This window comes from Podarcis tiliguerta, assembly GCF_965153285.1.
Source record: "Podarcis tiliguerta genome assembly, chromosome: 10".
NCBI classification, from domain to species: Eukaryota; Metazoa; Chordata; class Lepidosauria; order Squamata; family Lacertidae; genus Podarcis; species Podarcis tiliguerta.
In genome coordinates, this window is record NC_139543.1 from 27,008,027 (window position 1) to 27,080,115 (window position 72,089).

General features: G+C 42.6%; 1 protein-coding gene across 7 annotated transcripts; it reads right to left on the reverse strand.

Annotated features, from left to right (window-relative positions):
• Window positions 1-14,155: 14,155 nt before the first annotated feature.
• Window positions 14,156-49,893, reverse strand: SLC38A4 (solute carrier family 38 member 4). 7 transcript variants are annotated; one of them, XR_014502104.1, is made up of 16 exons: window positions 36,381-36,527; window positions 30,118-30,360; window positions 29,470-29,560; window positions 29,263-29,378; window positions 27,315-27,388; window positions 26,173-26,265; window positions 24,499-24,580; window positions 24,321-24,403; window positions 24,159-24,217; window positions 22,342-22,620; window positions 21,706-21,785; window positions 21,100-21,200; window positions 20,051-20,646; window positions 17,197-19,697; window positions 16,113-16,210; window positions 14,156-16,006 (listed from the first exon to the last, which is right to left on the reverse strand). XR_014502104.1 is itself a non-coding variant. In XM_083399801.1 (16 exons), the coding sequence occupies exons 2-16, from the start codon at window positions 30,234-30,236 to the stop codon at window positions 15,905-15,907; spliced, it is 1,647 nt and encodes a 548-aa protein (XP_083255927.1). In that variant the 5' UTR covers window positions 30,237-30,360; window positions 49,180-49,893; the 3' UTR covers window positions 14,156-15,904. The 7 variants fall into 7 exon arrangements, 6 of the variants coding, with proteins under 6 accessions (XP_083255927.1, XP_083255926.1, XP_083255924.1 ...); XM_083399801.1 differs by lacking the exon at window positions 36,381-36,527 and adding an exon at window positions 49,180-49,893 and having other exon boundaries at window positions 17,197-17,341; window positions 20,522-20,646; XM_083399800.1 differs by lacking the exon at window positions 36,381-36,527 and adding an exon at window positions 40,418-40,495 and having other exon boundaries at window positions 17,197-17,341; window positions 20,522-20,646.
• Between the last annotated feature and the right edge of the window lie 22,196 nt (window positions 49,894-72,089).

Here is a 72,089-nt window from a genome sequence, read left to right on the forward strand (position 1 = left end):
CCCTTCCCTCCACGGTTACCCCAAGTCAAAGGCAGCATCACTTATGGAACCTGCTTCCCTGGAGCCCAGGCAGGGCATGGCAGGGTGTGTGTGTGGCATCTGCAGGGCATGGAGGTTTGGGGGGTGGGATCTTGTACCCCATTCCAGGAAGGGAGCATCCCAACACTAACCACTGTGTGATGACCCTTCCCCAAGTCAAACAGGAACTTGATAAAAACAACACAAAGTCTTGTGGCACTTAGAAAAGCCTAGCATACGCTGGATTGCTGTAAACAGTGAGGTCAGAGGGAAAATGAAACGCAGAATGTAAGGTGGTCATAATGACACACTTCACAGCTGTAACTGTAACAAGTTGTCAGTTTTGTGTTTCTAACACAGTAGAGGAGGCACCTCCCCTTTCAGAATGTACTGCAGTCGTCCTGGATTCTTGTCTCTGAAACCTGCCCTTATCTCTGAACCACATTAGTGGTAAAATAAGATTGGGGTGCGTGTGACAATTCTGAAACAGAAATACTGCCACCACTGGTGGAGGAAGAGGGGGGTGGGGGGAGCGCAGCGCAGCGCCCCGGGCACCACGATCCCGGTGGGGTGCCATTGTGGCTGCCCCCCTGCGCTGGGCGCCATGCCCCCAGGATGCATGCCATGCCCCCGGTATGTGTACCACACCCCCGGGAATCGTGCCAGCCATGCCCCCACCTGCTCTCCGCCCCCGGTGCCAGAGCATGAAGCTCCGCCACTGGCTGCCACATGCCAAGTACCATTTCATCTTATCTTTCAAATACTAAAAATCACTGGTTATCACTTATCCTGCCCTTCCAGGTGACAAATGCTACAGCATGTCAACTATCAAATATAGTCAAAATATGAAATTTTCTTGCACATTAGTGCTCAGACACGGTCCACTATTAAATCCTGTTGTTGTTGTCATCCATCTGTCTCAAGAGACAATGGAGTGCGCCTCTGGGGGTGAAGTTAAACTGCAGTGATAGCAGCACTGAAGTGACCTTCCTGGAGCGCAAGGCTGGGCAGTGTGTATGACACTGCAAAAAGCATGTCAAATACTATTCTTCCTTATCAAATGTTTAAGAGGAGAATGAATATTTTACATCAAAAGGCACAGAGGAAAATTCCACAGAGGATTTTGACACAACTTCAAATATCTACTAATAAATAAAATAAAATAATGCACCACAGAAAGACAATAAAATTGAGGGGCCACAGCTATAAGATCCAGCCTTGCCTTAATGAATGAGCAATCACATTTGACCCAAGATATCTATTCTTAGGGCTGGTGCTGTTGTGTTTCTATTGTAATGATCTGTATATGATCTTTCATAGGTATATATTGTATATGTATACAGTAGTACCTTGGAAGTCAAACGAAATCTGTTCCAGAAGTCAGTTCAACTTCCAAAACATTCAAAAACCGAAGTGTGGCTTCTGATTGGCTGCAGGAAGCCCCTGCAACCAATCAGAAGCCACAGAACCCCGTCGGATGTTCAACTAACAAAAGAACGTTTGAAAACCTGAACAGTCACTTCTGGGTTTCGATTGTTCGGGAGCCGATTTGTTTGGGAGCCAAGGCAGTCGAGATCCGAGGTACGACTGTATAACTCTATAGTTATTCAGACTGGCAAAGAGGGAGGAGGTTAGTCCAGTATAAGCCAAAGTTTATGGCTTGACCATGGTGTTTGGTTACATTTTGTCATTTTGAAGTCTCTTTCCATTTTAAAGCAAAACATTTGACACAATCCCATGGAAACTTTAAACACCCAGTTGAAGTTGTACAAGGGAACTTGCAAAGCTCCCATTCGTTTCAACTGAGCTTGCATAACAGAACTTCTCACTAGATTGTGTCCAGCCCTTTTAAATACAAGTAATATTTCTATTTCCTTTTCTCTCTCTGCTTTTTTGGCTGAAGCAGCTAGATTGCTTTAAAAATAACAGCTTAAAAACTATGGGCAAAGTAATTTGGGTCCAAATCTCTTCATATTTATCAGAATGAGCACTCCAGATAGGCCAGGATACTACATATACTGCATACTGCACAATTGCTGGCACCCACTTGGCCTAGGAAAACAAGGTCTTAATAGTTAGCTTAACTGGAATGAGACTTGCTGGAGCCAAGCGTTTCCTAAGAGTCAATGGCAAATGGATAAAGCCTAAATATAGAGTGCTAAAGAATCCCAAAGTTAAACAAACATGAAATATCATTGTTGAAGATGAGTGGATGAGACGTTGAGGTAGATGAATTCCTCTTCCTCCAACTTCCTTAGTATCAAGAGATTGAATATCTTAGGCAAAATATTGGTTTGGAGGGTTATATTCATTTTTGTTTTCTTTAATAAAAATTATATCTTGCACATCCCTCCAAAGAAGCCTAGGGCAGCATCTAATTAGGTAATAAATCTACAAGTGATGCAGTGTACCTTGTGGGGAATTAGATAAAGTGAATATGAGGATATGTGATGTACAGTACATTCTCTCAGGATATTCAACTGTCGTGTCCAGCTTGCAAAATGGACTTCTGCTTGTCCAAATAGGACTTCCTTGTCCTCTCATCCCTCTTTCAAGTCTCCCCACATCTGCTCTGGAGGCTTGGAGGCAGGCACATCAGCTCCTAGGGGCCAAGGCAGTTTTGCCCCCCCAAAAGTATTTTTTCAGGGGGCTGAGTTCCCTCAATATTCAGGGGGCATTTGGCTCCACTCCCTGCCTCCTTGTGGTGTCGTGTGACATTGCATCTATGATGTCATGACATTGCGTGGTGTTGCATGCATGACATCATGGTGTCACATGGTGTCACGCATGGGCCCCCTCAATCCTCTTAAGAAGATAGCACCTCTGCTTGGGCGACACATCAGAACAGATGTGGGAGATGGGGGCTGCAAGGGGGAGGACAGGAAGGGGAAATCCAGTCGTGCCCATTGGCATGACTCTGGACAACAACAACAACATTATTTGTACCCCACCCATCTGGTGGGGTAAGGTGGCTTACAGCATATATGAAAGCATAATGAAACATCAAACATCACACCCTATAAGCACAATCTTTGATATTTTGTGAGCCAGTGGCATATCAATATTCTTATTCGATATTCTTTCCTCCATCTTTGATAATAAGCATTGTGGATGTAAGATTTATATGAATGAATACCATTGGTGGGGAGATTGTTTTCCCATGACCCAAAACTTGCCACTGGTTACTCCACTCACCAGTTCATGTCTCTGCTTTAGATTTGTAGTGACTTCCTTAATACAAACAGGAAAGCAGCCACTAACAAAGGAAAAGGTATCGCCGATGCTACTTTCTTGCTATTTCAGCAGTGCTTCTTTGACATAATATGCCGAGCAAGGGAGGTTTGTGCATAAAACCTTCTTTGGGGGTTTATTTGAAGAATTGCATGCCCTGCTGAAAAGTACATACACTTTTCAGCAAAGAGCATATGGCACAGTGGTGACCAAGCTGGTTCTCTCCAAATGTTGAACTACAACTTCTAGCATCCCTTACCATTGCTCATGCTGGCTGGGGCTGCTGGGAGCTGGAGTCAATCAACATCTGGAGAGCAGTATGTTGGCTCCCCTTGATACATGATTTTTAAAGCTTCATGCAGCGCTTAAGACAAGTTTGTTCTGGATCCTGGTAGGAAGCAGATAGAGTCTCTAAAACCACTGTATCCTCTTCCTCTCTTACCCACTTTCCATTATATGAAATATTCCATTGTATGGATTAGTTTCCCATTAGTTCAGGGTGGGGTCCACAAAAAGATAGTGCTGAAGAGAAAATCCTCTTTGGAAAATTCATATAGAGGACATGAAGTCTGATAGGGGAGTTTCACAAGCTGTCTGCCATGTCACCACCATAATGGAACTTACCTGGGACCATCTGGAAAAGCCTTCCCTGATGATTCTTAACACATGGGCAGGCAGATACGAGAAATACTCATTCAAGGATTTAGGTCCCAAGTTGTGTAAGGCTTTATAAGTCATCACTGGGGCTGGCTGGGACTGACAGGAGTTTAAGTTCAAAACATAGGGAGGGTACCAAGTCAGCAAAGGCTGATCTGGGAGATAGTAAGGCAGGAGGAAATTAAGGTAGCAGTGGGTGTAAGGAAAGAACATTTCATTACTTTGGAAAAGCTTGGCACCAGGAATGGGGTATCTTCTAAAGCGTTCCAACTTTATGTTTTCATGCCTCCATCTGCCTCTTGCTTGATGTGATTTTAAACATTCATGAGATGAATCATCAAATGAAATAGCCACTGGTTGGACCAAAAGGAAAGGATGCCTTCATATATCTGGAGTCTAAACGTTAATTCAAAAGATGTTTAAACAAAGCTCTGTTGTTTTAAACTGGGCTGGCATAGAGCAAGCCGGCAGATTTCTATAGGCCACAGTAAAGAAGTCCAGGAAGCTCTGGGGAAAATGATATTAAATCTTCTCAACTCCCCCCACCCCCGCATCACCACATGCCCACGAAATCTGAATAGCATTTCTCTATCTCTCTCCTTTTCTCTCCCCCCCCCCCCCCGCCTTTTGACGGCATGTGTCTTTTGTGGTAATGACGGGCAGAACTAGTGTCTTGTGATAGCGCCATTTCAAAAAAGTCTTCAGTAACAACACCCCTTTAGGAAACAACGCAGTCACATGCTGAGAGGTGAAGTCTCAAGGTTATGAAACTGGATAAGAGTGAGACATTATAGTACTTTCACATGCCATGAAACAAGCGCCAGATCAGTGGATTTGCAAGATGACAGAGTCTGCCCATGCTGTTTGGATTTATGCCAGGGTTACCATCAAAAGAGGCCCAGCGACAGGCGTAAGTAGGTGGGATATCTTGGTATGCGAATGCATCTCTAGATTTATAAACTAGGCAGGGCTAGACTGATAACTCTCTTTGATGTTGAGTAAAATGAACATTTATCTTTTATGAAAACCTTCAGCCTCAGCCTAATGAAACGGAAACATTCTTTCGCTGGCTCTTCTAAGGGAAGCATTCCCTCTAATAGCAAACTGTGGAGTTCAAGTGCCTTTCCGGTTGGAAAGGAGGCCACTAAAAACATGGCAGTAATCTCGACACACTTGAGGGACTCCTTAGTATGTAAGTTTGTTAAATATATCAATCCAAAACAGCTTGACAGGGCCCTGTAAGCTTCCTGGCTAGCAGGATGTAGGTGATAGTTCAGCTATGCGGATGCGTGGAGGGATGGCTGGATAGAAGGGGAAACAAGAGTCTAAGGTAGGGTTAACCAACATGGCGCCTTCCAAATATTGTGGACTACAAATCCCATCATCTCTAAACATGCTGGTTGGAGCTGATGGAAGCTGAAGCCCAGCAACATCCGGAGAATAATGCATTGTCTATTCCTGGTCTAAAGAAACCATGAGTTTTCTATTTGTGTGTTCAGGAATTTGGCAGAGCATGTGAATGCTGAAAGTGTGGTACACATAAGGAGCACCCCAATGTATTTGTACTGTTTGGTCCGTGGCCTTCCATGTGTTGCACAGGGAAAGTGTGCAGGGGGCTTCTACTTGCACTTGCTTGAATGTGAGTCACTGTGCGGTATTGGGGGTCCTGATGAAGTGGGGGTTTCTGACTGCATCAGCAAGTGAATGCCAGTAGAAGCCCCCTGTAGTAGGCTTTATGCCGTATGGCTGAAGTTGAGACACTGAATGTTAGGATATTAGCTGAAGGGAAGGGAAGGGAAGGAAAATGGAGGGCAGCAAGGGGGAGGGAAGATGCCTGTTCAACCCCCTGACAGCTTGTAATATCATACCTTCTGACATCAAGTGACAGCAAAAACTGCAAGGTTTTTAGCGGGGCGATTAGAATAAAATCTATTATTTGATTATTGATGTAAACCTCCAAAATGTATTTTGTATAGTTAAGTTTTTACCTCAGTACATTTTATTTTATTTTATTTTATTGCTATGGCTAGTGGCTGATGCAAATAAAGATTCTTCTTCTTCATAGCACCCAACATTCTGCAGATGAAAACAGGGACATTTCTCACTTCCCCCAACTCCCCCTCCTTGAACCCCCATTTTTGTGTGTCCCCCCCCACCCTGCATTTCCTGTCAGAGGAAGGGCAAGGGCTACCACCACCATTCCAATGGGACATAGCGTAAATGCCCTCCACTGTCCTGAGAAAACCTTTAATCCCGATTTTATTTTATTCCTTGGTAGATGTACAAAAAGAAAAGAGATCACAGGGAGCATCCCTTGCGACTGTCACTTCCACTGCTGTCAAGTGCTGGCTCCCTGAGCTCAGCAGCGACAGCACTGGTGGGGGAAATAGGGACATTCCAGGAGAAATCAGAAGCTTGGATGGCTTTCATAATTCTGGGACCGTCCTTGGAAAACTGGGACACTTAAAGAGTACAGTGGTGCCTCGCAAGACGAAAAGAATCTGTTCCGTGAGTCTCTTCGTCTAGCGGTTTTTTTGTCTTGCGAAGCAAGCCCATTAGCGGATTAGCGGATTAGCGCTATTAGCGGTTTAGCGGCTATTAGCGGCTATTAAAGGCTTAAGGGATTAGCGGATTAGCTGCTAAAAGGCTATTAGCAGTTTAGTGCCTTAGAAAAAGGGGGTGGGGAGCGGAAAAAACCCCCCAGGAATCGCAAGACATTTTCGTCTTGCGAAGCACCTCCAAAACGGAAAACCCTTTTGTCTAGCGGGTTTTCCGTCTTCGAGGCATTCGTCTTGCGGGGCACCACTGTATGTAATACATATTCTGCGGGTGGGAGGGATCACATTATAAAGCACAGCTTCAGAAGGATAGGAGAAAGAACACCTTTTCTGCTGTCTAGAACTGCACCCCCTCCCACCATACAGCTATAAAACACTCAGGGTTAGGTCTGTCGTCCTTCTAGCAATATATAGCACAAGATGAGGTGGCTGGGGTTGAGGAGAGAGAAGGTGTATCTTTATCTGAGTCTCACTCCTATCCCCCATCCAGAGGACCAGACAGCACTACAAGACTCTTGTTCCAGGCTGAACGGAGCCATGAACACACAGGAGCGTTCTTCCTAGGCCTAGAGAGACATGACAACATTGTGGCTTCATACACACCATCCATTTCAAGCATGCTGTTTCCTACAAAGATTCCTGGGAGCTGTAGTTCACCCCTCACAGAGCTACAATTCACAACACTCTTAACAAACAACAGTTCCCAGGATTTTTGGTGTGTGTGTGTGTGTGTGTGTGTGTGTGTGAAGTCATGCACTTCAAAATGTATGGTGTGCATTCAGCCTGTGTTGCAGCCTCTCCATTTCAATTTTATATTTCTTTTTTAAAGTGCAGCTCCCTCAGAATAGATCTCTTATTTTTACATAGGAATAGTCTGCCTTTCCTCTTCATGAATTTATCAGCAATGTGCAGCAGTTCGGGACTTGGAAGTTTTAACTGCGCTCAGATGGACTATGAAATCTTTATAGCCAAGTAATTTGACAGTGTTTGGGTTGGGTCCAGCCTTGTCAGTGGATGTTCACACACAGTTCCCTAAAAAAATAATATGGAGGCCTCTTTGGGCAGCCAAGTTGCTTCACTCTGGCCAAAGTCTCCAGCCTCTCGCTGCCCAAAATGAATTCTGCTCCTCATCAAAAGAGACATTTGTAAGTTAATTGAGCACTAGCGCCAAAGAAGTTTGTGAGTTTGCAAAACCTGGATTTCCTTTAGCAACTCTTGTTAAACATGTTATAATTGGTGCACGCAGTATTTAGTGGGCGTGATAGAAACTGGAAATCTACCTGTATTTTCAACAGCATTGTGACAAAATGGTTGATTGCCTAAACTGGGATTTTGAGGACTTTGACTTTTGATAAGAGACACTCTTGTTAATTTCCTGGCAGTGTTGTGCCCCAACTAATATGTGTCAGTATCTAATTAGACTCCTGCGGTGGGAAGGGATTCATTGATCAAAAGACAGTATGTGTGAAATGTGCATTTTACAGGCAGATCTGCTTTCAAAGAGTCTGGGAAAATGTACCGCAATGACCCAGTTACCTGAAGAAACCCTAAAGTTGAGATTATTATCTCATAGACACTGGCAAGAACATAACCTGCTATTATGAGTTCATCCACTCAAAGATGCAAAACCCAGAATCCAGTGCAGGGAGGAAAGATATTTGTTTAGGCCTGAACACCTAACTATTCTCACAGTTATGTAGAACATGTGAAAAATGTGTTGGCAATTTCTGAGATCCTTTTAGAAAGTAGGAAGGCTTTCTTACACAAATCTCTTCCAATATGAGTTGTGTTACAGTTCTTCTCTTGTTTCTAATCCAGCTTGTTGTTTACCCTGCTTCTCAACTTCTTGTCTGAAAACCCCATTTTCATTTCAACAGTGGCTGACCTTCTGGGCAATAATGTTCCTGAACATCTTGAGAAAAGTTCAGCAAGGGAATTCTCACAAATGGTGCAAGCTTTGTCAGTGAAGTAAAAGGTCAGTTTGTCTGGAAAATGCCTCACATGGGGTCTTGGAGTAGGACAAACTATATTCTCTTTTTAAGAAGCTAGACAACTATATGGACACAATGGGATGAAAGGACAGGGAAGCTAGGGAGATCTTGTGGGGTGGAACTGAATTCACATATTGCTTTCACCTTATTAGGAAAACTAAAGTAGGTTTCTTTTCTAATTAGAATAACACGGGAGGGGAATTTCTCTGTCTTTAACCTAAGATACTCTATTAGTCTCAAATCTTGTAGTAATTAGATGATTCAAAAGTCAATGCCAGAGAAGCACTTGTTAAATCAAACAAAACACTGTCTTGAATAATTTAGACTGCCCAGCTTTTCAGTGCTGTTTTTCCACTGTTATTGAGATACTAAATCTTCTCCCTCACAGTGAATAAGGATATAGGCATCATTCTGATTGTACGGCTTTTATCAAGCTTTCTTGTCCCATCACAGTATCCAGCGAGCCCAGAGGACAAGAAACCATTCCAGAAATCAGATTTTCCGATTAATGGAAAGTCTGATTAAATAGTTTCACATTGACACATGCAAATACACTATGGATCTGAAAAGTAAGACATATTGACAATTGAGAATTTGCCTGCTTTCAGTGGAATTTGATTTTATTATTCTTCATGATAGTTTTAAACATTTATTTGCTGCTTCCCATCTCATACTGGAAGGGTGGGGAGTTACTAGCATCCGCAAAACTTCCATTGTCCTTGCCAGGAAGCTGATCTGCCATGTGACTGAATTTGAGGGTCTGTTCCTGATGTTGAGTCTGAAGGACAGAATAAAGAAGCTGTTGGTACCACCCACTCTGCTTCTCAATAGGGTTGGGGTACTTTTAACATCTATGCTGAGACCAACTCTACGTTACCAGCTCTGGAATTCATTGCCCCCTGACATGGAGCTGTATCACATATACAAAAGGTCCAACCTGTGGTAGGACGTGCTCTTGATCTGATCTTCTCATCAGGGTGTGAAATCTGTTGGTAGAGAGGTTATAGTAAGCTTGTTGTCATGGTCTGACAGTGGCAGGAACCACAACAGTGATGGGGGCACATTAAGATAGTCCACCCTCAGCGTCTCACAGAATCTAATGATCTTGATCGCCTATGCCTTCAATTTTTGGGTGTTCCATTAAAGGAATCTGGCGGTCGTGTATTCTGTCCGATGCCTGCTTGGCGGGAGGCCATGGCACGACCCTCGGTGACATCAGGGGAGAGCCTATAGTTGGATTAGCATCAACAGGCTCCACCTACTGGTGAATAAACCCCCTCTGTTGTGGACATCCAATGCCTAAGCCAATACCTTTTCACTGCTGTAACCATAAAGATGTGGCCTTTTCTTGCCCATAAACCTTATATCATGTGTCCTTGTGTATTCATTCCACATCGCGGGGGTCGGGTCCTCGAACCACAACTCGCGACGGGACGACGTAGAATGAAGCCGAGGAGGGGCTGGCGCCGCAGCATATAGGCTGCAGTACACGCCCCCTCGGCAGCACCTGGTTGGGTGCCCGCCGATGGGCATGGGCGCCAGCCAGGTAAGTGGGAGAGGCAGGGGGCTAACGCCCCCTGCTAGGGGCGGTGCTCGGGCTCCCGCCCACAACCACTCCCCTCTCTTCCAGGGAGGAGAGTCTTTATAGGAAAACTGGTGCTATTAACAGTAATCCTTCTAGTTGGTTAATTGGTTCGGCAACTTCCATGCACATGACGTGTGCTGCTAATTATTTCTGCAAAGAGTTAAATGATAACTAATCAGAGGCAGCTACAGTTGCAAATGGCAACAAAATATCTGTGAAAGGAAGAGGAGGAGGTTTGCTCAAGTGTGTTGCAGGTAGAAATACTGTTTGTAATGAAGTGAGAGCAGTAGTTTACTTGCTCAAATTAACAAATAAGAAAGTTTTGAGAATTTAAATTCTGGATTAAAATTGATTACTTAACTGAGAAGGGGCTTGTAACAAAAACACTGGGGCCTAATTTGAATAGTAGAGTGCCTGGTATCTGGTGGGCAATCTCATCCTTTATTTCCACACTGTGGCTGTAGACCAAATCACCTGCCAGGAGAGTTATGAGATTCAGGTGAGGGTCAGATGCCCTGTCAATCCCAGCAGGTATATAAGAGGCCTTCGCCCTGGCCAGGCAACTTGGTGAGTGGGATTGCAGCTTGAAGGCTGCTGTTAGCCATGGTCAGAAACTGGTTGATGTCTAGTGATGGAAACTAGCAGATGTTGGTGACTGGTAACCAGTGGACTTCACATTCAGAAGCTGGTGGATGCTGGAAGGTTGAAGCAAGCTGATGTTTGTGGGTGTGAGTTGGTTGCAGTTTTCCTTCGGTAGCTGGTTGAAAGATGCTGGTGGATATTTGTGAATTCAAGACAGAGCATGAATGTGTATGAATGGAGAGTGAATGATGAATGAATATGCCCTTTGGTGCTCTTCATGGATGTCAGCTGATATATATTTGTGTGAGTGAATTGGAGGCATTGAATGTGGTCAATGTGAAATGCTGTGTGAATGGGATGTGCGAAAAGTGAACATTTATGAATAGTTGAAACCTGTGGGGGAAGCCATGACCATTAAAGTGGTATATTAATGCTTTAAATGTATGGTGTGGAACTTTGGATGTAGTCAAAGATAGTTGTAAGCGTCTTCCTGACCTCTAGTCTGAATTTGTGAGGAGCTTGTAAAATAAAAGTAAAATAAAAAGGAGTGTTTATTCATGCACTGACTAATTAGCTAAAATACTTTTTTAATTAATAGTTTTTATAAGGGTGGCTAATATGCTTAATAAAATAATTGCAAAGTTTGGAGCAGCATATATCAGTTCTTAAGTAGAATGGAAGACAAATGTTTTTAGACATTTCCTCAGAAATTATCAATGACTTCCAGAGGAGGGCAGCATTGCTACAGCTGAATTTATAATCTATAGCTTTCAGCAGGTTACTACAGGAAACAGAAGGGGGACTGCTGAATATAGTAGCATTTTCATACATGGAAGACATTTCATAATACCCTGTTAGCTATGTGCAGATGAACATGTGAAATGGCTGCACACATTTAAATTTAGCTGACCTCAGTTCTGAATTTCAAGAATATCTACACCATATTATTCGCATATTGAAATATAAGGTAAAGGGAGGTAAAGGGACCCCTGACCATTAGGTCCAGTCGTGACCGACTCTGGGGTTGCGGCGCTCATCTTGCTTTATTGGCTGAGGGAGCTGGCATACAGCTTCTGGGTCATGTGGCCAGCATGACTAAGCCACTTCTGGCGAACCAGAGCAGCACACACAAACGCTGTTTACCTTCCTGCCGGAGTGGTACCTATTTATCCACTTGTACTTTGACGTGCTTTCAAACTGCTAGGTTGGCAGGAGCAGGGACCGAGCAACGGGAGCTCACCACGTTGCGGGGATTCGAACCGCCGACCTTCTGATCTGCAAGTCCTAGGCTCTGTGATTTAACCCACAACACCACCTTATATTTCCCTTATTGAAATATACACAGGTGTAATTTTGTCCCTTGTGATATTGACCTGGATGCCCTTCACAATAAGGAGAAATAATACATTACATTCCAAGTGTACATTTTGGGATATACTCCCTGGAGAAATTTGTCTCTGTGTGTGCATGCTGCTGCCTAATTTCTGTTGTGTTTTCTTGCCTATTTTATCAGTTTGTGGAGAGGCCATTGTCCATATAGTTAATATAACGAAGGTTTCGTTTATTAATGGCACACATCCACACCATGTTTTTAAATTGCTCTTATACCACCTTAACCCACACTTGGTCCTAAAATCAATCCCATCCACACATTGTCCCCCACAAAAGTATTTCTAGGTGTTCAAATTCAGGGTTAAATATGTCTCTGGGGTGGGGGGAACAGTGTGCCTGCCAAAATAAAACTCCTTTCTGTCTGCCTTTTCCCGTCAGTGCTTGTCTGATGCGATCAGCCAAGAGAATGAGTGGACAGGATGGTTTTAAAAGGCCAATATCTGTGTACATTTCAAAACTTACTTCTACAGTGTGTTTCACAAGTTTCCACAATATTTCATCACCATGTAGTTATTGACTAACTGAACTGGTTTGTAGCAAGCTGTGTAGGACCCTGGTGTGTATATTGTTTGTGCAGGTACATATTGGACTAGAATCCATTTCTGTGAATTGCCAATCAAGAATTATTCCATGGCTCACAGTAAGAAGTTGTAAGATGGTGAGGCTGATTTTTGACTGCAAGTAATGAACTACGGTTGTGAAAAAGGAGTTGAAATCTATGGGAATGAAGGAACGGGGCATGGAAAAAGCTGCACACTTCGATTCAAAAGCTAGTCATATGATCCAGTGGAAACTATACTGTGAACAGTTCCCGTGACTCAGGGCTTTTTCGGTCGTGGCCCCGATCTAGTGGAAGGCTCTGTCACAAGAGACTAGGGCCCTGCGGAACTTGAGATCTTTCCACAGGGCCTGCAAGACGGAGCTGTTCTGCCAGGTCTTTGGCCGAGGCACAGTCTGACCCCCTCTCTCCTTCTGTAATCCTCATGGAACTCTAGCCCAATGGTTGCCATTAATTTGATTCTGAATTGATTTTAGAATGTCTTTTAATTGACTCTGTGATTTTATGTCCACTGTGCTATTTTTACTTGTTGTTAGCTGCTCCGAGCCATCAGCCACAGGCACCACAGCCAATGGAGAAGGTTGATGGCAGTTGTAGTCCCAACATCTGTCTTGAACTTAGGAAAACTAAAAAGTAGAGCCCATAATGTAGAAAACCAGCAAGCAGAGTGACGGCACTCCCCATCACTTGTGATTCGCAGGAAGTAGTATTTAAGGGCACTTATTGTGTGTTTCTCCCTCCATTGAATGGTGTAGGTTTTTTCCCCTTTGCTCTTTTGAGGATGGGAAGGGGTTGGGAGAACGAGTGGCCTTTGGATCCTGCAGATCCAAGGACTCTTTCATCTACCCCACTATGTTCCATTTCCAGCTCTACTACCCACAGAGCACCATTAATGGAAAAGCAATTCTGATAGAGCTTCCCACTGCTGCATCAGGAAGGTTTTGACCCGCCAACCTCCCATCCTGCTCATGGAGAGGAAAGTCCACAGCCATCTGTTGGTTTCTCAGCCATATCGATGACAGTATTCAACTGAGTTTTACCCATTGAACAGAGACCCATTGAAATTAAATGAACCTAACTTCATTCATTCAGTGGGCCTACTCTGAGTAAAACTTCATTGTCTACCACCCAAATACAGTCATACCTCGGGTTACAGACGCTTTAGGTTGCGTGTTTTCGGGTTGTGCACCGCGCCGAACCCAGAAGTACTGGAACATGTTACTTCCGGGTTTTAGCACCTGCACATGTGCAGAAACACTAAATTGCCCTTTGCGCATGTGCAGAAGTGCCAAATCGCAACCCGCACGTGCGCAGACATGGCGCTGCGGGTTGCGAACGTGCCTCCTGCATGGATGTTCGCAACCCGAGCGTCCACTGTACACCTAATAATGTGCTTTTGCACTGGCAAAGCAGTTCAAGCTGGGGCGTTTGTTTCTCTTTAGTGCAATGCCACAATTTGCAACACTAGATACCTGGGAAACGAATCCCATTCCCAGCAAGTAGTGTTGAATCCTAAATTGCAAGCGTGGTTGGTCTGTTCTAAAAATAAAATGTTGAACAACAGATTGACAAAAGCAGGTCATAACCCTGAATTCTTGAAGTTTATTGTAATAATCCATTTTGGTAACATTTGACTGCCTTATTCTACTTGGGTAATCTTTTGGACTTCCATAGATAAATTCCAAACACAGAGATGTAAAGTGAGCCCCTCCGGAAAAAAAACCTCCCTCCCCTGCTTTCAAAATGGTATAAAGGTTGTGACTGTGAAAACAACTACACAAATAAGATATATAAAAATCAAAACATTGTATCGTACAGCAACATTCAATAGCGAATAAGATTATATACATAAATATTTATATAGTACATATATAGCAATGATCACTGTTTCCTGCACTGACCATTTATCAAACAAAAATGCATTTAACAATACTGGTAAGTGTGCTTTTCACGTTCCTTGCGATCTCCTTACACCCATCTGAGTTATAGTGGAAGACTTAAGAACTTCAGTGGAGCTCTGGTAGATCAGACCAAAAACCCATCTAGTCTAGGATTCTGTTTATACAGAGGCCAACTAGATGCCTCCGGGAAGCCACAAACAGGACCTGAGTGTGGTAGTCCTCTCCTGTTCATGTCTCCCAGACAAAATGCAAACAGAGATCCAGCTTGTCTTAGAAGGTCTTCAAAACAGAATTATAATTGCAGGATCAGGTTTCCGGCTGGCATAGGCATAATATTTTGCTCACAACAGGGATCCTACCAGAACCAGCCTCCCTCTAACAAGTAAGTGAGCTACAGTGACAAAGATAAGATGCGCTTGCTATGAGATTGTTGTCATCTTGTTAAGGGTTCCACTCATCCTCCAATGGCCACCAGGAATACCTGTCAAGAGCATAGAGACTTCATATAATGCTCACAATGGCGGCACCACTGCCAATTGGAGAAGCTTTGAAGGTCCCCTAGGGCAAGACACAATCTTATTGGTGTGGCTAGTTGTTGTTGATTGTAATTGACAGTAACTGCCACTTGCTGAGAGAGCTGGGACAGTTACGCCCCACCAAAAGCAATGGCAGCCAGTTTTTGTAACAGGAAAAGGAGATTGCTGAAAGTTATGATGGCCAAGAACTGACCACACTTGTGCACCTTCAACACTTCTGTGATCACCTGTCCATATAATTTATTGCTTGATAAGTCAAATACTTACAAAGGGTTGGTGCTCACAACTTGACCGTACTTGTTAACTTTATGAACAACCATTCAACACAATTGCTGCTTTTATTTTCTCTTCCCTTCTGTGTCTATGTACATGCATACACACTATACATACATATATACACACACTCAGTTTTGAGATGTTGATGGTCTTAGCTTTTGAACGAATATCCCAAATATTCCAGCCTCTATCTTGAAATAGGGTGCAACATATTCCGTAATAAACCATACCCACAGACAATTTTACAAGGCACTAGGGTAACTTCTGAGCTACTACATTGTCTCCGTATTCTAGAAACTGTGGTTATCAAAACAACAATAGCAGTAACAGTCTGTTTCAAGGACTATATACACATTTTTTTATTCTATCCTGGTCCAGAAGAGTTTGGCACAGGCTTTAATGCATAAATAACAATCCCTTATTAAAGGGCACTTGAATATTCCATAGGATCCTCCTAGTGGCATTACTAGTAAAAGTCTTTGGAATTTTGCAGTTATTGACTAGAAGCAATGTCCCCTTCTATGTGTCAAAAGTCTTTTCCCCTCTTGTTTTGGATGATAGCATTCAACCATTTCCAACACGAAAGAAAAAACAAATATTTTCTATTTTCCTTCCAGATTAATGCTGCTTGGAACCTGGAGAGTTGTAAATCCAGTCCAGGACAATTAGTGTCATGCTTCCAATCATAAAGATCACACCAACAATCAGGAAAACCAGAGCCTGTAATTGAGAAGGAAAAAGAAAAGAAAATGTCATATTAGTGGGGGAAAGGGTTTATGATTTGGCAACACTGAACTGCGGCTCTGATTGCTTCCAGTCTACTTACCCCGATCTTCTGAGGGGACCTGAAAGGTTCTTTCTTGACAATCCGGAGATAAAAAGCAGCAGGAAGAATAAAGATCAGCATTGTGGCAGCAGAGGCACCTGAAACAGAAGACACAAATGGTTAATGTTTAGACAGCAGCCTTAGAGGACCACCTCTCTCCATATGAACTGACCCAGACCCTGTGATCATCAACTGAGGTCCTTCTTCACGGGCCACCTCTATGAGAGGCCCAGTGGATGGCAATACAAGAACGAGTCTTTTCTGTGGTAGCTTCCTGGAATGCTCTCTTCAGGGAAGCTCACCTGGCACCTTCATTACATATCTTTAGATGCTGGCCAGAAAGGCAGAGGCCAACAACAACTGCTTTAAATGTATAGTGCAGATGGGGCCTGAGTTTACTGGGACCTACTGACAGGTAAGTGTGTACAAAACTGCAGCGTTAAACTATATATAATAGTTCGATCCTAGGCCTGTCTATTAAGACGTAGGCATAAGTTCAATATGGTAGGTAAGGTAAATGACCCCTGGATGGTTAGTCCAGTCAAAGGCAACTATGACGTTGCAGCGCTCATCTCACCTTTACCTTTAAGTTCAATATGACTCACCTCCAGGTAAGTGTGTATCGGAAGGCAAGCTTTAGTTATAAAAGGCATGCCTGAAGTGAAAGGTCTTGTTTAAAAGGGCTGGTTTCCTGAAATCTGTCATATCAGACCTGGTAACTGATTTCAGAGCGTGGTGTTCACCCTCCAAAAAGGAGCGTTTTATTGGTTGCCAACAGCCTGATTTTGGTGTGTGTGTTAGTTATGGGATTGTAAAGAAGGCCACGTGGCACACATAGCTCTGTCTATCAACTGAGGGGGATGGCCTAAGCACTGAGAAGGAACAGCCTGGAGGTTGTCAGCATTGCCCCCACCCCCCAAACCCAGGGTCTGCGTGGCCTGAGGCAGCTGCCCCACTCTGCCCAATGGTATGGTCATCTTTGCTCCTACTGCACTGAATTCTACAGTACAGGTGTTTTGACAAACATGATTTGTTTCCCCTGGAGGCATAGTAAGATAAGTAAGGATTTTGTTCCAAAGCATACCTATGAATCCAAAGATGTCTCTAATGCTAGGGACAAAAATAACTAAGACGTTGTTGAAGGCGAGGATTGCTGCAGCAATCAAAAAGTGTCTTATCCAACTGAAAGGCCTTCCGGGAAACAAGAGTGCAGTAACCGAAGTACGAATCTGTTAAAAGGAAAAGGAAAAGAAAATGTTAACCAGCATATTTTATCATCTTAAATTTAGAACTGATGCTGGGTAATTTTGCAGCAAAAAAGAAAAAGAAAAAGACATCCTGTCTTTCTCTTCATCTTTATTAGCATTCCCTTTTAGTGCTGAAAACGTTTCTATTCCACCAGGCTTACACAGGCAGTTAAGAGTACATCTCCCACAATGGTCTATCGATGTTTATTTTTAAGTTCTTTTTGCTTTTAACTGGTTTTAACTTTTCACAATTGTATTGTTTGGTTTTGTCTTTTTATATTGTGGTAAACCACTGTGATATTTATAATGCTACAGCAGTATATAGATCTTTTTCATAAATAAAACAAACCAACAATGCTAATATAGTTTTATGACTAATGTGTGTACTTTGCAGCAGAATTCAAAATATTGATAAAAAGTATGTAAATGGGAGATAAATACTTTGAAGAAAAGATGTTTCTGCTACTAGAAGAAAATAGCACACGTTTACTTTCTTATTTATTTATTTTTTTAGTAAAAAAGAAATGCAACATGCAAAAGTCCTTTGAACCTCTCAGCTCAGTAACGGTTAAGTACATGGGGGATTTTTTTCCTCATTCTCAAAATTATTGTAGGTTATAAAAAAAGCAGACACTTTTGCTTTCAGTGAAAAATAAAGTGCAATGTAAGTACTCGTACACTCGACCATTCAATCTATAAATGACAGAGATATGTCAGTTTTGTTTGGCCCTGACCTTGCAAACTACCCAAACCTGAACAGCTTTCCTACAGCTTTTGTACTTGCAGAGATAATAACTAGGTAAAAGGTCAAGGCAGCCCCACGTGGCAACTGCGGATAGGGTTACACTCCAAGTCCTTTGCATAGCTGAAGAAGCAAAAATTTCTAAGTGCAACAGGACAGCAAAAACGGCTAGCAGATCAGGGTCGATTCAGAGCCATGCTGGATTACCCAATTACCAGGAAAGCATCCAGAAATGTTTTTGTTTTTTTTAAAAAAAGAATTTGACAATTGATATTTCAAAAGTAGTCATCATCGGAAAAATCAGAAGTTTGTTTGACTTCCTTGTCCTCTGCTACACATACTTCCCCCTATTTTTCTATCTCTTTATATTACTTATGCCACCTAAAAAAGGCCCTAGGAGAACAACAATGTGTCAGGACAAACTCGATTCACTTTCCCTGTCGTGTAGGGAAGGAGACATGCTTTGCTGAGGAACTTCTCCAGAATTTTGCAACCAGAAAACATAACAATAAGCTGCTATTTCAATTTCAGCATACATGTAAGTTTTGTGACATTTTGGAAGAACAGAACCGTATTTTATGGTTTAGGCTTGTTTTTTTATTTTGAATGACATGGGGGAAGGCACCACAATCTTTTCTGTGTCTGGGGCCTCTAGAGGTCTTAATCTGACCCTGTCCGTAAACATTCTCTCTAGTACCGATGTTTGGAAGTAAGCAAACTCTTATACAGCCAAAAATGCACCAGCCAAGCACAGGAGGAAGGTAGTATTCTGCTCAGGGGAACTTCAAGGTTTGAAGGAGTTAGAAACTTTTAGGGGGGATTCTAAAAAAAAAAGGGGGGGGGGAGAATCCCACATACACCCAAAGCAGAATAGCCGAGTGAGAATCAAATGTGCTCTGTTGTTACAGAAAATATGAATATCTAGTGGAGAAGGGAAAACCAAAGAAGAGAATGGGATGGTGTTCTGGAAGAGGGATGAATGGGTGTATGAAAGACTAAATCCCACACCACATCTTGTTACACCTCCCACTTCTCCACACTATCTGGAGCTTTTTTTGGAGTGATTCTGGCACTTCAGAATGACCTTCACAATGTAAGGCTTACAGAGGCATTATGCCATTTGGATCCATGGGGAAATATATGATTACTCTCTGAATTTGGGGGGGGGGGAGGCTAGGGGGAGATTACATAGCTTATCTGGGCCCTATGAGCATGAGACAAAACGAAGCCTTCAGCCTTGCAGTGCAATATTCCTTTAAGGACATTGTGTAACTGTAACTTGAGAAACTCAGGGCTGCTGATAGCTGTTGTAGTGTGCAAGCTGAGAGGCTCTAACACACGTTGTTGGGGATCTGTCAACAATTCAAGCTGACTTGAATGTGCCTCTGCTTTCATACTTAGTCACCTCCCTGGAGAAAGCACATGTGCGCTTATTACTTTGGGAACAGCAACAGCAACAAATACATAGCCCAAAGTCACCAACAGCTACAGCAAAAGTGGCACTGAGGCTTTTCCTTGCACCTCTGCCATTTCCCCTTAAATGCTTAAAAAGAGATAGGAACTGCTACTACCAGGCAGTTGAGGACGCCTCAAATTCTCTTATAGGTAAACGCAAAGGGACCCCTGACCATTAGGTCCAGTCGTGACCGACTCTGGGGTTGCGGCGCTCATCTCGCTTTATTGGCTGAGGGAGCCAGTGTTCAGCTTCTGGGTCATGTGGCCAGCATGACTAAGCCGCTTCTGGCGAACCAGAGCAGTGCACGGAAACACCGTTTACCTTCCTGCCAGAGCGGTACCTATTTATCTAGTTGCACTTTGACATGCTTTCAAACTGCTAGGTTGGCAGGAGCAGGGACTGAGCAACAGGAGCTCACCCCGTCATGGGGATTCGAACTACCAACCTTCTAATTGGCAAGTCCTAGGCTCTGTGGTTTAACCCACAGCGCCACCTGCTTATAAACTCTCACAAAAAGAGGTTCATGTGGGTAAGTGTAAAGTGGCTAAATCCACGTAAAAAGGAAAAAAAACACCGGGTGCATTTCTTCTTAATGTAATTGGGGTGGTTTTTTTGTGTATCTCTCTCCCAGTTTGTGAATAATTATTAACATTTGATTTTAGTGGCTTTGACAGATGGGTATTACTTTCATAACATGTTATGTTTATGGGGCAAAAGGGATAAATCACAAGTCCAGACTAGAAAAAGGGTTGCCATATGTCTGGAATTTCCCAGAAAATAGTGTCAACAACTTTGAGTTCCATTTCCCCCCTGAAAAACTCAACCAGGGTCGTGACTGGTCTGATCAAAAGATCCCCCATAACATGGAAAAGCAGCTACATGGCAACAGTTCAATATCTAGTCTGTAAAAGGTCCTCTGGTATGGGCTGCTCAAAGATCATTTAATAACAGTCTCTTGACTTACAGGGAAGAGGACTATGGGCACAGTCAGGGTCACAGCCACAAGTACAGCGAGGCGAACCATCAAAAGCAGGGTGTCAAAAGTGTACACTTTGGTGTAGGTATGAAGAAGCTCATCTTCCACTTCGCCTGCAAAAAGGAAATGAAGAAAGTCAGCTTTCTCAGGCAATCTCATGTCCACTCAGTGCCATAGACATATATGGACACACGGACGCACATGACTGCAATTTGAGAAGTTATAATTAACAGACCAGACAATTATTTAGCTTTGGAAGGCCCAGATCAGAAATAACACTTAACCATGTTAAACACTAGGAGTTGTTTTTGTTGCCTAACTTGCTCTAAAGATGCAGGGCAAGCCACGGGCCTATGTGTCGTACTGGAGGGGCAGGCTGACCCCGCTCCCTGGTGGCCCATGCCCACTCGTGATTCGCTGATTAGGCAAAAGTGGGTGGAGTCAGAGGCTTCCTTTGCTACTTGAGAAACAGTCCCTGGGATTTCCAATGTTGGATCTCAGCGCGTGCGCAGGAACTCCGGCCCGCAATTGCGCCCATCTCAACTGCTGAGAGAGTTTTGACTCACCATAGAAAGTTAGGTAGCCAAACAGAGCAGCAAGGAGGTACATGGCGAGCATCCCAGTGATGGAGACATTGGCAACGCTTTGCATACGTTTTCGTGATCGACTGAATGGGAAAATGAAATAAATTAAATTTAAAATGCATGTAATGAATGAAGAAGCCATTACTTTCTTGAAAAGACTAACCAGCTCAAGTATTTGTGTATACCGCAATTCCCTTTATAGCAATTCCTCTTATTGAAGGAGCGGGGAACTGTGGGACTCCATCTCCCATCAGCTCCAGCCAGCATGGCCAAAGGTCAGGATGATGGGAGTTGTAGTCCACACACCAACCACCACCAACAAATGTCTTAGTGACATGACTGGGGGAAACTGAGCCCCTGGCAGAATTAATTTGGCCCTGGGGCCAGGGATTCTTCATCCCTGAACTAAAGGTTATAAAAATATAAAGATAATAGCAAAAGCAATAAATATATGAGGATAATTAATAGAGGAAAATAATTCATTAGTAGGAAATCAATATATTTTTAACTAAAATTAGAAAAGGAGGGGGGAAGGTTTCATTAATGAGCCTGTTTTAAGTAGAGTATATTGATGAGAAGCCATCTTACTTTTTCAGTTCACTGTATATGGGTAGTACTTCAGGGTGGCACACAAACGCGAAGGCCAGGATCGGTATTGTATAGGCAGTCTAAAACAAAAAACAAGGATCCCAGTTGCTGGTTAGTTTTTTCCACATCTCACTGGACCAGTTTACTGAGCAAAGTGGCTGGCTTTATACTGCAGCTGTTCCAGGTAAAGGTCTAGACAAGATGGAAGCCCTGAGTAGGGGGACCGAATGAAGGAACGCTATGCAATGGCTTATCAAAAGGATATCTTGTGTATAAATTTGGGGAATCATAAACACAGCAAAGAGATGGCATAGCCACTGGCCACCACCATCCCCTGTGTACTGCTGACTTGAGGGTAGCCAATGTTGCACCCTCTAGATGTTGCTGGACATCCCATCTGCCTTAACCAGCAGGTCCCAATCAGTATTTATTAAAAGGAGACAAATAATCTCAATCTAGATAGACACCCAGGGGGTCTTTGGTCTTCAAGAGGAGCCCAGTAAATGCTTCAGACTGGCATAATGACTGGGGCAATCTGCAACTCCCAGAATGACTCTGTGCAATAAAATTCTGTCAGTCAAGGGGCAACGGCAAGCAGGCAGTTCTATGTGAAGCAAAATCGTAAGAGAGCCTTACCCGTGAGTTAAACACAAAATATTTGGGGGTACACTTCTCATCGTCCTCTCCATGGGCTTCATATTCTACTCCACTCTGGTGCATCTTGTCTTTGGCTTCTTCAAAACTGGAATACTGCTTGTAGGTGCTGTCCAACATAAAGTTTACTTCGGAATTGGCAGAATCGTTGGGTAGCATCACGACATGCAATGGAGCTGTGGTGCTGTTGTAGGACCAATTGCCAGCACCACTGCCCAAGACGGGGAGAGGGCACGGTATTTGGGATTTCTTGTAGATGACCTAAAGTAAGATTACAAATATACATATATATCAAGAGACTGAATATGGCAAATAATAAGTTGAAACGTTGAATGCCTTTACAATACATTGCTATTGTTTTCTAACAAAGTTATATCTAATTCGGCGGTGTTTCTGTTTTCCTGCTTGTGCTGTCTGTGATTGATTCCCTGCAGTCACTAAAGTGGGGATCAATTCATGGCACAACAGAACTGTCTGGAGGGATTGGGAAAAGAAACCACAGAGCTCGGGTTCCAGAGAAGCATTCCAAAGGTCTGCTCTGCACACTAAAAAGCATAGAGCATTCTGAAGGGCCACTCTAGTCCTCACACTCTGTGCCATGTGCACCAAAATCCCCAGGGGATATTTTTTGGTTCTCCAGCAGCAGCAACAAAAAATTATGGGGACCTTTAAGGATTTCATTTGGGGGCAGGGCTTGCAGGTCGGCAGCCTTGATTCTGTAGCAAAGCTTATTCATCTTGTTCATGGGCATTTTGCATATATTACAGTGCCCCGGTGTCCTTTTGGTTAGCAGATGGCTACAATACTTATCCTGCTTACTCCACAGAAACTCAACTGAGATTGAGATGAAAACATTCTGAAGCACACAGCTGTCAAATTTTCACAAGAAAGGGGTTTTTTTTGGTTGCTGTTTCCTAAAGAGGTGTGCATCATAATGATGTGTGTGTGTATGATGATGAAAGCAGACAGGTAAATGGAAGAGGAAATTGATTTGAATTTGAATGGTTCCTATGCTTATTTGGTCTACTGCCTGAGATGTCTTAACAGGTCTGCTTTGCAGCTTGGAAGCATGGTTAATCCCAGGAGCTGCTTGCCCAGCGAGGCTGAGCTGCAGCGATAGCATTCCAGCATCATCATCACTGCCATTCACAAGGGGTGAGGTCACTGCAGTATGGCACACTGGCTGCAATCCAGTGCTGACACCAGTGTGCTATGCAGCGCTCAACTTGCTATCACCTCAACCCTTACCCTCACCCCAAGTAAGCTACAACTAACTACACTGCTGAGGTGAGACTACTGTTGCAGCTCTGCCTCTCGTGGTTGAGTTACCCTGCTCTGCTTCTTCTCTAAACTCATTCACAACACGGCCAGGCCACGCCGTGATCTTGTCTCGTCTTTATCACTCTGGGCTACTCAGCACACTTCCTAAACCACAGGCTCAAGCTTCTGTTGCAACAGTTATGGTGTAGACTTAGTCTTGTTTTTTTGTTCTGAGGTCCCAGATCTCCTGCCTCTTCCCCTTCTTTAAAACTTATTTTGTATGTGAAAAAACTTTGTTTACAGGTGAGACCCCAGTTATCTTCAATTTGCTCAGAATCCTAAATTTGCATCTATACATTTCAATCAGCAGGTGTAACAAATTTGCACCAATTTGCCCTGAATGTGATAGGTCTCTAACAGCACCCCTGGCTGGAGCCACAGTCCACACACTATAAGAACAGTGTTACCACTTGCACATATATTACACATACACACATTGTTCTGCAAATGTTGCTACACCATTTCCTATAATTACTTACCACACTTACGAAGAATACCATGCAGGTAAGTGAAAATCCACTTGTATAACCGAGATACCCTGCAAAAACAACAAAGTGAATACACAGTTAAACCACAGGTGAAATTAGACGACCAACTCTAAGAGTTTGATAGAGGTAAGTCATTATAGGTGATTGGTTTACCTAAATTCTTCAGAAGTGAAAGTGGAAGAATCACACCAATGCTCACAAATATCACAAGGTAGTTCCCATTTAGATACCATTCCCTAGAATGAGAAGACAGAATACCCATGTATCAATCAAATCTGTTGAGGTTATAAGGAGACTTCGCTGAATTAAAGAAATGTAACCAAGCCCATACCCAGAATTCTCTTCAAGCCCTAGAAATGCTCTGAGTACTTCTGGAAGTTCGTACTTAATAATGAAGAGGTAGCTTGACATTGCTGAAACGAGAAAGGATGAATAGAGTATGATGACAAGGTCTGAAAAACGGTATCCAAAACATTCAGATCATTAAATTTTCAGTTAAACAGAAATGCTGTTCATGTCAGCTTACATGGGGAAATCATTCATTCAGAAAATTATGAGTTTTAAACTCTGGAACATCCTCCCTTGCTTCTGAAGTCTCTCATCGTCATTGTAATAGTGGTGCTGGGATTACCCACCTGTTTCAATGGCCCAAATGCTTTCTTACCCTTTGAGCAGAACAGTTACAGCTCATTTTGACATTGTTATTCTCTGTCATTAAGGATGCTTTCGTATGGCTTGGTTCAGACCTAACAATCAATCACAGCCTGCATGGGCTGTCACATCCCTCCCTTCCATGCTTGGGCAAAAGGAGGAGTCAGAAAACTTCATTTGCTTTTGAATAAACCGAACCTTCCCATCTCACTCAAAAACAGGGAACTGTATTTCATTCTAATTGTTGCTTTGTTAGGATAAAACCGCAGTGCCTTGTTTCTTAACACTGAAGCATCCACAACTACTCTGAACTCGGCTCTTCCAAAGGATATTATCGGTTGGCTCTGACAGAGGCAGAGTGGAGGCTAGCTCCACCCAGGGCAGGCATGTGGGGCACCCCCACAAGGGGACAGGGCACAAAAGGAGCCCGCTGCACCCCCGGGTCAAGCCTTACTTGGGAGCAGAGCTGCCGGTGGCAGCGTGCCGCAGCGCAGATAAGGATAATGAGCAGCAGTGTTGTGGCAACTCTCCTTTCTCTGCTGTGGCTGGTGGTGTTGGACCGATTCAGGCTCCGATGAGGGATCCTGCTGTGGGGGTGCCTGGTGCCCCCTCAAAAAAAAGGTGCCTGCCCCCCCCCCAGGCCACCGCACTATGCCACTGGCTCTGATTCCCTGAGAAAACTGAAGTACATTTTGTGCTGTTAGAGTGATACCTTGGGTTACGAACTTAACTCGTTCTGGAGGTCCGAGTTCTTAGCCTGAAACTGTTCTTAAACTGAGGTACTACTTTAGCTAATGGGGCCTCCCGCTGCCACGGCACCGCCATTGTGCAATTTCTGTTCTCATCCTGAAGCAAAGTTCTTAACCTGAGGTAATATTTCTGGGTTAGCACAGTCTGTAACCTGAAGTGTCTGTAACCTCAAGCGTCTGTAACCTGAGGTACTACTATACAATGATAAGCTAGCAATGCACAGCACATAAAGTAGAGAAAAAGGGTTCCCCAGCCCAATGTAAGCTACGAAGGATCAAAATTAGGAAGCATACAACCTTGGCTGCCAAATATAACAGAGGAAAGTGTCCTACATTGTATATTGCATTTAGGCTTTTAAGTAGATCATGAATGCCATGCACTGGCCTCTCTCTATAGGGCATTAACATGAGTGTAAAAATAGCTTTCAAAAATGTCATTGTATGGTAATTACTGTATTGGGCTCCATAATTAAGAGTTTATTTCTATGGTGCAGCACTAAGGGCTGCTGTGGCACCAACAGCAGACACCCCCCCCCCCATTTCTTTATTATAAGAAAATTACTGTCATTTTAAACCCTCTCATTAAAAAGACATTTCCCACTCACCTCCAATGTTCTGCATCGTAAGAGAAACAAAAGCACTCATTTTTCCGGGCCATCCAAATGCCTTTTCGCCTAATTTTTCATATATTAGTGAACCTAGGAGCAACAGGAAAGAAAATATTTTACTTCAAATATCTTTTCATTGATTGGGTTTTGCACAACCCTCTGAAGGAAGCAAATTCAGAGGTTAACCATGCATAATAGTGGGGCTAAGGTGCAGTCACTGAAAAGCTATTTCCATGTCCAGTGTGATTGTTTCTCTCCCCCCCTGAAATCAATGGAAATTAAGACTGTTTAATTCTGGTTTGTGCCCATAATGGCCACTTACTCCTTTCCTGGGTGGGCAGCAATTGTGGCCCCTCACATTCAGCCACTATCCCTGGCCACCAGAGCACATGAGTTTTGGCTGGCCATCTGGGTATTTTCCTGGCCGTCTGGGCCAAAGGGCGGCACTGCCCTCCAAAAAGTGAAAATCAAATGGGCCAATCAGAGGCCCCACTGGTGGCCAGTGCATCACTGACTGATTGGGTATCTGCTGCTTCCATGCCCAGTCAGGCAGTGGGACATAAAAGCTGGCTGCCATAATATGGACTTGTGATAACACTGTCATTGCATGTCTTGTTACGCTGCCGTTTCTACGGGGATATACGCTCAGCATTTATCACTCCTGTTATACAAAAATCTCCAAATGGGTCTGAACTTCAATGTCTAAAACTACTGGTAGAGGACAAGGATCTAGAGATCACGCTAAGGGTGGCCAAATTCTGTGCGACTGCCATAAAACTTAGGGAACAAAGTGTATTACCAAAATGATTAAGGTTTTAAATGACAATTTTTGGTTATATTTTAGTGATCAAGATTTAATATATATTTTTAACTGCCACTATATCTGAATTGTCTCTGTTATACCCAACTGCAATTCAATGTATTCCTGTTGTGTTTTATGATTTTCCTGATATTGTAAGTGAGCTGGAACTGGTCTGTGACCATAATAATAAAATTCATTCATTCAACACTGTCATTGTTCCTGAGGAGATCTGGGTCATTGTTCTTTGCTATTTCTGTCTTTAGTGTGCCAAACCTGACTGGTTGGGATGTGGTCTCCTCAAATGACTCGCCCACCACCGAGATAATAAATGGCATACCTCCTTCCTTGGATGTCTTCAGCAACAGGTGAACCGAATAGAGAGACATTATGGCTACACTGAGCAGCAGGATTCTGTGAGGAAGAACAGAAGTTATAAATCCATGAGCAAGGATAAAATGAACTACACAGATAAGTTATCCATTCCTTTGTAGAGACATCAATTCAGGTGTGGTATTTTAAGTTCAGTAAAGGGGAAAGAACTTTCATTTTGAAGGACATTGACTATAAGGTCCAAAGGCCTACAAAGACAACATTCCTCAGTGTATTCTAAGAGTTTTTAATATATCTTATCTAGTCTAAATCCAACACAGAATAAAAGATGCTTAAAACTATGGCATATTAAATGCTAAAATATATTTAACATAGCATGCAGTTTGACCCACAGATTGCTGAATAGAGCAAGTATATTTAAAAGCTTTATATTTTGTGTCTTTTACCAATGCAGCAATGTGCTTCCCTCAGGTCTCTGCTTTTTTGAGGAACACCAAAAGTGTTCCTTCTTTTCTTTTTAAATAATGCAAGACAACGATCTAAACTTTTCATTCAGCCTTTCTCCAAATTGGAAAGTTCCACAACACAGGTTTTAAGGAATGAAATCATTTGCTGATCTGGAAAGCTTTGTAAGAAGATGTCTCCCAGACTGATAGGTCTAGCTATATAGTTTGAAAGTTGCTCAGGCGCATCTGCTGTTGCCTGTCAAAACATATGTTATATGGATAGTGTACGTCAGCTACATGCCATCACAGTTAGCATTTGGCACGGTCAGATGTTAGGGGGCAGCGCGTCTATAGACAAATTTCTATTCACAGAGTTTCAGATTTAGTGCCATATGGACAGAGAGCATTCTCTTCCAGTCTCCACAGTAGGGGTAGTATCACTTCGATTCCACAAATACAAATTAGGTGAGTTATTTATTCCTTTGGCATATTTGTCCCAGCTGGAATTGCAACGTTGCTGCTATGTCATGGAACACACAGAGAGAGATGGACTCCCCCCAACTGCCTAAACAAATATAAATTAATATAGCCAAGTTATAGGCAGGATAGTTGACCAATAATAAATGCATTAGATAGCTTTTTGGATTAAGTATCTAAGGCACGTCTCAAAGTGTGATATGGGATCCTGAGTGAGGGAGACACAGTCTTGAATGTGACCACAGCATTGATAACAGTACTGAGTTGTGCTACAGTGCAGACTCCTCCCCTGCCTTGTTTCTTGACAGCTGTATTCTGCAACGTGTCATTGACCCTCTAATAGTGCATTAGTGGTGGATGTGATTTGTGGTTCTGCAATGCTTCCCCAATGTTCTTGCATTATTGCAACAAAAGTAGGTCAAAAGTAAGGTAAAGGACCCCATGACGGTTAAGTCTAGTCAAAGGCGACTATGGGGTTATGGCGCTCATCTCACTTTCAGGCCAAGGGAGCCGGCGTTTGTCCACAGACAGCTTTCCAGGTCATGTGGCCAGCATGACTGAACCGCTTCTGGTGCAACTGTGATGGAAACCAGAGCGCACGGAAACGCCATTTACCTTCCCACCGCAAGGGTACCTATTTATCTACTTGCACTGGCATGCTTTCAAACTTCTAGGTTGGCAGAAGCTGGGACAGAGCAACGGGTGCTCACCCCATCGTGTGGATTCGAACCACCGACCTTTTGATCGACAAGCCCAAGAGGCTCAGTGGTTTAGACCACAGCGCCACCCACGTCCCTGACCCACTAATAGTGCATTAGTGGTGGATGTATTTGTTGTTCTGCAATGCTTTCCCAATGTCCTTGCATTATTGCAACAAAAGTAGGTCTACTCTGAACACGACTAAGTCTAGACCCAACCCATTATACACACACACACACACACACACACAAAATAATAATTTCTTATTTCAGGATATCATAGCTCCAACTAAGACTCTACCATGCCTCCCCAAACTACATTGTGGATACCTACACAAAAAGTATGATTCCAGTGTTGGCCATGGCATAGGACAACCCCAAGATTCCACTGCCCATGATGGCATTGCTCAGGTTAAACGATGACATTCCAAATGAAATATCTCCTGGATTCTGTTGGAGTAGAACAAGGAAAATGTGCCATTAGTTATGTTGTGCATCTGCAAGGACACCACTGCGACTCAACTGTGACTAAGGGACTTACATATTCATCTGTATAATTTTCCAATTTCTTTTTGCCCAGAAAGCCGTTGGTAAGGAACTTCTGACTTTCAGCGTCATCACCAACAAAGTGACTAAAAACAAAACAAACAAATGAACAAATAAGCAAGGAAAGGAGAAATAAATGTCTTTGCACTTTAAAATTCAGGCTTCGGTTTTACACCTGTATTCCTTTATAAATGCATACTCCACTTTTTGAGAAAGCTTCTCCACAAAGCATCTTTCAATAATATTTAGAAATCTCAATGATATTACAATAACTGCAATGCAGAACTGGCACTGGTACGAGTGCCACAAGATAGTCATTTCCCCCTTATATGAAATCATTCTTTTATTATGGCTGCACCTACAGCTTTGGAACTCCCTGCCAATTGACCCCAGACAGGTGCCTTCACCGCACTATTTCTGGCACCTGCTAGACGCAGTTTTGTTTAGGAAAGCCTATCTAGACATGCCAAATTCCTACAAAAATGTAGACAGGTGCCTTGCTTAACTCATTAAATGCAAGAACAGTGTACATTATCATTAAATTTTGTGATGTGTGACCCACTTAGAACTGTGTGTTCCTCAAGTAACGACCGAGTGGGTTGGCTTGCCTTTTTTACCTTCTCATTCTGGCAATTAATTGTACCTGCTAATAGTGGCCTTTTCTGGATCTCCCATATCGGTATAGGTGTCTTCAGTGCTGTCGCCGCTGTTGCTCTCCTCGTCAAGGTCTGTGTTGACTTTTCGCAGTTCCATGCGATCCATTTGAGCTGTCAGCGATTTCGAGTACACACACACAACCCCGAGGCGTCTTCAGTGTCAACAGAACTGTACCTTCTGCTTTAAAGCTTCCGCCTTCGCAATATGTTGACTCTCAGAACACTCCGTTCTATAAACAGAAAACCAAAGACTTCATTAAAAATTTCCTCAAATTAGGTAAAATGTGTGGGAGCATCACTCGGGTTTATGCTCATTTTGTTTTTTAAAACTACATTTCCCCTTTGGGAAAATTCTGAGTAAATTAAAATTCTATCCAGAGTTTATTTTCAAAACGATGTAGGGAAGAATTATATCTTAATAATCAAGGTGCTTTCTTCAGCATTATTATTATCATTAATATGTCACATTTATTTATTTAAGCCAGCCTTTCCTTTAAAAACTGGGTCAAGGAAGCTCACAAAAAATAAGAACTCATGTGAGCAAAAAAGAGGAAATAATATGAATGATAAGTCACACGAGTCATCATCCATCTGAAAGAGATGCAGTATAGCTGCCCTGATGTAGGCGGTTGGACTCGATGGCCCTTGTGGTCTCTTCCAACTCTATGATTCTATGACTGATGTAGCCAGACAAGTTCAAACATTATTTTTGCCTGCACAGGTCGTTCCTTTCATTGATGTGAATGGGGAACCCACATGCCCAGCAGCGCCATGTCTATTTCAGAATTCATGTGAAGCCCTGTATTAAATAGGATTGTAGCACTTGACTGAAGGGCATCATCATCATCATTTACATTCCCACCTTTCCTCAAATGAGCTCAAGGTGGCACACCTGATTCCCTTCCTCCCCATTTTACCAACACCACAATTGCAACAAAACTGCTCTACCAAAACCACCCACAAATTCAGCAACTCAAGATGTCTGCCCAAAACTTTCCATCATCTATTTGACGAAATAATATATTCTTATCTGCATCTGTTTCTTTTTTAATATCTACATCTTTATCTATCTATTACAGGCATGGTCATTTTGATTAGCATTTGTAATTAATTGACATTGATAGCAGTTTACATCCCTGATCCAAATGCACAGATACAAGCTAAACTCTAATTCCTATAGAATATTTGAACGGCACATTTTTCAATGGATTAAGAAATATTCAACTGCTTACAATCATGGTTATTGCTGAGAATAACCACAGGCAAGGAAACAGAATCACATAGTTGTTCGCCAAGAAACTATCAACACTTCAGCTCTATATCTGCCAGTATAACACATTAATTGGATATAGTGTTCCAGCAAAATTAAGTCCCATAAACTTGAAAGCCCCCCATATATTTTAGCATTCAAAATGGCATTCAAAATGTTGCAGAACTGAATGTTATGAGAAATCTCAGCAACACAAGCAGTTGTAATTTATTTAGCCCCAAGTTTAATAAGAATTTCATATTTTTTCAACAAGGAATATTAGTCACTCGACAACGAGAAAACTGTCACCGTTTTGTTGAGTGTAAACATACCGTTCCCAACAAATGTCCTGTCATATATTTATTTATAGCATGAAAACACTGAAGAGTTGTTGTGCAGAGAACATTAGCATATTCCCAGTATCCACCCAGTGGCTAGAAGTTAAAAAAGACTTCAGATTGAAAAGCAGATAGCAAAGCCTGTTATTTAAAATCTGCAGTATCATTTTTAAAGAAAACAATAAGCAAAGAACACCATGCTGTTTGATATAGTTTCCTACCAGAGACAGGCAAACTGCATATGGCTTTCTGTCTGATCACTCCAGTCCCTGTGTGAGAGTGATCACCTAATCTGGCATTAGGTCAGAGAAAACTAGGCTAACATTTCAGAGGATTGATTGCTGAGATACAAGGAACTCCAGTTAGAGCAACACAAAATTATGTTGTCTTTGCCATGTTATTGTGTCCTCTGGCAAGCTATTTTGTCCTCTGGCCAGCAGAATGACATTGCATTATGACCCAATGCATATTCAAAATCTGTATCTAAACTTAAAAGGACAGTAAGCATATTTGAAAGTAAAATGCCATCTGAAAGAAAGTTTAAAAGCGCATAAAGAAAAACCAGCTAAAAAGTTCCCAAATCCAAGTAACCACAAAAATTATTAATCTTCCAGAGGAAAAATAGCTAAATTCTTTTTTACTGACATTATTCAAGAGAAAGATTTAGGGTAATATATAATAGACAATTGGTATTTATTTAACTCCCCCCCCCCCCCTTTTTGCTATAGCTTTGGGCCTGCATCTACATAGCTATTAAAAAACACTCTAAAATGCTCTGGAAAAAAACTGTTTTAAAGTTCACAATGGAACATTTCATGAAGTTTCAATTTCAGCTCTACTGCACCATCTGGTGTCACAATGTTATAAGGCATTTATAATGTCTTCTTTTTGTTTTTCCAATTTAGCTGAGCCCTGGTTTACAAAATGATCGCAACAATCTAGCAAGGCAGATCCTTGCACAGTCTTTGTTGTGCCCATCCGATTTACTTGCAAAACAATGCTTGGATGTGGATCCATATCCCAATGCTCATCTGGGGCATACTGAATTTTCTGGGTGCATTCTGCAATGTGGATGCAAGTTGTGCACCCCATATGTGGTTGTCTCTGCAACTAGCTGAATAAAATTAAAGCTGGATTCAGGCCAATATTGTTTTAGTCCAACATTGAAATGGAGGACTTGTTAGGTAAAGGTAAAGGTACCCCTGCCCGTACGGGCCAGTCTTGACAGACTCTAGGGTTGTGCGCCCATCTCACTCAAGAGGCCGGGGGCCAGCGCTGTCCGGAGACACTTCCGGGTCACGTGGCCAGCGTGACATCGCTGCTCTGGCGAGCCAGAACCGCACACGGAAACACCGTTTACCTTCCCGCTAGTAAGCGGTCCCTATTTATCTACTTGCACCCGGGAGTGCTTTCGAACTGCTAGGTTGGCAGGCGGGAGGACTTGTTAATAAACACTTAAATGGCTTCTATCTTGGATTTGCTTGCAGAATCAAACTAAACTGAGTTCAAAGAAAGTAAAATGCCTCTTTTGAACATTGTCACTTGCCTATTCTCTCTCCATCACAGGAGAGGTGACCCTGACAGTGTAACCAAGGCCATCAGACAGAGTTCAAAACTCATAGCAGGCACATGGTGACCTGAGATTGACCCAAGATGGTGGACAAAGAATGCGACTAAGGTTGTAATCCTATACTCATCGACGTGGGAGCAAGTCCTATTGATTATATGGGCTTTCCTTCTGATTAGAGAATAGTGCATGGGTAGGCGAACTAAGGCCCGGGGCCCGGATCCAGCCCAATCGCCTTATAAATCTGGCCCGCGGACGGTCCGGGAATCAGTGTGTTTTTACATGAGTAGAATGTGTCCTTTTATTTAAAATGTATCTCTGTGTTATTTGTGGGGCATAGGAATTTGTTCATCCCCCCCCCTCTAAATATAGTCCGGCCCCCCACAAAGTCTGAGGGACAGTGGATCGGCCCCCTGCTGAAAAAGTTTGCTGACCCATGGAACAGTGCAATAAGGATACAGTCATAAAAATCCTCACTTAGATGTCATCACTATTAAATAGAGACTTACATTTCATTAAGCATGAATAGGACAGGCTGTACAATTGCCTGGGATGCTCTAGCTGTGTAAACAGATTCAAGGAAAGCCTGAGTAAACCTTAACAACTCCACAATCCTTGCTGGTGCGTGCAAACTCTGAAGCTGTTCAAATGGAGTATAACATTATTTATGTTTGTGTACCATCAATGCGAGCTGTATATTTCACCCAGTACTGCAGATATTTCTGCCAATGGCACACAGAGGCGTCAACATGAAGCAATGATACTTGGAAAGCCCATTTGGTTATGGGAGCTTCCTAGCTTCCCATTTGGTTTCAAAGGGGGTAGAAGGATTATGTAGGCATATGCTGGAACTGCATAATCTAGGAGTTATCTGGAGCCATGGCAGCATTGGATTCAAGCAGTTCCCTATCAGGGATGGGACAGGGAGACAGCTTTGATATACAGCAGAGCTTTGAGGGGTTTGAGGAAAGTCACAGCTCATAGAGAGACGAACAGAAAAGTTGGGAAGTGTTAGAAGAATGGGAGAACCACGGCAGGGCAGGCAGATGACATGTTGTCACTGAAGAGTACAGTGGTACCTCGGGTTAAGTACTTAATTCGTTCCGGAGGTCCGTTCTTAACCTGAAACTGTTCTTAACCTGAAGCACCACTTTAGCTAATGAGGCCTCCTGCTGCTGCCGCACCGCCGGAGCATGATTTCTGTTCTCATCCTGAAGCAAAGTTCTTAACCCGAGGTCCTATTTCTGGGTTAGCGGAGTCTGTAACCTGAAGCGTATGTAACCCAAGGTACCACTGTATTTCTGATCCCCCTTCTCCCAGAACGTGGTGTTCGTTAAGAGTACAGTGGTACCTCGGGTTACAGACACTTCAGGTTACAGACGCTTCAGGTTACAAACTCCGCTAACCCAGAAATATTACCTTGGGTTAAGAAATTTGCTTCAGGATGAGAACAGAAATTGTGCAGCGGTGGCAGCAGCGGGAGGCCCCATTAGCTAAAGTGGTACCTCAGGTTAAGAACAATGGACTCAAAGACTCAGGAACAATGGACTCAAAGACATTTGATCACAAGTGGCCACCGTAAGGGGAGATCCTGTTGCTAGGAAGGAGGAGCTCAGTTTGGAGCTATGCCATTGTTAAGGCTTGTTGCGTTCTTTTGTCTCTCCTTATTAGGATTGAATAAAACTCATTAAAAAGGACTCTACTTTGTTTCCTCTGCTCTTGCTACAACCAGGGGAGGAATAGCTTTCCTGGAGCCTTGATGTTCCCCTACACAGGAAGCCGAGCCAATGGGGCGCTAAGTTGAAAAGATCCATAACTGAGAAGATGCACTGGGGGCATGAAATTTTAGCCTCACTCAGGGTGCCATATTACCAAAGATTACCAAAATCTGCCCCTGGCCATGGGTTCTGCAAGCTGTCAGTGGTATCCAGGCAAAACTGCAAAATGGTGTTCTTCCCACCAGGGAAGAAGGGGTAAGTGAAGAGGCACATCAGGAGCAAGTGGGGAATAAGGATCTACATTGGGAACAAGTTTGGGAGGAGACCAGCAGTGCCTCCTATTTGCCAAGAGGACACTGTGCAGGTGGCACGAGGGGGCGCTGCAGAAGAGAAGGCAGACCCGGTCTACAATGCTGGAACTGTCACTGCTACCATGGTGGCAGCAGCAGCACTGGGTGATGCATTCCTTGTAGGCAAAATCTGTTGACCCTATGGATCCTGCCTCCTGAGTCGGATGCCTCACCTTGCCTTATGGGTGGGCCAGTCCTAGTGGAAACCACATCCACAGAAATATTACATTCCTTTAAGTACAATGAAGAGTTGGGCTCCATTTTCTGAAGAGCATACCTAATTATCAAGCCACAGATTTGATAACATCCATGTTTGCAGGTTGTAAATCTTGCATGTTTCTACAGGTATAGACTTCCATGGAACTAAATTCCATTGGTTTGGGGTATTGCCTGAAGACAGCAATTTTGTAGAAACTACACTGGTTCTGGTCTGATCAGCAACTGAATGGGAGACCACCCAGAAAACTCCTGTATACTATCTTGTGCTCTTGTGTGATGTCTTGTGTGATGAAGAAAGCACAAGGAAACAGAGAAGCAAATGAATTGGACCTAATCATTTTCAATTTCTAGATTGATGGGAATTTAACTCGCTATTACTTGCATTAATTTGCCAATCGCACTGCTGACAAGATTTCAATGAGAGCCACAAAGACACTCCCTTCTGGGAAATAAAGCATTAACGTTTTTGAAGATGAAAAGCTCCGTGACCTCCATGATAAGATGAGCAAAATTAAAACCTCCCCTTTTCTTTTGTCAATTATGAATGTAATAATTAGCTACATAAATCGAATCTAGCCAATGATAGCTAAATTATCTCAGAATTTAGAATCAAAGATTGTATGGAATTTCTACACACACATGCACACAAAGTCAATTCCAACTATTGAACATTTGGCAGTAAAAAAAAAGCATATGAAATCTGCTACTGAATATTTTTTAACCCTTTTGTATTTAAATATGAATTGTTAATTTCATATTGATTTTAAGATCCCCTTACTTAAAAGCATAATGAATCTTGCAAAAAATACCTTTCTTTCTTTCTTTCTTTCTTTCTTTCTTTCTTTCTTTCTTTCTTTCTTTCTTTCTTTCTTTCTCTTGTTTCCACACCAAGATATAACTTATTAATTTAAAAATGGCACCTGTCTTTCAGAGTTTTCTCATTTAAGACCTTCTAGAGCTAGACAACGATTTAAAAGCAAATGGGAGTGTATCAGATAAACCAATCATCAATGAAGAGAACCCAACACCTCCATTTGTCCTACTTGCGTCAGCTCTTTTTTAAAAAAAAGAGAGGAAAAAGATAAAAAAAATCCTGGTGCACGTTCAGGTCAAACATCACTGTTACTGGAGCTATTTGCTTTTTGGACTTGGAAGTTGTACAAAATGCACATCTGCAGAAGGTCTGACATAGACTTTTGCAACTGTAGACTGCCTATTTCACTCATCTGTACTTTCAGAGAAGCGGCATAAGAATTATAAGGTATTTTTTCTGGATATTACAATTTCTGTAGACTAAAGCAAGACTACAAGAGGTCAACAGCTACTCTTGTTTTTATCTTGCTCCTTGCCTCAAATACAAAGATGCTCTGCTGAGGTTTTCAAAGAGGTTGAGAAGCAAAAGCAACAGAGTGAGGTACTTTTTCACACAATACAGAAACAGTGATGACATTCCTTGCTGCAAGAAGCCACTAATTAACACGTCACTGGAAAAAAATATTACTGTAAGGGTGATAAGCCAATCATGGTAATATATGAGTTCCATGATCAGTGGCAGTATACCTGATTCCCAGAAGTTGGGCATTGGCATCTGGTATTGATATTGTTCTCATACATTACATGTAAACCTCCCTGTGGATACTCAAACTCAGAAAATAGAATGCTGAATTGGATCATTTTATTGATCCAAGCACAACCACAGTTATTGTCTTAATTTCATACTGCACAGGAAATATGAGTATTTGAGGTCTGGGTTTCTCTTATTTTTTAAAAAGTATCTCAAAAACAAACCTCTGTTATCTACTTTCAGATAGTCAATACAGAATAATACGTCAGGTCCAGAGAAGCACAAGCCGCCTTGTTCTTGTGCAATGAAGCTGTCCTATCCCAGGGCATCTCCCAACTACCATACCTCTGAAAGTCTGCTGTTGAGGTTTTAATGCTATACAGTGTAGAGTATATACAATCACCTGGGAGTCAGTTCCACTGAAGGCAATGGGACTCACTTCTGAGAAGTTGTACTCCAAGAACCAGGAGACTCTCTAGAACTATGAGGGATGGGTGGAAAGGGCTGAAGGGCAAGGGGGGAAATCAATGGGATTGGGGCGCAACTCTTGCACAACACTTTGCAACAAGCCAAGCACCTTTGAATCCAATCACGATATAACCAAAAACCAGGATATATCAAAAGTTATGGCAGTCCTCTACCCGCATACCAGCATTCATTCTAATTTCTGTTCTTATTAATTCTAATTCTAATCTATCATCAGTGCCATCCCGGTTTCATGGAAAACCAGTGATGATTACAGATTTAGGAACAATCTATCAATTTAGAAATATCAGGTAAGGTAGCCATTTTGGGTCAGTCCAATTTCTGACTGCCCATTGGGAAATCATGTAGCTGGACACCGTGCAACATTAAAAACAAATTATAGGTAGAAATATATTCTCCAGCAGGAGAATAGTCTAAAACTGTTCTTTGTTATATGCTGGATTTCCACTGGCAAGACTGTGGTTTTTATAGGGGTAAACATTCAAATGTTTTTGTCCCTCCATCCCTCGGAACCTGAAGTGGTCCACTCTCAGGAGGACTGTAACATCTAATTCTGCCCCTACACCCCAAATGTGCATTTGATTCCAAAGAGTAAAATATGGATTAGGTGGGTCTGCATTAAAGTTGGTCACACATCACACTCTAGTCTTGAAACTCTATTCCCTCAAGGGTATAGATCTACCCTAGACAAGCTCCTTCTGTGTACCAGCAACGAAGACACAACACTTCTCCAGCTGTGAAAAAGTGTCCTCAGGGAAATGTCTGCCTTGAGAGAAGGGAAAGGGCTCTGGGGAAGCCATGTAAGTATTCACAGAATTGAGAAGGGAAGTGCAGTTTGGTCAACACCTAGCATTTGACAAGTTAAGGTTTCTGCCAGATACATTAGCCTGAGTAAATTCAGCTGGGTTCTCATTTGAAGGCAAACCTACTTAATTCGCACTTCCAGAAACAATATGCAAACAGAAACACAGCTCTTCTTCAAAATTGACAATTCTCCTAATTTTGAAATGCAGTTCTCCAGCCAAGAAATGCATTTGCTAGGTGCCCCAAAATGTATATATAGTGAAGACAACATAAAAAATGCAATACATTAAGCTGCATTTCATGAAAATTTGATTATTAGAAGATATTCACACTAAAACGCTGATGATGAATTTTCATGAGGACTTCAGAAAAACAGCAATTTGTGAACTGTTGTGGAAATGTGGAACTTAAGACTGGAAAAATTAAAAACTGAGAAATGCCAAAATTGTTGTCCATTAGCCTTACAATGATTTGAAGATGACAAACAAAGCAAACCGACTTCCTTTGGAATGTGGCACAACAGAAAGAAACCAAATTTCACCCTGTCATCTTCACAAGTTTACCTATGATTTTAATGAAAAACAAACTTCACAAAGTACGCATAAAAAAAAAAAAAAAGTTCAAGGATATATTTCGTAATGCCACCAGGACAGAACATTGGGGTGAATATGTAGAACCCAACCCAGCAGAATGAGCAGGTGCACCCCTCAAAATAACAAGACTCACTCTCCACACTGAAATAACACACATTACCATCTTTTTTAAAAGCACCTCCTACAACATTGTTAAACCCAGAGTCTAAAATTACCTAAGTGCACCACTAGCAAAAGAATATTTTTTACACTCAACAAACATGCTTCATTTTGTGGCTTTTCCTCACTTAAAAAACTGGTGTCAGCCATTATTCCACATATAAGTTTAGAATAATAATGTCTATCATCTCATTCTATCCAATAAGCCGACCTTTTCTGTAGATTTGTTATTATATTTATACATTTATTTAGAATATCTCTAACCTGTCCTTCATTATAAACAACCTCAATATGATTACATCTTGTTTAAATGAAACAATCACCGTAAGAAACCCACTTAATTACAAAAGCAGATAAGACAAGTCTAATTAAAACCAAAAACTTCCAAATGCAGAGAATAACTAATTAAAACTGATATCCTCAGCAAATTCCTCTGCAAACAGATAGGTTTTCACTGGGCACTGAAGTGAGAAAAAGATTAGGCACCAAGTCCCTATTTTAAAGGGAAAGATATTCTAAAACTGGCATGCCATCAGCGAAAAGGGCATTTCTGACATCACATAGTGCCCAATGGTGGGACAGCTACCATTGTTATGGATGCTGCGCAGGAATCATTTGACTGCAGAAAAGCAGGCATAAAATGCCTGTCTTTATTCAGAAATGACAAGCAGGCAAAGGGGGAGCCTTTCCCGAGTTGCCTTTCCCTTTGGCAGTTGTGATGGCAGTGAGGAGAAGGGGCCCCCACTGAGGGCATCTTTTTTTTAATATATAAATATTTTTTATTAATTTACAACAAAACAAAACAAAACAAAACATACATTGTTTTCACATTCCAATTTTCCAAATCTTTCCTTTTGGACTTTTCCTTCAGCTTTTCCGTAAATCTTTCGTAGTCATTATTAATTTCCGCATTTCCTTTTTTTAACATTGTCATTATTTAAGTCTTTCCCCCCTCTAATTCCTTTTAGCAATGTCTCTTGCGTATTCACAGTGCTCTTTTAAAACCTTCTAGCGTTATTTGACCATCACTTATACTCTCCAGATATTCAACAAATTTTCCCCAGTCTTCTGTAAACTTTTGGTCTCTTAGGTATCTAATCTTTCCAGTCATCTTATCCAATTCAGCGTAATCTAACAACTTTGATCTCCAATCTTCTATTGTCGGTATCCACTGAGGGCATCTTGTCCTAAGTGCCACCTCCACCTCCACCCCTGAACCTACAATCGACACAACTCTTACCACTCCTCAACTCCTCAAGCAGATGGTTCATTTGTGGGATGGGGAGAAACTACTAGGCAACTAGGGCACAAAGTGTTTGAGCTGTTACTTCACAGCACCCGCCCCTCCACCCCACCCCACCTCCCAATCCCAGCCCCCCTACATGCAAAACATCACAGCTTGATTCTTGAGCATAGGACCCGGCATTTTGAAAGAAGATGAAGACCTAGATGGGGAAAAGTTAATGCTTAATTCCTGTGCTGACTAATATGATCGAGCCAGTAAAAAGTTCCAGCCCGTTGCCAAGAGATCAGTTGCTGATAACAAGTCTGTGACTCATCCAAAGAGTTCATGGCTGGGCAGCTGCGACTTGAACCCATGTTCCTCCAGGCCGTACCCGCCAAGGCCTGATCAATACTATGCAGAGGACAAACAGCACCCACCTGACAATATGCTGGGCGAAGAGAACCGCAGTGAGAAATCCCTGGGGACAACCTTTTAGGCCGAGGTCAGCCCAGAGGTGTATGATAAACGATAAAGGACCAGAGGCTTTGCTTTTGGTCGTCAGCAGAGAGGGGAGAAAGCGACCAGTTCAAAAGTGATGTAAGCTCTGTGAAGCAATACCCTCCTTGTGTTATGCAATACATGGCAGATTAGAGAAAAGCCTGAATTTGGCATCTAAATGATGTTTGCCTTCAATCTACTAAGAAAAACTGTTGGCTAAAATAATTCTACTGGTTACACTTAGCAGAATGTGCCAGGCATAGCCCAACAATAGCCCATTATTATTTTTACAGAGAAAGTGGGGATTTTTTAAAAAAGAAAAAAGGAGGAGGAGGAGGAGGAGGAGGAGGAGGAGGAGGAGGGTTCTAATCCTGTCTCTCCTACTACCCTTCTCATGCCCCTCTCCACTCCATCCATTATTTCTGCCACACAATATTTACTTCCCCTCCACCCACCACCACAGCTTTGGCAAACATTTGTAGGGTGGGGAAAGAGGATGCAGCCAGACAGTTAAGATGCAGGTGTGCTTCCTGTAGCTACCATCCAAGCCACAATAATGTTTGCAATGTTCATGTGGGAGAAATGTCCATGAAAACGCACCCTTGCAACTATTGTTAAGCAAGTTTTCCATATTTTGACAGGACAATGTTTGCTTGTTTTTTCAAAGAAAAATTATAATAAAAAGAGGCCCAATGTCTTTGAATTGTATTATTATTTTTTTGTAGTCATGTAGCAATGGATCATCATGAAATGGGTGCCCTGCTCAAACAACCTATGCAAAAAAATAAGTAGAAAAATGAGCAAGGATCTTTCGGTAGCAAGTGCATTTTCCTGTATCAGAAAGTCCTTGCACTGTGTTTATGACACAATGGTGTAATTTTGTGCTAATGCTGATTTGCAATTTTGTAAATCTCAAAAACACAATTTGCAAGGTTGTGTCCATGACCCCCTTGGGGAGGGGGGAAATCTAAGAAAACAAGCCCATTATGAGACTTTGCAACAGATGTTTGCTTAGCTTGAACTCCACAAGTACGGCTGCCCAGTGCTTTGGTACATATTTGTTCCTGAATCCTTTCTCAGAGGCACTATTTAAATATGATGATACATGTGTGTGTGTGTGTGTGTGTGTGTTTAGCCTGCCTATCAAAAAAAGTCTTCACAGATGTTTTTATCAATAGCAAGAAGTAATCCATGGTGAGTTACATTTCGCATTAAATCTACTGTGTTGGATACACTTTCCACTCATTTTATTTTATTTTTCAAGTGATTGTATTATTCCCTAGGATTCCTACTTTAAATTATTTCTAAAACGCTTGTGACAGAGGAGCCATGGGCTTGTGAGGAAAGGGAAAGATTTCTGTATATCAAAACTGTGGATGGGCTGCATGTGTCTAATTTGAAATGTGATAGGAATATCACACATGGCGTGTGTTTCTCATTCCAAGTGGCAGGAGTTGAGATAGGAAAGCAAGAAAGTGACAATAGCAAGGACGGGTTTCTGGACCAGGTAGCTCTTCCACATCGCTGCCACAATATGGAAAAAAGAATGTATGTTGTGAGTGGCATTTGGTATGTTAATGTGGAGGTTAGACTCTATAGGCTGGAACAGTTACATTTCATGGTCTTGGATATAGCCAGTTCTCATGGCTACATATGAATGGGCCTCCTTCAAAATCTGTTCTCTGATATTTGCAGATGGTTTTATTTTGGTAGCAGACTCAGTGTACCCTTCTGTTGATGGGCAGGTTGGCAGTTGTGCTGGGAGCTTTCTCATTCCTTTTTTTGCATCAGAACAGATTGCTAAAACTGAAAGGATAGGCAGGAGGGGATGAGTTGCTTTTTGTGTGGATTAAATACCCTCAGGACTAGCAATGTACACTCTTTAGCCACCAGAGGGTATAAGCTAATTTGCATGGTCACTTTTCTAAATGCTTTATTAAATGATCTATTGAAGGCAAGTGTCATTGTGTCTAAAATGCATTTATTAAAAGATTATTCCATTAAACTCATATTTGCTAACAATTATGAACAAATCATAGCATGGTCTGACTCATTGATGTATTGTAATGCAATGCAAATTATGTTCATACCCATCTATTATTTAAAATCAGCATCTTATTAAGAATGTGCTTGCAGTTACATGATAAAGCACAATTTGGACTGAAGACCTATGTACGCTTGCTTGGGAGTAAGTCCCATTAAATTCAATGGGACTTACTTCTGAACAGACATGCACACTGTCAGTTGAACTGACTGAGTCCCTATGTAGTAGTACATTATTTGGTCATATTCTGGGGTTCCCTGTGTTGGACTCAAGATTCTTCTCTCTTCTTCCATCAGTTTCACAATGAACTTCCCAGGACAGAGTATGCATTTATTTTATGAATCAACAAAGCTAATCATTAACGGGTGTATGTCAACCATTTATCCTAGACAATGCTTTTTGAAGATATGTACCAAACAGTGACGTGTGGTGGGGTTTGCTTGCTAAGCTTAAAAAAAAGTGTGAGAAAACCTTAAATTTCACTAAGAAAATGGAAAACAAAATGGGCACTGCAATTTTTAAGAATACATATTACTATTTTTAGAAGTTGCTTTTTCAAAAATCATATCACAATACAAAAATTCCTTTTGCTTGGGCCTGTATAAATGTAGCATGATTCCTTAGTGATAAAAGAACCCTGGTTGATACTGTATGTGGACATAGCCTCACGTCACGTGCCTGTGAAGCAGTGAGTGTGGCTGAGTGAATATTACCTAGAATACTGGTAGATTCCTACCTAGGTAAATTAGACTAGGTTATAGAATCTGGATTTCTGCACGTTTCTGACTGTATAGGAGTACCAGAGACATGCCTAGCTGCCTGTCTTAGGAGTGATATGAGGTGTGACAAAAATCCACTATGGTAGTTTTCTGCAACTTTTCAAAAACTGCACTCACTGTACTGGGAACATTCATATGACCCAGTTCCACCATACAATGACTGTGTAAGTGACTTCATCAGGGAAACCTGAGTTACCTGAATATCTCTCTTCCTCTTACCCCCCCCCCTTCTATTCCGCTCATCATTACTGACTGCTGAGAAAGAATGGCTTGCTCAGCAGTCTTCAACAGCTTTCCATATAGTCAGTTGGAACAAACAACATGTTCCATCCATTCGGATTTTCCAGAACAAAGCAGGGATAGATTTAGCTATATCTCCATAGCCTATTCCCATGTCAGCCCATTTGTATATACAATGTTTATTGGTAATATAGAAAAGAATGCTTTGTTAAGACTTATGTAACATATGCAGCTCTTACTCTTGTTCACAGAAAAGAAAAACAAATCCTCAGAAATATCATTGGGTTGGCTAAAAATGTCCCATCTCTCATATAGCCAAAATGAATAAAATAAATTTCTAATAAAGAGCTCTCTTTCTAAAAATGTAATTTAATCTATGACTGTTCTCTAGAGCCTAAAGTTATTGAAAGTACACATTAACTGTATCAGTAATGCATAATAGCTCACAGCCGACTTCTCAAAGTGGCTCACTATGCCAGAGCCTTTGAAACAAATGGGGCTTAGAGCACTTAAGATTCAAGTTTCTATATAGCTCGGGACTTTAAGTTTGTCATAAATGCACAGGAGATCTAAGCAGCCAGTCCACAGGTACAAAACATGCCCATAGCGGCCCAGTATATCCAAATTCATAAGCAGTACTATGGATTAACAAGTATGTATCCATTAAAACGACTGCAGTTTATCTTCTTCCTCCAACCAGCTGCCGAAAAACATAGATGGGGAGAGTGCTGATGCACTTAACTCTTGCTTTCAGGCTTCCCATAGGCACATGGTTAGCCGTGGTGGGAAAGAATACTGGACTATAACAGGCCCTTGGCCTGACCATGCAGTGCTCTTCATATGTTTTTATGTCCCTCCCTATGGTTACTCTTGTGGGGAAGACAGGGCCCGTGTTTCCTTTGCCCAGAAGTGAAAAGGCCATTGTGGCAGCTTGACTGGTGACTGGGAGTGGCTGCTGAGACCATATAACACCAGTCCTGAAAGACCTACATTGGTTCCCAGTACGTTTCCAAGCATAATTCAAAGTGTTGGTGCTGACCTTTAAAGCCCTAAATGGCCTTGACCGTTCAGGTATACCTGAAGCAGTGTCTCCACCCCCAACGTTCAGTTCCTTCTGCTAATTAATGGGCAGAATATCTGGGAATATCCTCTCACAGGGAGGGAAGTGTTCATCCACCACACATTACAGGGGAGAGGCAACCTGCCTCCTCTCATAGTGGCCTGCTTAGGCACTATTTTGGGGAAGGGAAGGGCTTGTGAGTTGGCCAACACTGGAGGAGGAAGTGAGGCTTGTGAATGTAATTACATCTTCTCTCTACATTCTCTTCCTCCCCATCAACCCCCAATAAGTTGAGCACTACCACTTATGTCAGGTGAATTTTCAGTATATTGGGGGACCAACAGAAAGCGTGGGCCTGACTTTTAAAAAATGTATATAACCAGATCAAATTATATTCCTAGCCTACTTTATTTGAAGGGGCATGAGATATTGAGCAAGTCTCCTCGTAAACAACAGTGGGTGAAGTTGCATCTTTTAAGCTGAAGTATATCTAAAACACCTATAAAAATAATGGTTGTGTTAAAAAGTGTTGATTTTGTTTTCAACTACTGCTTTCTTCTTATTTTGCTTGGACCTCCCCAGAACGCAACTTCCAGATCAAAACAAGGGGTGGGAGGGAGGCAACCAGCGACGGTGGTGTGGACAGCCTTACTGAATAACAGCACTAACAGAGATGGCTGCGATGGCGTGGCTGTTTACTTTGGTACAGCATTAAATAAAGGCTGTGGATTCACCATAGCAACCTCCACATCACATAGCTGCCATGCTGCTTCTAAGAAACAGAGGACCTTTTGGAAGAAACATAGAGGACTGTTTGAAAGATCGCTATCATTTCCACATTTTATAGATCACCAGGGCCCATGCTATCATTAGGCGATTGCCTAGGGCGCAAATCTCAGAGTGGTGCAGAAACTGATCTTTGAGGGACAATTTTATACCGATTAGTATAAAGTTTCTGGTAATGTTTCGCTTTTCTTTTATATTTTGAAGAAGTTTATCATTTTTACAAGACATGTTTTTGAAAATTGAAGTTAGCATTAAAATAATATATATTTTTTTGCAGGGAGGCAAGCAGTTAGCCTTGCATAGGGTGCAAAAGAGCCCAGCACTGACACTGTATATAACACACACATATACATACAACATGCAACAAAATGTAGCCTGCTGTCATTTTAGTTCCTCAGCTAAGACCTGTGCTTTTGTATAGCAATACCACACCTGAAAATGTTCCTTCAACTATGTCTAGCAGACTAAATAGATAAAAATGACACGGAAAAATAGGCTCGGTTTCTTTCCAGTGATCCTGCGGCTCAAACTTGCCTTCTTATCTCTCTTCCTCTTCTGGAACCAGTTATTTTCTCAATGGTTTCCTTTTTCTGTAAAGGTTTATTCCAAAGCAGAAAAATGCCCTTATATATGCATAGGGACAGGGGAGACATTCCATTTTATTTGCACTTTTAACAAGAAACTACCTAAGCTGCACTACTCAAACCAAAATGTGAACACAGCTATCCTTTGAAACTAGCCCTTCTCCAAATTATTCATTCTCCAACGAATGCATATATTAGGGGCAAGTGTGAATAAAAAGGCATATATTCATGACAATTACATAAAAATGCATTATACTGGGGAAAACTGATTGCAAAAATGTGTATTAGTTGAAATTGCATACAAAAATATATTGGGAGAAAATTGTACAAAAAATTGATGAATTTTTGTGATGATTCTTTTTTTTAAAAGGCATATTGCTTGAAACTAATAGACATATTCGTCCATCTCTATTTATGCATTTACTTAACATTTAATTTAGTACTGCAAATCAGGAAGAATTCCCTTCAGACAGGCTGGACTGATACAATAAGTAGCAGTAAACTGGAAGAACATTTGAGTATTTTGGGATGGATTTTTGAAGGCCTTCAATGCACATATGGGCTACTATCATTTTAATAGCAGTGCTACAGTATCATTAGGACATGCATATGATTGCATTAGAAGTCTTCCTCAAGACTAGCTTCTCTTACTCTGGAACTATTTGCTCTGGGAATGGCAGGTGCAAAGTAGTTGGTCCCCCCCCCCCCCCCGGACTTGCAGTACATCAATTAATTTGCAAAAGTTAAAAAGAAAACGGGGGGGGGGGGGAGAGAGAGAGATTGGAATGGGGGACGACTTCTTGACCCCCCTCTCAAAACAGAACTGATCATGCAAAGTATAGTAGCCAGAAAATACTGAGAGTCTGTTGAGTGGTGGTGAAATGGGGTGTTCTGGGGAAAAAACATGGCTTGGTGGCTAGAACATTTAAAAGGAGCAACATTTATTTGTTTTGTAGGAGCAATGCAACATTTTGTTTCCGCTTTTGCAGGAGCACTGCAACATTTTGTTTCAGTTTCGCAGGAGCAGCGCTATTTTTGTTGCCCTTTCCACTGGCCCTATCTAAGAAGGCCACCTCACATCGGTGGTTACAACTTGCAGGACAAGTTTATGACAGAACTGATGCAAAATCAGAGCCACAGACAGGGGTATCTGTGGAAATTCCCAAACACACCTGCTTTCTAGACAAGCTCAAGTCCCTTCTTCAAATCGCTGGTGGGGGATAATAGGACCTTTCACCTGATCACCAATTCCACTGCTTCTTCTCCTTCAGGTGCCCAGGGAAAAGACACCCAGGCTGCTAGCTGGGCAATTCTTACCCAGGAAAGCTTAGCTAGTTTGCCAGCAATATTCCTTCCACTCAAATGAAAACTGGGGCTACCAGCTTGCGAAGAACATAAGAGGCCCATCTCCTGCAGAATTCTGTTATCCCAATGGCCAGCCAGATCTCTCTAGCAAGCCTGACGCCTGTCCCCCTCGGGGCCTGAAGGCAAAGAGGGAGCTGACCCTAGTCCATGCGTGTCCAAACGGCGCCTGTTGCTCTGCAGCGCCCCCCGAGGGAGAAGCCTCCTAGCGCAACTTAGCTTGCCCCGGGCCGTTTGGAGGGAGCAAAGCTGCGCTCGCCTCTCCCCCTCGACCAAGAGGAGGCCGCGCGCACCCACAAAGCGGCTTCCCCGCCGCGCGCTCCACGCGCCCAGACGGAGCTCGGCCTCCGAGCGGCGAGCGTCTCCCGGGCGGAGACAAAGGAAGCGGCTGGCGAGGCGCAGGGGACTCCCCGCTTGCTGGGAGAGGAGCGCGTGCGCAAGAGACCTTCCCGTGCGAGGCTCCTCCTCTCCGCCGTCGGGGGCATGGTGCTCGGCGGTCAAGCCGCCGAGGGAAGGCGGACAGGCGGGGGAGCCACGCTTCGCGGGAGTCACGACCAGGGAGGGAGACGAGGGAAACGCATACAGTATATAGCCTGGGCAGCTGCGGCTGCGTTTGGCTGCCAAAGTAAACTGCTGCTGCTTTTGAGCGCCTTTCTTACTGAATAAAGGACAATCGGAGCTTTTTGGGGGGGTCATCCTGCAAGCGCAGGCTGCAGCAATCCTCGCCTTCCTGTACCCCAGTATTTAGTTAAATCGCACGGCAGCATCTGGCCGAAACAAAACTTTGCCTTACGCTTCCGCATATACTTTGGATCACCAATATCCATTCCGTCTCCACCCACGGAGATGGGTCCCTGGCACCCCGTCTCTCCAGCACCCTGACCCTATTTCCTTGCCACACCGACTTTCCGCGCCTCTCTCCTTCGCTCGCGCAATCGTCAGCTCAAGGGTTGACACGGAACCGATCACGTCTGAACGCCCGCTCCTCTCATGGCGGGGAGCGACGCGCGTGAGAAACATAGGCACCCACAAGGATTCTGCCTGTCAGTTGGAAGCCCCTTCTTCTCACCCCCCGCCCGCCGCCACCTTCTCTGATCGCGAGAGCCTCGATCAGACGTGGTTGGCAGTCCACACGCGCGCACACACACACGCAGCTGCGGCCACCCCGCCAACGACGCGGGATGGTTTGAAATGGGAAAAGCCAACCCGGGATTCCAAGAGAGAGACACTCGTTTCCAAGCGGCAGCCGCCCAGCAGCCTCCCTGCGGGAGACACAGAAAGATACCTGTAGATCGGTAACTTCTATTATCTGGCTGTGCCGTCTCGTCTGTAATTCCTTGGAAATAAAAAAAGAGCAGCTCATGGGGGGCTTTAAAGCCGCTTAGTATTTCATCGAGAAGTTAAATCTCCAGTGAGTTACTCACCTTGAATGCTGGCGAATTCTTTTAGGTAGAGGCACTTGGGACATGAGGATGTTGTTGCTCAGAAGACGCGCAAAGAAAGTGTGGGCAGAGACCCTCTCCCTCTCCTTTCTTCCCTTTCCTCTCTTTCGGAAAGAGTGGAAATTTCCATCATGTGACAGGGGGCAGCATCCCCAGCCTCTGCTTGCAGGCGGACCCCTCCCTTCCAGGAGGGGAAAAAACCACCCACCAATGGCAGCGAGCGGGCAACCTGAGATGTCAACAAAAAAGCATCCTCTCCCAGGTGGAGACTTGTTTGGCAGCTCTGGAGGGCGAATGCGCAACACATCGCCTGAATGCATACAGACGGAGCAGTGGTCTTTGGCTGTTGTTTTGTTCCCGGCTCGTCACTTGTCTCGGGATTGCGTGCTTCACCCCTCAAGCCATTAAAAAACAACCAAGAAAAAGCCAGGCACCTAAAAAATATTCCATAGGCCTTTTGAATTTACCTCCTCTTCTAAACTCATCCCCCCCTCTCCACAATTTGTCCAGGACCCCTAATCCTGCACCATACCAGCTGTATGGCCCAGGAACCACATGCATAGGTGCATAGAAAACTGAATTTTACTGAGTCAGACCATTGGTTCATCTAGCAGTGGATCTCCAGGGTTTCAGATATTCCCTGCGACCATCTGCAGGCAAAGATGTTCTACCAGTGAGCTACGGTCCTTCCAGAAATAAACATGCATATGACAGGAGGAGTATTAGACAATTTTGGCATGAGTGCTGATCAGTTTCCTTCACCCACTCATGCCCTTAGTTGGCATTGCTGGGATCTGCAATCACAGGTCCAGACATCAAGTCACAGGACAGTAACTGAACATTTCCTTTCTCCTTGTATTGCTTGCACAATTGCTAAAATTTTTGTTTTGGGGTGGGCAAGGTGAAGGTTCCCTTATTCACTACTTGTCTTCCAACTACAGTGGATCAGTCCCATAACAGCAAACCCTTGCAGGTGTTTCACGAACCCACACCAAGCCTACAGCCCGAGGGTAGGGTGTCCCAACCCACAGTCTGAGAACCAAGGCCTAGACCCCATTTAACCATCTTTGGAATATAACCTCACTGCAGTTATCTGGGAGGAGGGAGTGGGGAGGGAATTGGTTAAGACTGTAAAGACTGAGTGAACACAAAGTGCATGTATAGCTCATGACTTTTTTTTTTTATTGTTGACATATGCTTGGTTTTGCTGTGCTTGCACTTGCTGGAAAGCTCCGATTGGCTGCAATTCCGCAGCATATGCACACCAGTTCTCAGTGCATTTCCACATTGGGAGGTTTGTTCTGATTCAAGGAAGCAGCAAAGTGCTTCTCTGTAAAGGCTTTGTTGTTTTCGCCCTAGTGCTTATAGCCATTCAGTTTTCCCGGCACATGCTAGCCAACCTGTGCTTGTCACGGTCGTGCTCTTTCACATGGTGGCAGCTCCTAGTAGGCCCCTGAGATAGCCTACCCCTGAGATATTCTCTTCCTGGAGCAGCGCCCTGTGTTTCTGGTTGCCTGCTACTGCCTGACTGCAGAGGAATCTCCAGCAGAGACAAAGTTGCTAAGGACAATCCCCTAGCTGCTCTGAAAAGGGACTTCTCTGCAAACTGGTTAAAATCGAATTTTAAGCACACCAGTTTGAACTGTCTGGTTTATCTGTTTAATTTCACGATGATCACTCTGAGACCCCTTTCGAGGCATATTCATTTTTTTAAAAATTCGTTCAGTACTTATATAGCGAATGAATGCACTAGCTCTGATTTTTGAAGGAAAACTACTGGCTACTGAGTGAAAGCAGCACTTGTGAATGACAGAGCTTGCTTTGTGTAAACGAAAACATTAGGAGCAATTTGCGTAATCTGTTATGACAATTGTTCACACATTGCAGAGCTGATAGATGGAAGGGTCTGAGAGCTGTGCTGTGGGAATCTGGTTTGGGATCCGTCATATGCTTGTTGGAAAGATAGCGGGATATTTGAAGCTGCCTTATACTGAGATAGGGATGCGGGTGGCACTGTGGGTTAAACCACAGAGCCTAGGACTTGCTGATCAGAAGGTCGGCGGTTTGAATCCCCACGACGGGGTGAGCTGCTGTTGCTCGGTCCCTGCTCCTGCCAACCTAGCAGTTCGAAAGCACGCCAAAGTGCAAGTAGATAAATAGGTACCACTCCAGCAGGAAGGTAAACGGCATTTCCGTGCGCTGCTCTGGTTCGCCAGAAGCAGTTTAGTCTGCTGGCCACATGACCCAGAAGCTGTATGCCGGCTCCCTCGGCCAAGAAAGCGAGATGAGCGCCGCAACCCCAGAGTCGGTCACGACTGGACCTAATGGTCAGGGGTCCCTTTACCTTTACCTTTATGCTGAGATACAATTGTTCCATCTGGCTCAGTAATGTCTACATTGATTGGAAGCAGCTCTCTAGGCTTCAGGCAGGAGTTGTTTTCCAGCCCTGCTTGGAGACACCGAAGCTTGAATCTAAGATCTGTTGTGTGCTCAACCACTGTGCCCCAGCCCTTGAAAAGAAGGAAGGGACCACATGGAAGCAGGGGTCAAAACCACAACAATCAACCAGACACATGTGAGGATGCTACCTATTCAAGTTCTTCATCCTAAACTGTATTGTTTAGTCATCACAGCTGAAATGAACCCTGACCCATTTCTTAGCTTGCAGGGAATTACTTTGTCTTGTGCAAAACAGCATTTCAGCTCCCTCCCTCTGGCACCAGCCACCCCCTGCCCAAAGTCAGGAGTCTTCCGAAGCTTTAGCTTTGAAGATCTAATGCCAGGAGGAAAAATTATGCCCCCTGCCTTGTGAATTATTCACCCCTCACCTCTCTGCAAGTGCTTTTTGCTTGCACAAGGCGGTAGTGGTAGGTATATGATTCTAAGCCTTGTTTTTTTCCATCTCAGCCTGGAATCCCACCTGGTAATTGAGCAGGATGATTCACTGTACGGCCTCTGTGTCAGGAAGCTGGGATTGCACAACCGCGTATATCATTTCTTTTTGTGTTGCGCGAGAGGCCCTCAGATGATTAAAACTGAAAGGATTGTGGAAGCCTAAATTCCTTTGGAAGTTTTTCAGTGTTAATTTGCTTTATTATGCTGCCGTTTCTGTGTGTGTGTGGAAGTTCAGGTTTTTTCCTACTCAATTTCAATACAATTGTCACAAGCTGTTCAAGAGAATTCAATATCAGACAATATTTGAAGGCTGCTGGTGTGTGTTTTTTTTTAAAAAAAAATATGCATTCCATCCTAACGTTTGTCAGAACAAATATCACAAAAATATCACTTATATTTCTTAACCATGCTGTCTCTACTGCATATACTGGTACAGAAAATACATCAAACTTTATTGGTCTTTTATTTGTGTCCCCGCTATCCCACAGCCAATACTCCTGGGTTTATGACAGCAATATTTTTCCTATTAGTTTTCTTATATTCCAGGGTGCACAAAGAGAAAATGTTTTAAGGCTGAAGATGCTCTAAACACAATGAAAAATCATTTTGTTGCTTACAACAACAACAACAGTTTTATGCAAATCAAACTGTAAATATCATTTACAGCACATGCTTGTACATTACTCAGAAGTAAGCCTCATTGAGTTCAATGGGATTTACTCCCCAGGAAGTGGATGTGGACAGCAGCCCTTGTATTTATATTTGGCTTTTTTATATAGGGCAAAGAGCTTCTGATGCATTTTCTCAGTAATTCTTACAAAGTCATGTGAGGTAGGTCAGTCAGTATCCCTCTGTTGCAGATGAGGGGGCTGAGGAAGAAGACCTTCCAGTGAGCTCATGGCAGAATGAAGATTTGTACCTGTAGCTTCTTAGCCACAACTTGCACTTCTTATCTACGAAAATTATTATTATAATACTTTATTATTATTATTATTAAAAGTGATGAATGTCTGGTAGCAGCTTGCAAAACGTTAAACTACAGAGCAACCTATCAAACATTTAAAAGCCATTGCACAGTATAAAACACAAGAATGTTCTTCCATCAACAATAATGGAAAAAACATATCCAGCCTACCCTTCTGAAAGGTGAATATCAGAACAGAGTAGACGCATACCACATTACAATCAAATTAAGTCAAAAGGATGGACATTTTTGCCTCCTAGGACAGGGAAAGTGAGGAGGAATTAAAGAACCTTTTAATGAGGGTGAAAGAGGAGAGCGCAAAATATGGTCTGAAGCTCAACATAAAAAAAATGAAGATCATGGCCACTCGTCCCATCACCTCCTGGCAAATGGAAGGGGAAGAAATGGAGGCAGTGAGAGATTTTACTTTCTTGGGCTCCATGATCACTGCAGATGGTGACAGCAGCCACGAAATTAAAAGACGCCTGCTTCTTGGGAGAAAAGCAATGCCAAACCTAGACAGCATCTTACAAAGTAGAGACATCACCTTGCCAACAAAGGTCCGTATAGTAAAAGCTATGGTTTTCCCAGTAGTGATGTATGGAAGTGAGAGCTGGACCATAAAGAAGGCTGATCGCCGAAGAATTGATGCTTTTGAATTATGGTGCTGGAGGAGACTTGAGAGTCCCATGGACTGCAAGAAGAACAAACCTATCCATTCTTAAGGAAATCAGCCCTGAGTGCTCACTGGAAGGACAGATCCTGAAGCTGAGGCTCCAATACTTTGGTCACCTCATGAGAAATGAAGACTCCCTGGAAAAGACCCTGATGTTGGGAAAGATGGAGGGCACAAGGAGAAGGGGACGGCAGAGGACGAGATGGTTGGATAGTGTCCTTGAAGCTACCAGCATGAGTTTGACCAAACTGCGGGAGGCAGTGGAAGACAGGAGTGCCTGGCATGCTCTGCTCCATGGGGTCACGAAGAGTCGGACACGACTAAATGACTAAACAACAACAACAGGACAGGGCTGACACCAGGCAAGCTTCTCTGGGGAGAGTGTTCCATAGCTGGGGATTCCCATTCTCTCTTCAAGAATATCCCCACACAGAGTACATTGTAGTAGTTAAAAAAATGCCAAACACAACAACTCATTTTACACAGGAAGAACCATATTGAAAAATTAAAAGCCAGCCAGCCACCATTAAAAAGTAGGGACAATGCCAAACATGATGCTAATATGTATTTAAAAGTTTGCTTAAGAGTTATTAAAAGCAGTGGACAACAGTGGTGCTGTGAATCAGCACTAGGTGGCTAGGAGCGGCCACTGAAATTTCTCACATTGCTTCCAATGTAGCAGCATCCCAAGGCTTTGTGGGAAATTACTACAGGCTGTCTGGAGTATCAGTTTTGGGAGGTTGTATCCCATGCAAGTCCAACTCAGAGTAGACCCATTGAAATTAATAGCTACGGCTCACTCCAGCTGATTAATTTCAATGGGTCTACTCTGAGCCAATCTCAGTTGGCTATAACCTTTTATTATTTTAAAAGAGTGTCTAAGTCTGAGCCATCCCACTGCACCAGAGAAACAAGTCCAGCCATGAAATCAATGGGAAATAAACTCTGCCAACTCATTTTTAGATATGACTCTTAGATGCTTACTTCACTTAGAATATTTTTTTTAAAAAATATTTCCAATGGCTGTTTGATATTGTAAGCCAGTATGATTTTGAACAACACCGTGTCATCCCAAGTATAATAATAAACAGCACGTGCAAGTTACTTATATCTCTGACCTACACTCAAATGCAATAGTTTTCTAAGGTGAAGGTCTAATAACAGCATCTCAAAATAAATTTCTTGAAGATTGTTGCTTCTTTGTGAAGTGCTTTAAAAACCAGCCTGGTAGGAATCCATATTTATTTTCTTTCAAAGGTTTCTATTCCAACCTTCTGCTGTTTAGCATGACTGTGAGTCTTATAAATACGCCCTGCATTCTGAAAGTCGGCTGTATTGTGTGCATGTGTGTGTTTTTAACTCATGCCAGAAAAAATATTTCACGGAGAACCATTCCCCTTTCCCCATAGCAGTCTCACAAAGATAGAGAGTTGTGTTGTTCCTTCAGGATTTAGCATCTTTTATTTATTTGCAAGCACAACATGCAAGCATAGTTCTGAACAAACACTACATTCAGTAAGGAGGTCCTTGATTGTGCTGTGTCAGTTAGTTGAGCCAGTCCTGAGGCAAAAATTACCTGGAGGGAGTTTTGGCTTTTCAGAAACAGAATCTGGACAAGGCAGAATAGGTCGAAGCAGGAACCCTGGAAGCACTTTGTTGTACCGTGATGATTCAGACATCACAAAGTATAGTGGTACCTCGGGTTACATACGCTTCAGGTTACAGACTCCGCTAACTCAGAAATAGTACCTCGGGTTAAGAACTTTGCTTCAGGATGAGAACAGAAATCATGCTCCGGCGGCGCGGCAGCAGCAGGAGGCCCCATTAGCCAAAGTGGTACCTCAGCTTAAGAACAGTTTCAGGTTAAGAACAGACCTCCAGAACGAATTAAGTACTTAACCTGAGGTACCACTGTATTGTAGACAAGTGTCTGCTGAAAGCAAAAGTGACAGCTCAACAGAATGCCAGGGTGAGATGATGGGAGAACAATCACCAGCGTATGGAGAAGGAGAAGGCGGAGCTCTTTAGTGATTGATATGTCAAGGGAGAATGATTTTACCCCAGAAATGATTTCTCTTTAGTTGTGATTCCTCTTCAGTTCTTCTCACCTCAAAACCAACTTTAAAGGTGAATAGCACAGAAGCTCCTGGATTTATTTGTCTGCAGTGATTTTTCTGAAATTTGGCAGGATTCATTCCATTAGAAGGGGCAACATTGCCTGCCCTCAAATTTAAAGTTTATAGACATTTCCTCTTAAAAAAATAAGTAAGTCATTAACAGTTGTTCAGCACAAAAGGCTCTGGATCTATTTGCCTGACGTTTGGCAGGCTTTATCCATTCTATGCCATGCCTGCAAATTCCATTCACTTCTGTCAAAATGAAAACAAACTAAAAGCCACTTTAAAACTTCCTATAGCTGATTGGACAGGGGTGGGTGGGAATTGGATGGACAGCAAGTCAGATTATGCAGCACATAAAGCACTTTGGACCATGACAGAACTGTTTTCCAAAGCACTGAATCAGGGTTCAATAAGAGTCTTGTGACCAGTGCATACCCTAGTACATATATTAAAAGACAATACAGTATATGCTCAGAAGTCAAGATCTAATAAAAATTGAATATATATAATGCAATCCTATACATGTTTACTTAGAAGTAAACCTCAGTGAATTCAATAAGAAGCGTGTTTACAGTTGCAGCCATTGTCTGTCACTGAATATATTTGTGCAATTTTGTCTTCGGCATGTTGCCTTTCTTCTGTACGCAGTGGGTGTCTGAGTTACCTCCCCTAGTCCCTTTTTAAAGGATAATGGATAGTGATCTCATTTTATTGACTGATTAAAGAGAGCAGCTTAATAGACATTGAGGTTAATCTTCAATGTCTCCAAAATTACAGATATACAACATGCAACTTTCAAAACTAATTTTCTGTAACAACCTTGTAGAGGCACTGATTGATATCTCAATACAGAAAAAGCTTAGCACAGTGGACCTAGTTGCAGAACTACCAAGAGTTCATGTTCTAGGCAGCCTGTGATACCTTTGAAAGGGATGTGAGTTTCCCACAGAAATCTGGGAAAGTTTATTCAGGTCAAGAAACGGCCACAGTTAATGCAGGACTGGACAAATCTATCAATTTTGGTTTCTCTCAGTCTCCAATATTTGCAATCCTAAATTCCAATCTCATGTCCATGTCAATTTGCATTTTTGAAAAAGTCTGCATGAAAATTTGTATGCATCTTTGTGTGCATTCACCTAATGCACTTGGGGATGCAATTTTTGCAAGCATTTTTCTCTGTTACTATGTATCTTTGTTCACTTTCTTCACCAATATACGGTAAGTACTTTTGAGTGCACTTCCCCTCCATTTAACTTTTTTATGTGCTTCTGTTGGCTAGAGAACTGCATTGCAAAATTCAGAGAAAATTCTGAGAAAGCATTAATTTCAGGGGTGTTTGGGTTTGTGTGCTGTTAAGTAGGAATTAAGTCAATCTGCATGAAAAAATGAACTAAATGAATTTCTCCCCCAGCCTGGAATCTTATACTGTACAGTTGTACCTTGGATCCGGAATGCCTTGAGAATTGAACGTTTTGGCTCCTGAATGCCACAAACCTGGAAGTGAGTGTTCTGGTTTGTGAACGTTCTTTGGAACCCGAACGTCCAATGCGACTTCCGCAACTTCTGATTGGCTGCAGAAGCTTCCTGTTCAGAAACATTTTGGAAGTCAAACAGACTTCTGGAATGGATTCCGTTCAACTTCTGAAGTACCACTGTATTTTGAACTCAGTGGGACCTACTTCTGAGCAAACACCAATACGATTGCACTGCAGTATAGGAGTTCAAAATCTTTGCAATCTAACAGAATATGTGTAGTTACCGCTTCGAGTTGTCTCACATCCTTAACTGCCAATTAAGAATAATGGTTGCTTGAGCATACCACAGGGCTAGACTTACTGGAAACTGAGAACAGAAGCTATTAGGATCAGCGCTATAGACAGCAATGTTTCTCACATTTCACATGAAGCATTCCTTCTGAGGCAGGTGCTTGGAGGCTTGCTGCATATATAGGGAACACCATACTATGCAGGATCCAGACTAATTCGCCACAGTGTCCTGGAGTACTTCCATAAGACTGAGCAACATATGGCCTGGTGGCAGTCTCTCCCCCTGCACCCTCCATCCTGGTATCATTACAAAAATTACATTATATGCATCCCAAGAGCCAGTGGCCATGTCAGCTGGAATTACGCCTACTTTACAAATTGTGATGTCCTCTGTAATGTGAGGTGCTTGAAGCCAGCAGTTGACAGTTAGTAGAAATAATGGGAAATAATGTTTCCACTGAAATAGGAAAGAAGCAGAAAAAAAACAGCTTTCATATTTGGAAGGAAAAAGAAGCTCTTGTCTTGTGCAATCAGAGAAGAACAACAATCGAGGGAATGTTGTAGAATTTGCATCTAAGAAGCTTAACATCAGGAAATGGTCTAATGCTGTGCACAGTGGACCTTTTGATCCTCTGTTCCTCCATTGTGCCAGGGAGTTTGGTCTTCCCTATTCATCTGACCTCTACCTTTGAGTCTTACAGGTCAATAGACTGAAGAATGGAACCATGACATGCACTGAAAATAAACAAAAAGGAAACACAACTTCAAGCTGAGCACAGAGGTGTTTGTTTACTAATGCTTTGTAAGAATGTCTCCTGAAAAGAACCGCAGTGACACATTTACAGGTGTTGTCTAGTAGGGGTGGAGAACCTGGGGGCAATCCAGATGTTGTTGGACTACAACTCCCTTCATTCTTGACCATTGACCATGCTGCCTGGGGCTGATGGAAATTGTAGTCCATCAGCTACATGGTTGATGGCTGGCGTGATATTTACTAGGAAGCCTTTTCAGGGCTGCTGGAAAAGTTTCACAACTTTCGCAAAGGTCACTAGAGTATGCGAGTGAGAAGGGACATTTTTGTTTCCTGATTTTTCCTCTTCTTGATCTGAAACATCAACAAAATCTTAAAAAGAGACATCTTGGGTATATTATTTCCATGTATTTGATACAGGTCATCTAACACAATGGTGAGAGTTGTGAAGTAGTTACATGATTGCTGTGCTTCAGTCCATGGATGATTTCATTATGTTGTTGGATTACAAAACCCAACAGTCCCAGTCAGCAAGGCCAGTGATCAGGGATGATGGGAGTTGTAGTCCCAAAACTTCTAGAGGACAATGGGTTCCTGTTCCTTCCCTTTTGATAACTCTGCAGTCCTATTCACATCCACTTAAAGTTGGAAGTATACCCCAGTGGGGCTCACTCCCATGTAAGTGAATATTGGATTGTAAGAGTACTGGGAATTAAACTGGAATCAGCAGGAAGTCATTGCGGAATAAATATATTTTGAAGCTGAAGGTAACAATAAGCACAATATAAATCAGCAGCCAATAGGCAACAATCAAAGCTTATGCCATCAAAATACCCAAACCAACAACTTTACAACAGCAGGTATCACTGACAAAATAATGTCTCATCTAAAAGCCTGGGAGAACAAAACAGTTTTTAGTTGACATTCTTTTTGTAAAAAAATCTTCAGTTACACATGGGGTTATTCTCCTTTACACAGTAGCAGATGGTGGAGTGGGGTGGCAGTGCCCACCTGACCTCCTAAGTGCTTCTTTGGAAGGAGAGATGATGAGGAGGTCAGTAAATGCACTGACAGGGGTGCCAGATTTGCTCTGCTTGTATGTTTGCTCCACGCCCACCTCTCTGATGCCTCTGCTACCTCTCTTCTCTCCTTCCCAATAAGCCGTAGTGACTCAGCTGTGGGAGGTCAGGGGAGCACCACCACCAGGCAGTCTGCCAATGCCTTCACATATCATATGCATGAAGAGTCTCTGAAAGCAGAAGGAAAGCCAAATCCTCTTCCATTGTCTCCACTCTCCCATTGTCTGCAAAGGAGCAGCCTAACATGGAACCCTGGAGAGCCATGGATAGTCATTGTAGACCAGAGGTAACCAATGTGGTGGTGTTGGGCTACAACTCTGATCAGCCCCAGCTGGCATGGCCCAATGGTCAGGTTAGATGGCAGCTGTATTTCAACAGCATCTGTAGGGCACCATGTTGGCTGCCCCTAGTTTAGACATTGCTAAGCCATTGCTAAGACCAATGATCTGATGGGGTTTAAGGCTGCTTCTAATTTTATTGGGCTCCATTGAGCTCATCGCTAAGTAAAAATCTGAGCCTAGGTAGCCCACCTCCAAAATTCACCTTCTTCCTTGGATCATTGCAGCTTATGATGTGTGAAACTATTGATCTGTGAGTAGTCAAAGGTAGTGGGATTTCTGAGAGAGGTTTTGGTGGGGATTGGATAGTTATTCTGAAAAATGGACCATACCCAGCAGGAATTTGGTCAGTAAAAATCATGACCTCTAAACAGGTAGATTTGATGAAACCCTACCAGCCATTCTCCTAGCTAGTTGGTTCCAGCTTTTAAAGAACAGAATGTAACCCAGCTTTCACAAGGAAGGAACGTGCACTCGTTGAGAGGAACAGCTGTCATAACTTCAACTTGTATTTAATGCACAGCGCACGGCCAGCAGGGTTGCGAAGTATTTATTTTTAATGAGGGACTTCTTGAAAACAACAGACATGCCTGTTTATATAATCTGAAATACTGACCTTGTGTTTGGACAATCAGGAGGCGATGACCTGCAAGCTGTCACTTCTCAGTGTTGAAGCATTAATGTGATGGGTGACGATTTGAAAGGTTGCGGCTCGCCAGATAACTACTTCCAATGTTGAAATGGAAGAGCAGAAGGAAATATTCTGAATTTGGGGCATACTTCATTGAATGGCTTATTTAAAGGGCTTATACACAACTCCTTCAAGCAAGATTGCCTTTCAAAGTGGGTTTACAATCGAATAAACACAGAACAAGAAAACACTTGAAACACTTATAATATCCAGATACAAAGTCAGCTTTAGGTGAAATAGTGCCATTAAAACTACAGTCTGACATCTGGCATCCTAAATTGACTCCCCAAACATGAAGCAACCATTTATACCAAGGGCAGTGGGATGGATAGTGCTCTGGGTTGGACTTGTTGTTTTCCAGCTGATTTCAATCGAAGCATTGCAGTTTTAATTTGCCTTTCTGCTCCACTAGTGTCAGAAAATAGAAATCATTGGCAGGGCTCTCAGGATCTGATAGTCAGTATGGTTATGTATCTCAATGCTCATGTTATGCTCCCAGTTATCATGGCTCATGATGACTAACATGGCTCATGATGTGTTTATGCTGTTCTTAAAATAATAATAATAATGGAAGGGATAATCACACAATCATGAAGTTGATTGTGTAGGAAAAGCTTTGAGAGTTGAGACCAGAGTCCTAAAAAATATGTTATGTTTAGATTCTACAAAGGCAATTATAATGCAGGTAAAGGTAAAGGGTAAAGGGACCCCTGACCATTAGGTCTAGTCGTGGCCGACTCTGGGGTTGTGGCACTCATCTCGCTTTATTGGCCGAGGGAGCCGGCGTACAGCTTCCGGGTCATGTGGCCAGCATGACTAAGCCGCTTCTGGTGAAGCCAGAGTAGTGCACGGAAACACCGTTTACCTTCCCACCCGAGCGGTACCTATTTATCTACTTGCACTTTGATGTGCTTTCGAACTGCTAGGTTGGCAGGAGCAGGGACCAAGGAACGGGAGCTCACCCCGTCACGGGGATTCGAACCGGCGACTTTCTGATCGGCAAGCTCTAGGTTCTATGGTTTAACCCACAGTGCCACCTGCGTCCCTTATATGCAAGTAGACTTGTTCATAATATGTAATTTATAGAATTCTGTTGCCTGGATCTTATAAGCAAATTTATCACTTGATTTTTCAATACTTGATGGATTGGGCTTAAGACGGCATGAAAGCTCAAACTGCGAGGACTCATTCACACATGCACTTCGCCACCCAATGCAGCAACTATCAAGAGTTATCTGACATTATGTGGCAGCCAGCAATATTATCATCCAAATGATAATACGGTAGGCAGAGAGCTGGACTGAGACCTGGGACCTAAACAACAGGAATCTCATTTGGTGACCATGGGTATGTCCTGGACTGTGGAGGTAAAATAACAGGACTTAATTCATGCCACCAGGAGCTCCTCGGAGGATGAGCAGGATGCAAATGAATAAAGCAATGATTGAATGCTGCATTGCTTTTACCAAAGAACATGTGACAATTAAAAGATCCAGAACATAAACAGTTTCCTAAAACTGGTGCGGAGACTGGGCTGAGGACATAGTTCTTAGGACTACTTTAATGTATGCTTACTTGGAAATAAATGCTGCTCAGTACTTTCTCACAGGTGATATAACACACAAGCCTACAGCCAAAGGGTTAGTCTGATCATGGGTCATGCACTGCATCAAGAAATCTGGATAAACTAGAACTGCCAATCTTGTACCTATCCTGCATACATTGTTTGGTCAGTTTCTCAAAAGATGGTTTCTGATATTTAGGCTATGCTCTTTATTTCAAAGCTGATATGAAACTCCATTATGAATACTTGAGGATGTGCTGGTAATGAAATACAGAGTAGTCACCCCCTCTTCCCCATTCCAGAAATGCTGTAAAGAGGGCCACCTTGTACCACCAGTTTTGCTTGTTCTGAAGGAGAGATATGGAAAACTAGGTTGAAATTGCTTTAAACAGTGGAGGGGGGGGGATCCTTTAAATCGATGCAAAGTGGTTAGCGAATAAGGGTCATCAAATCTGGTCCTTTCTATAAGGCATGACTAACATCTAAGAGCCATCAAGTTTCTAAGACACCTATGCCATGTCAAACCGGATGCATTGCTGGGTGTGAAAGTTATCAGACATGTGAAGTAGCAGCTGATCAGGATCCAATGAATTTTGAGGAATTTGGGGTCACATTTAAAAAAACAGCAATGCCACCACATCCTCAATGGCCAATACATTTCGTATCGTTGGTTCTCTCTCTCTCTCTCTCTCTCTCTCTCTCTCTCTCTCTCACACACACACACACACATTTGAGTTTTGCATTCACATCTGTTCTGTGTTGTCTTTGGGATGACTGGTTCTGAAAGTAAACCAGCAAGGCCATTTATTTATAGATGGGTGGCTCTGAAACTGATCTTACAGGCCCTGCCCAGTGCAAGTCAGGAATTGCTCAGTTTCAATGGACAAGTGTGAGGATGTCTAAGCCCTAGTATGTGACATGTCAACAACTTTGCAGTTTCGTTGCGGGCTGTAAATTTCTTATGCATCCGTATGATCTCGCTGCTACATCCAAACAATAAATGAAAGATCTGGATATGAGTATTAATGAACGATATTCAAAATAGAGGCTATCACTTACACAAGAGGACTGGCAGTGAATATATATATGTGTGAAAGTGTTGACTGTAAGATATGACTGTGTCAATTGAACAAGCTGAATGGAAATATATATAGTGCAGCCAGGATAGCTCAGTTGGTTAGAACATGGTGCTGGTGACACCAAGGTTGCAGGTTCAATCGCTGTATGGGGCAGCTACATATTCCTATATTGCGGGGTCCAAATAGGTAGTGCTAACTGTTTAAAGTTATTGCATCCTACTGTTCCTCTGGCCCCAAGGAATTCCAGGCAGCCTTTGAGGTGCTAGCAAATTGTTTTGTGCAAATGCACATATTAGCACGCTAACTTTATTTTTTTAAACAAACAAACAAACAAACAAACAAACAAACAAACGGAAACCAACTTTGGGAGTAGCTGAAGGCAGAGAACCTAGAGGAGATACTTTCCTCACTCAGAACTGCTGTCCTATTCAGCAGCTTTCCATCCTTGGGGTGTTAAGTAGATGTGGCACTGTGGTCTAAACCACTGAGCCTCTTGGGCTTGCTCATTGGAAGGTTGGTGGTTCGAATACCCGTGACGGAGTGAGCTCCCATTGCTGTGTCCCAGCTCCTGCCAACCTAGCAGTTTGAAAGCACGCCAGTGCAAGTAGATAAATAGGCACTGCTACAGTGGGAAGGGGGACGCAGGTGGCACTGTGGGTAAAACCTCAGCGCCTAGGACTTGCTGATCGCATGGTCGGTGGTTCGAATCCCCGTGGCAGGGTGAGCTCCCGTCATTCAGTCCCAGCTCCTGCCCACCTAGCAGTTCAAAAGCACCCTTAAGTGCAAGTAGATAAATAGGTACCGCTTTATAGTGGGAAGGTAAACGGCGTTTCCGTGTGCTGCTCTGGTGCCGGTTCGCCAGAGCAGCTTTGTCACGCTGGCCACGTGACCCGGAAGTGTCAGCGGACAGCGCTGGCTACCGGCCTCTAGAGTGAGATGAGTGCACAACCCTAGAGTCTGTCAAGACTGGCCCGTACGGGCAGGGGTACCTTTAGCTTTACTTTTTACAGTGGGAAGGTAAACAGTGTTTCCATGCGCTCTGGTTTCCATCATGGTGTTCTGTTGCACCAGAAGCGGTTTAGTCATGCTGGCCACATGGCCCGGAATGCTGTCTGTGGACAAACGCCAGCTCCCCCAGCCTGAAAGCGAGATGAGCGCTGCAACCCCATAGTCGTCTTCGACTGGACTTAATCATCCAGGGGTCCTTTACCTTTTACCTTACCTTGTATGTCTACTTCTCTGCTCTCAGTTAAAGGTAAAGGTACCCATGACCATTCGGTCCAGTCGTGGACAACTCTGGGGTTGCTGTGTTCATCTCGCTCTATAGGCCGAGGGAGCCAGCGTTTGTCCGCAGACAGCTTCCAGGTTATTTGGCCAGCATGACTAAGCCACTTCTGGTGAACCAGAGCAGCACATGTAAAACACTGTTTACCTTCCTGCCAGAGTGGGACCTATTTATCTACTTGCACTTGACGTGCTTTCAAACTGTTAGGTGGGCAGGAGCTGGGACCAAATGACAGGAGCTCACCCCTTCGCGGGGATTTGAACCGCCAACCTTCTGATCAGCAAGCCCTAGGCTCTGTGGTTTAGACCGCAGTGCCACCCGTGTCCCCTGCTCTCAGTTATCCACTTCCAAATAAAATAATAACAACAAACAGGTATCAGGGCTCCAGTATATGCATACGTACATAATGTAGCAGGAAGTAGCACATTTTGCCCAAGTCCTGCAGAAAGTTTCAATGTCTTTCTCGAATTCCAGATCATCTTGTTACTGTACACCACCATCTCAAACATTTACTCGCTAAATTGCATTGCTGAAAAAAACACCAAAAAACTAGTTTGGACATAACTTGCAATTTTCACATTTCTTTCTTCTTTTATCACCCTGACTTTGATCTTAGGGATAACACAGAGCTGAAACTAATTCTTGTTGGATGATCTTGTTTCCTAGGCAGGCAGAGGTTAAGTATTCAAACTGATTCTGTTAGTTCCATCAGCAACATCAAGATAGCCTTTGATCATCAGTTGTTTGTTAACACACCAGTGGACACTTTCTCGGGGAAGCAGGGTTGCTTTCATGAGGTTCTGTGCCTTCTTCATAGGAAAAGATCCCAGGGGCAAGACTCAGTTCAAGCAAACACATTCTTTATCTGCAATTCAGCAGGGTTCTAGCCTGTCACCATTCCTGCACAGCACGAATCTAAGGTCACTAGGGGAGATGGGATGATTTGCCTTACAATGCTATACAGTGCACAGATGACACTTGATTCTGTTTCATTTTCATAAAAATCGCAGATGGCTGATGAAAGAGTGTATTTGCTTTCTCAGTGTCTGACTGAGGAAGTTGGCTGAACCCCCAGTCTCAGGAAATCAGAGATGATGCAGTTTGCAGAATTACAAAAATATGCAGAAGATAGGGGTCAGTAAAGTAAGTATTGTAATTGCTGATGAGTTTGAATGTGCCTTAAAAGCAGTAATGGGTGGTCTCTGCCCACCCCAGCATAATAAACTTGGTATTTGCCAGTTTTCTCAAAGAACTCTTTGAAAAACCCCAAGACTTTCTAAGATTATTATTATTATTATTTGCAATAGCTTAATACCAAGACTTGTCCCAGCTCTCCCTCGACAGTCCCTGCCTTTCCCCTCCAAATGAATCCATGGAAAAGGGGGCGTCTATATTAATCTTTGCATTCTTTTTCAAACTTTAAGAAAATCTATTCCAAAAAGAGGGGAAGGAAATTAAAGAAAAGGGGACTTCTGTAGGAAGGCTTGATGGAGACAAGAAAGACATTGTAGGTTTCATCCTAAAGGCTTACATGCTACTAAGGATGGTCAGTAATCTTCTTTGCTACTGGAGGCATGCAAATCATTCTGTCCAATGCCTTCTGATGCAATGCCTTGGGTCAGGAAACATGGGGTGCTACAATTTCCACATATCCTGGATGCAAAAGACACTCCTGAGCATGCACAGAACAGGAAGATGCCAGCAAGCCCTGGTTGTTGGTTGGTATCCATCTGTCCTGGGAAATGGGAGGAGTGCGTCTTTGGGGATGAAGCCAATGGAAGTGTCCTTCCGCAATGTGTCTTCCTATATTGTACTGGTATACTGGCTCAGAAGTTAAAATAACACATGAAGACACTGAGCCAATCTTACATGTTTCTCTTCTGCAATCAGTAAACTTTACAGTTCATCATGCATTGGGTAGGGGGAAGAACCTGAAACAGTGTACACAGCCATTGTGGGAACATATCAAGACTGAGAGTTTATAGAACTTACAGGTGCACCTATCATTTTACAAAACATCAAAATGAAAAGGGGACAGAACACATTAAAGGTGAAGCAGCAGTTTGATGGTAATTACTTAACAGACACTTGTTTTGGTCTGATCTTCATGGTAGCTACTGAATATATTCAAGATATTCAACATTTAGGGAATTTTCCACCAAGCTCTAAATATTCAGATCACACACAGAGAGATTTCCAGCTGTGGCAGTATAGATAAAAGCATAGCAACCCTGTATCAATTGCAGAGAACTTTTCTTTTAAAGATAGATGGCTTTTTGCAGAGCACTCATATTAGCTACATTGCTTACGAATTCTAATTCATTACCCCCAATTGATAAAACACAGTGTGCTGCATCTTAAAACATAATAGTTTTAGAAGGAGTCGGCACGCTAATGATGTCATCCATAAGCCAATTATGTCTGAGATTCTCATGAAGCCATTTAGTTATCCATTTCTAAGTCTGATTCTGGCTTCTAGATAAGTGCCTGGGACAGATATCACACTGAATTACAGGCTGATATACTGTTGTGAATATTTGGGATGAAGGTGTCCATTGACTTCAAACGAAATTACTCAAACCACATGAAATGATATATTTGTGTTTAAGCGAAATTAGTACCTGATGCTCTGATCTAGTGATCTGCTGTCAATATGAAATCTCTGATGTGCACACATAAAAGAATTCTCCAAGAAGCCATCCCTTTTGTTGAAATCAACAAGAATGCTTGATGGCCTAAGGACTGGAGAAGTGGAGCTTGCATGGGGTCTCTAGACTGGGATAATGATTTTAGATTATTCTGAAACAGAATGTCCAGAAAGACTCACATTTTACAAGGATGCACATTTCAATTTGAGGAATGCTTTTTGGGAATGACTTGGAGAACCTTTGTCTCTGGGTGCTTTCTGTCACAGCATTTTTTTTACATGACCAGCACTGTGAATCAGAGGATCAGTTACTCAATCGTCTACATTTTCAGGATGCTGATTCTCAGGTGATTGCTGCTAATCCAGGTAGATAAGTGCTGGTAGAACCACATATGTGGATTGTATGTAGATAAGCATTCTAACAAAATAGTTGAACAAACATCCAAGGTATTTGTTCTGTAAGAACCTGACCACAGCCATAGATAAAATCTTCAGTAGAAAGAATATATATACAGGAAAGTTTAGGAACTGAAAATAACCTAAGGGTGTTTTTAAAATAATTTCCAAGGTCATTATGCAGCGATAACATTCTAGACGTACCATTTCACATTCTTTAACATCGCCTTTTTAAAAAGGAAGAACATAATTGAGTTTTTCACGAAAGCAATTCAAACTATCAGCTCCCAGGAAAATGAATATACACCAAATAAAATTGTTTCTTTTAATTGTAAGGGAGACTACTCAAGCCATCCATCTGGAGCTGTATGTTGGGAGTTTTGATCCTTGTGCTGATTAATGCTAGCCCATATGAGTAGACAGCAGAAGCACAATAATTCCAAAACAACCTACACTCTTGCAGAAAGAAGGATATTGTTTTGGAGAAACTTACGTGACGCTTCCTAGTTCAGCACCACTACCACTGATTGCGTGGCGATTCCCGCCCCCTCCCACAGATGGAATAAATAAAGACACAGGACACCAGAATTTAGGTTAATGGGCGAAAAATGTCCACAACTTTATTGATTACAGTTAAGAGCGGTATTGACTTTAGGCATTGGCCCTATCAGACTAACCGGCATAAAACCGGGAAGGGTTAAGCACCAACAGGGGGAGCTTCCGAGATGCACATCCCTAGGGGTTACCGCTCGGGAGCATGCTTTAGGCCCTAGCCTCCATAGGTTTCGGATGAGGCGACGCCCTCCGGGAGTCTTTTAACGAACTACCCTTCAACATTTGGGGGAGGTGATGGCGTTCCTCCCCCCCAACTCATTTGCATAATAATACCCCTGCCAATGCCTAACAGCCAAAACCAAAGGTGTTGTGACGTTTTGCTACGAGGTAGGCGAAAAAACCAAGTGGCTTCCAAAATACAACCAATTAGCCAAATGGAAAAACTCCTACCAGGCCGCTTGCGGCGACCAGCCGAAGCCCATAGCAAAGTCCAAATGAAAACCTAGAGGGTGGGTGGGTGGGAAACCGCTGCTGCTGAAAGAAAAGAAAGGGGTGAGCAGGGGCTGCCCCAACCTTAAATGCCCCCTATAAGCCCGCCCCCGCCGCCAGCCGATTGGCTGGCGCAGGGAATGATGAATACTAATGACTCCCGGGATTCCCCAAGTCCCGCGGGGCTGCAGCCAGCCCCGCGAGGATGTAGATGGGGCGTGAGCCCGAAACTCCCCCTCCTTATGTCGGGAGTGGCTTTGGAGTGAAGCATGGATGTGCCCTGGCTTGTACATAAATTCAGTATAGAAGGTCCTGCAGTGGGCTTCAGTCCAAAGACTTCCTCATTTGGTTGGTGCTTTGGCTGTAAATATCAGAAGGTGCAATAAATAGAAGCTCTGCTTCTACACAAGAACACCTGAACTGAATGGAATTTCTATAGAACAACGGTTGGCATTTAGTGCACTGGAAACAGGCATAAACCCTCAGGAAGTAGTAGGGCTTCGGGGAGAAATTTGATTCAGTTTGCACTGATTGGCAAACTTCCATAATTTTCACTTTCTGGTAAGTACATTCTTTCACCTTTGGTGGACGTGCCCAAGGATTAAGACATTGTGGGAGATGATCTATAATGAAATGAAAAAGGTATTTAAATATACCTTTCTGAAGAAACCAGAGGCCTTTCTGCTGGGCATGGTCGGCCAATTGGTGTTAAAGAAGGACAGAACTTTCTTTATGTATGCAACAACAGCAGCAAGAATACTCATCGTGAAATATTGGAAGACACAAGATTTACCCACCAGGGAAGAATGGCAGATGAAGTTGATGGACTACATGGAACTGGCGGAAATGACTGGCAGAATCCGAGACCAGGGAGAAGAGTTGGTGGAAGAAGATTGGAAAAAGTTTAAAGAGTATTAAAGGGAAAAATAAGGTTAGAATGTGTTAAGACAATTATAGGATAGAAAACAGAGGAAGATGGAAAGTAATTGCTGAAACAAGTAACAGAAGTGGAATACAAAAAGGGAGGTGTGAGGAGGTCGTGGAAATTAGTAAAAGAAAGATAAGATATTGAAATGGTTTTTGCTTTGTTTAGTTAGTTGTATGTTAGTGTTGTTGGTTTGTATGTTAGTTTTTTTCTTTTTTTCTTTCTCTTTTTGTATTGTATTGTATTATTGTATGTTTTTTCTTTTTTCGTTTTTGGTGGTGTTATGTTTAATTCATTGGAAAACTAATAAATATTATTATTAAAAAAAATTCACTTTCTGAAAAAATATGCAAACAGACATGCAGCCATCTTTCATAATTTGCACTTCTCAGAATTTTGCAGTCAGTTCTCCAGCCAAGCAGTGCATACAAAAATAGATATAGTTGCCGGAACTCACCATGGACACCTTCCTCGTTCTCTCATAATGGCAATGGTGCCCACCTAAGAGGTGCTGGAACTGATTTCCATTGTGGGTTCCAGCTGGAAAAAAGCCCTGCATATAGTAAGGTAAAGTAAGCACACACCATTGGAGTTATATATGTGGATGGCATATATTGATAAGCATTCTCACAAAATAGTTGCAGGGGAAATCTACCAGCTTTTGTGGAAGATAAATTATTCAGGATAAATAACCATTTCATCTCCAGGAAACAATTATCCAAGAAACTGAGAATGTCACAAGGATATTTTAGAAGCCATTTTAAACCTTTCAGATTCTTTACAAAAACTTCAACATGAAGGATATGGTTGAGTTTCCCAGGAAAGAAATCAGCTCCCAGGAAATGGCTATATGCGAAGAAAAATACATATTGGAAACTGTTAAGTGGGATAATCAGAACAGTCTTGGGTTGTAATTTATCATTTTAACCTGTCTGCCAACTTGAGTATGGAAGAAACAGAGATCTCGTTAAGCTCAAGCCAATTATCATGACCTTGATGTTAGCAGAAGCTAGGACTTTGACACTGATGAGAAGAACAAGCTGGATCAGGAGGTCAAAGGTGCTGAACCCAGACTCAGCCTCCACACCATGCCAAAGCTGGAACCTACCAGCCAGGAGCATTTTGCAATGGAGAGCTTTCAGCTGCCCTTTCACTGGAGACAACACTCCATGAGCCAGAATATTTTGATACACAGCCTCCCTTTGCACTGGGATCTTCATGCTCCCAAGTGCCTTTTGGCAGGAAGAGATAATACACCATGTGGGAATTGACTGAGAGATGACAAAGAGCTGGGCTCCAGGTCAGAAAACTGCTTATTACTCTATTGGGGCTGAACTTGGGGGTAGTAGTCTGGCCCAAGAGGATAAAAAGCCTTAATCGAAAATCAGAGTTCATTGGAGTAGCTTCATTGGAGCTGTCCAAGGTCCTGCACTAGAGTTATCCTAGGTCCTGAAACTTCAGTCTGATCCTAACCCTGATGGACTGACTGACTAACTAACTAACTAACTAACTAACTAACTAATGAAGCCACCCACAGCTGTCTATTGTGTTGAGTGCAGTGAGTCACTTTCACTAATTAAAGATATGCCCTCACATTTCTGATGTGGAGTAATTATGTTGGTTTGTGCATCTGATCGCTACAATATACGTAATCCTCATTGAATTCAGTAGGACTTACTACTGGGTAGACATGGTTAGGACTGCTGTGTAAGTTTCACTTTTGAGGGGCGGAGCTTTGTTTTTTTACTCACCCTTTCGCAAAAGGTGCAAGGGCAGGCTGCAACAATAAAATATACAAATATAAAACAGTTACAGTCATAAAATAAAGAAAGTGTAAAAAACAATGAAAAAGAGTTTTACATATAAAAAAATTAAAATAATCCCACATATAAAAGTGACATTTAAAAGCAATTCCATATTTACATATATGTTCAATGGAACTTCCTATGTAAGGGTTAGAACTGTGCCTTATGGTAAGTTTTCTCTGGTAGCAGCTCTGTGTGCTGGGACATGCTGAGCAACAACAAGGCATTTGTGTGAATGATCTAGATGGGCTCTAGATGGTGGTAGCAGAATGCTCTAATAAACCAAAGGAAAACCATCAGATTTGAAAAACAGGCCTTTGAATTTGTCTCAGACATTTCTAGTGAGTCAGAATGACTGATGCAACAAATTAGGTGTCAAAGCTGATATTTATACACGGATTTCCTCCCTTCTGTCTACATATTTAACTGATTTGATTTCATTTAGAAAAGGATGTGATGAAGAAATAATGCTTCATATGCCGGGTGGGGGCGTGTACACAGATTTCTTTTTACAAAGCTCCTCCAGAAAATATTGCTTTTATTTTCAACTTCTACTTCGTTTGGCATAGGAGAATTATTAGGGAATATTTCTTTTCTGCAAGGCCTTCTCAAGGCTCTTATGTACAGATGGAGAAAACAAATGGAACTAGGGGACCTTGCATATAGCTATTGCATTTAGATTCTAAAAGGTTGGCTAGAACTGCCCGAGGATGCTAATACTTTGCATTAGGAAATAATTCACACTGGTGTTTTAGGAAAACCAGAAAAACGTAGAAAGAAAGAAAGAAAGAAAGAAAGAAAGAAAGAAAGAAAGAAAGAAAGAAAAGACTTTCCAATTTATAAGTCCGGAACCTGTGGCCCTTCAGA

Bases quoted from the DNA above. Each gene is read 5' to 3' on its own strand.
- SLC38A4 (XM_083399801.1), bottom strand. From the start codon at position 30,236: ATGGATCGCATGGAACTGCGAAAAGTCAACACAGACCTTGACGAGGAG. The intron at 27,389-29,262 runs GTAGGTATCCAC...TCTTCCTCACAG, and splicing joins ACTGGAATCATACTTTTTGT to AATCCTGCTGCTCAGTGTAG. The intron at 16,007-16,112 runs GTAAGTAGACTG...TCTCAATTACAG, and splicing joins GGTCCCCTCAGAAGATCGGG to GCTCTGGTTTTCCTGATTGT.